Source organism: Haliotis asinina, chromosome 6, assembly GCF_037392515.1.
Source record: "Haliotis asinina isolate JCU_RB_2024 chromosome 6, JCU_Hal_asi_v2, whole genome shotgun sequence".
Classification (NCBI taxonomy): domain Eukaryota; kingdom Metazoa; phylum Mollusca; class Gastropoda; order Lepetellida; family Haliotidae; genus Haliotis; species Haliotis asinina.
The window spans coordinates 14,580,414-14,652,502 of NC_090285.1; positions in this window are offsets into that span (position 1 = coordinate 14,580,414).

The window sequence follows — 72,089 nt, forward strand, 5'->3', positions numbered from 1 at the left end:
TTCTCTCCCCGATGTTACTTTGAAATCAGCGACTTCATGACGCCATGGAGCTTCCAGTGCGGCTGGAGTAGAACTGCCGTTAGATCTTAGACTCCTTTAGAGTTTGTTTCAGTTTGTAATTACACTCGAGCTTATTTCTGCCTGATTACATAAATTGGACCCAGTGTTTGGAAAATGAGATCATTTGGTCCCTTTGCAAATCTAGCCTTTGGCAATGTTGCTCGAGTTTGTCAAAAATTGCTCAACTAACTTGGAAACTTTTGTATGCTTATATTTCAGGCAAAAACGAGTAAAGGTCATTAACGTATGCTTTGTTGACAGTCAAAGATCTGAATGGAAAAGAACTGATAACCATCAGTTCTATCACACTAAACCAGATTTGTTGTTGATCAGGTGCAGCAGGTGGATGCAGTTTGTGCATGTAACTTGTGTATGTAACAACTTTGGCAGCGCCCTTCTTTGCGACGTAATACCTGCCAGCGTAAGAAAACACTAGAACTGACAAATAATTAGTCATACCCTCAACTGAATATTACACGTTAGCAGGAACACACGATACATATTCGCCGCAGGACTTGTCTGATAACCATCAAAAATACACTGAAGGTGCCGAGAATAAAATATGACAAAACCGAAGACCGTACCTCCTACCAGCAGTAATTTGTCAAAAAGCAGTGGTCATGTCAGAGCTATATTGAGACACTCGCTGGGCGAAATAATTTCCGTCATTCATACAATTGAAATGCCGGCGTTGATAAGTCTAGATTAAACGGCATGATACCACCTCGACCTTTGGTAATTTGTCACTCAATGCATAGCAGTGCTTAAAAATACATGGCAGCATAAAAGTGATCTGTCCAATAGAACATCAGATCCAATAGACGTCATAGGTAGGAAGCCATAATGAAGCTTCCAGCTGTCCGTCTTTTCCGGGACACACCACTTACGCTTTTTAACAACGGTGTTTGGAATAATCACAATCATGGCGTCCTGTATTCTTGTGTGAATGACGTCATACTGGAAACGACGTCTTGCGTAAAGATCATTCACGTCATTTGTGTTTTTTCTCTCATGCTTCCCTGCCACATGTACGTAACAAAGAGTATGGGCCAAAAGCGAGGGTATTCTTGGACATATTGTCATTTAACACCAAATAACAGCGTTTCATTTGAAATGTGTAATGTATATGTCGAGTGATTGTGTACTCTTGACGTCAGTTAAACTGTCAACACGCGAAATATTCCAGTTCAATTACAGTGTATAAAGACCATATCTGTTGCCCATCTGCCATGGGTATAGCTTTCTTTATCTGAACGCCCAACTCTAACTGGAAATGTAGTATAATCCTTGCTAAATATGGTGATACACAAAACGCGCTCGTTCTCGCATCGACCATGAGAACAGAATTTCCTGTTCAGGCTTCTGATCACAATTTTAAAAAGATTCCATTTCTATCTTCCCCCAAAACTACGTGATATCCGATCGAGCTCCCCAAGTCCAGCAGCCAAACTTAATGAATCTTGAAACCTTGCGAAGCATCCGTGTCATTGTTTCCTGACGTTGACGTACCTGAAGGGATTGTCTTGGAGACTTCCTTGTACGCCCAATTGAGTTACTAATAAGATATGCAGCAAGTCGAGCGATGGCCAGTGAACTAGATTTAACACCATTTGGAATAGTGTTTCAGTTACATCCGGGAACGTTCATCTTATGGGTAGGCATTTCTCGCTGTTTTGATCTTTCAGGGCAGTGTTATTGTGCTAACCAACCGATCATCATTATCTACAAACTCTAGACCTCGAATACACATCCATATTGTCCCATCCATGCTCTCGGAGAAATGGACATAAACATTTACACTGTGTCGATATGAGATGTGTTCCCGGGATATGTGCGATGTGTTCCCGGGATATGTATCTGTGTACGTGTCTGGTTGCACTTGCTGTCATGTCTGTGAATCTGTGAGTCAATTTATTATGTCCACGTATTGGTTGTGTGAGTGTGTACGTGTCAGTGGTAATTAGTGTTTACTCCCTTTAGGAATTCAGAGCCACATTTCACAAGTTATGAACCAGAATTTGGGGCACTTCAACGATCACAAGGAAGAGAGTTTTATGGATGTCAGCGTCTTTATTAAGAGGAAGACAACGTTTACACTCTTCATTCTCAACATTACCACAGTATGGTCAGGCCGACCTAGTTCAGGTGGTCAAAAACACATGTATGCTGATTTGTGTGTATATCGATGGATTCTGCGTACCAAAATACCTCTTATAGAGTCCCAAAGCGCTGTATTTGAAGCAAACACTGTACTCAAGCTTCTACATAATCTCAGCAATGACACAGGATCACACGCCTTCTGTCCGGCTTGCTTCCAGAGCAAATCAAACCTCACTGTGTCAGGCTACGTAATAACTCCTCGTAGTATAAGGCTGCATGTTGAAATACCAGGGTCTGGGTCACCGTCCTTTAATGGTTCCTGGGTCATCACCTGATTGATTCTGCAATATGATATATCTGAAGCGACATTATATTTGGCAAACGGGCGGATTCTAGGAGGAAAAGAAAAGAATAAGGCGTAATGAACTCCCGGACTGAATATTGCTAAGTTGTTCTTATATCTCAAGTAACGATAGGTTTTACCAGCGACAAACGCGTCTTGATTGAGGGGTATTTTTGGACCATAATCTCCTCTCCAGAATACGTCTTATTCATGTAAATGTTATGTACATAGTCAAACTGCGGCCACGTTGCTTTGATTACAAAACTAAAACCATGTTCGAGCAGCAGGAGGGTAACATATTGATGGAAATAAATTCTACAGTGATCAAAACGTGATCATGCAACTTAAAATAACTTACAATTTCAACCTCTAATGCCTTGGGACAGTGGGCGTGATTTTACATCCATATTGCAACACATTAGGTCTGAATGCCTTGTCTAGTGCATGTATATAGCATGTATACATGAGCCAAAGTGACGATGCGAAGAAAGTCTTTGCCAGTAAATGTCAAATATTTTACATACTGGAGGCAGGCTTATTTAGTGTTAACATTCGTTCAAGCAGACTCTGGACTAATGATCCTCCAATCCAATTTCTCGGCAACATATCCGTCAGCTTTGTATTCTGTGTATTCTTATTGATCTACAACTATAGTCATTTCGTACTATGCGCGTTGTGTCTTGATTAAACATGGAAGCACCAATCTATTCTTTGAGTGACATTTATAAGTTGATAAAGGACAACGGGATATTGTGAAATTTGTATTTCACAACTGAACAAGGTATAGGTCTAGATTTTTCCAACTGCATAAAGCAAGCATTGCAAGCGTTGCTTATCATCATTTGATTTTTCCCACTTGACTATTTTTGTGACATGCGGGATATACCCAGGTTCAAACTCGTCATTAACTATTATGTCATGGTAAGGTTTGAACCTGAAGCTGGTGCCGCGTACACTAAGTGTTAGCATCTGAATTGCTGATCGTTACTTCTTTCATAGGGTTGACCATTGCATGGGTCCAGTGCAGATCTTGTATTTACACCATACATATATGCATGTTCAGAGCACTGTAAAGTGGAATGGTTCCATGGTTCCACGTTGGATAAGAAAACCAAAACAAACTAACGATATTGTATCTTAATTTCACAGAACGTTCCCACACATTACCCCCAAAAGGGAGATGCGGACAAGAAACAGACAGAGCTTAGTGTACTGATGCTTTGACATTTGAACACTACTGTTTAAGGGATGACTTGACCAACGAAGAGTTCAATGCATATACATTTTCCTGTCCTTATGTTCTCTTGGGGAGTTCTGAGCAGAATACTCTTCCTAACTGTCGAGGGATCAAACAAGGCAGGATCAGAGAGTTGACTGCAATAGTTCCTGAATATATATTGACAAATGAAGTGTCTTTGAAATCTGTGAATCTGAAAGTTCAAAACGTATCAGCATATCTCAGCCAAGGACATGTTGCTGCCATGGAGGGCGTACTATTACAAGAGCCTAATCGTGTCCTCCACCTACATTTGGAATAAGGAAGAGTATTCGTGTCAAAAAATCTAAATACAAAATATTGTCTACATAGAAAATACCTCATTTTTTTATGTAAGCATATATTACAATCTACTCTATGGAAGGTACTGATTATGTATATTTTACCAACGTTCATGTTGATATTGATTATTAATATTAATTCATGTACATTTAAGAAGTATGATTTGTTGCAAATATCCATCTTTTCAATACTTCTCGGAAATGTCCTTTGTCTAGCACGCTGCACGTTTGGGCGAAGTTTGAATCTTTTGGTCAGTTTACAGTCCTCTGCTCACGGATTTCGATATGATGGTCGTTTGGTGGTAAGATTTCATGAAAGTGATAAATCTCTGAGTCCTCACCCTTGAAGATCCAGGTTAGCATTGGTCTTCAGTAATCCATACTTGTCCTAAGAGGCCACTCACGGTATCGGGTGGTTATGCTCACTGAATGGGTTGGCACATATCATTGTATCGGAATTCCGTAAAGTACTTGAATGTCTGGTCCAGACTCGATTATTTACAGACCGCCGCCATACACCTGGAATATTGCTGAGTGTGGCGTAAAACTAAACTCACTCACTCTAAGGACTCGTCTGTTGTCGATATGTCCCACAGTATGCGATATGACTAATATGTATCTTCTCACGCCAACTAACCACATTTGCTTGATAGCTTTCGTCAGAATGTGTGCAAATGTTATGATATTTGCAAAACGTGATATAAAAACAGTTTAGAGTCTAGATTCGTTGCTGTTCTATCGTTACACATCATTGTCTTTACACATTAACATGGCTTGGGAAGTTTCCTCCAAAGGTATTATGACCTCCTTGTTTTTGTTCAATGATGCCTGCAAATTTACACTGCCATTATAATTCCATTGCATTGTTTTGTATCAATTTGCAAAGTCAGAATACAACCGTGAATTATAATCACACATCTTTGCTGTTTGTTGTTTTCACAGCAGTTTTAAGCAGACAGATTTCCGGTTAGCTACTGCATCAGTTCCTTATTGGGAATCAGCATGTAATCCCTGAAACACCGGTAATCGATAATTCAGCTCGTAAACTGAGACGTAATGATCTTACCGGCAATACACCGTGGTGGTGAAGGGTTTTATAATACCAGCCTCTCTTGTAAAGAGTCCCCCATGATAGCTATTAGGGACAGACATCAAACATCATTCAGGTAGGCCTCAGGGTAGCGCCATCATAATCCAGAAATAATTTGGATTGAATTAATGACCGTGAAACATGCACATGTTGGTAAAAGATTCCTGATTACATAGCCGAGCCACATGCAGTGTAGGTTCATCTAGGCTATGCTGCACGTCATTAATGTCAGACTGTAACCAATACAAGGTCAAATAGGGGCCTTCATTGGACTATAGGCCATTATCTAAGTCATGTTGGTCTGACAGGACATGGACACTGTTGTTAGGTACTTTTCCGCTAACATTTGGCATTATCATTGGGTTATGGACACGTGAACATGCTTGTTTTATCATTGCAGAAAATATGAACTTCCATTACCAACTAATTCAAATGGTTTTTCCAACGTTTTAAAGACATCCTAATTTCAAAATTCTTAGTAGTGCCAGTTACAAGATATTCTGACAGGCGGAAAGGTTTTTTGGTTTTTTGGTGGAATGTTCCTATGCTATTTTCATATCTTATCACAATTACATAAATGATATCATTGCAATATTACTTTCAATGGTTGGTAGCTATGTTAGCATCAGTTTCAAAACATACAGTCTGAAAGAATAATATTGGCATTACTTGATTACGTTAGGCATTACCCTTTGAGGAATTGATGACCTCTCTTACAACAGTCAAATATTGCTGGGACCATGGCATTAATATTTATGTGATTGATGTCCCCCTTGAGAAAGAAAAACACTCATTTATATCCGTATGTCTGAGTACCAGTTTCTTCCTCATTACATTTAGTATCGGACTCCTTGTTTCATGACACCAGGCAGGTATTGTTAATGTCTATGTGAAAGTAAACCGCTACTGTCCTTTTGTCCCAAACCATCGCTTTTCACCATCTGCTCATTCTTGTAGAACATTGTGAATGAAGCTTTGGACTCTCTGGGGGAGTAGAAAAACAGTCCATATATGCCATACAAATTACATGACTGAATTTAAGCTTGATTGTTTGGTGTTTTGCCATACGGGATACTCTGAAAGGTGCTCGGCCGACTGTGAAAATCCAGTTTAGAGCTGTGTCCCCAAGCTCAACTGGCGCAATTCCAGTCCAGTAGATATAAATTTCATTCTACAGCACAGACAATAGAAACTATGTCAAAACAATGCTAAAACAATGCGGTAATTAGCTAAAACAATAGCCCATGACCCACATCCCTCATCCCTCATCCCTCATTTCGTGCTCCAATTAGCAAAGACAATGAAACCAGTGACCGTAAATCCCTCATCCCTCATTTATCCCTCATCCCTCATCCCTCATCCCTCATTTGTCCCACATTTCATCCCAAAAATAGCTACACGTGACAGTCATTATCTAAACATATCAATTTCATTAAGCCTAGTGATACATAATATCACCATGGTGAAGAGAAGTTAATGACGTTTAAGGAGAAATTATCAATGGATGTTTCACGTCTATTCAAATAAGTTGTTTATACAGAACAGTCACGACAGGGTGGCATGACCGGTTGATACCCAGTGCACGGTGTACTCTGTAATATAGAACAACCATGAAAGGTGTCATGTGACTGGTTATCTTGGCGACGTCTCGACAGTGTCTTTATGATCTAGCGTTTTTTAATCAAGTCACATACAAACCCTAACCCATCGCGATCCCATTTCATGCGTTGTAATGAAACTTAATCAGCAGCAAGAGAAACGCTGTGTCATGCCCATGCACCACTTTTTCCGCCATTGCCCATTGTGTAAAAAAGTGCTGACAAGTAGGTTTGATTTGTAGGTCAAGATGGTTTGATCTGTAGGTCAAGATGGGTTTGCTTTAAATTACTGTTTATTTAACTGAGATGTGCAAGACCCTCCCTGCTATGTTTTCAAATTCAGTAGAATTAGTGATGAAAAGAAATTGTTAGCAGCAGACAGCTCGTTTTCCACATTTAAGAGTCTGCTAATTCGTTTACGTCTTAAAACGCACCACCGCTCGCAACAGCTTTAGTTGGAATATTTCACGTAATGCCTGTTCGCGTTTCATTTAATGCTCAAAGAACAGAGTACGAACTTAAAATTATAAAGAGTACTAACGCTTCTGATTCAATTACTTTGTAACACTTTACCGAATCAAAAATGTCTGTTATGTGATGTGTATCCTCAATGTTTCCACTCTTAATGAAATTCGTTATGATAATCATGCTGTAACAAGTGATAGATCGTTAGATAGAATCGTTAGAACGTACCTCGACTTTACACAAACGTGAGAGTGAATTCACTAGCAAAGTGGGAGAGATTTTGATGCAAACATTACATGTTAAACCATGTGATTAGTGTTCTGTTGAAAAGTTGCAGAACCTAACGCGCAGGTACTTTGTAACTTTGATCATCATCTATGTTACCACAATCACGTATTAACTATCATGTGATTACTTTATCTGATTGATAAGTGGTTTATAATTCTGTTCGTGCGATCGCCTTGATTAAAGACGGTATTCACAAAATGATACATGTTGATAGGTGTACTGATAATGACCTTGTATCCTATTGTAGGCGACTACGAATTTTATGAGAACCAGAAATTCACAAAAAGTGTTCTTACCTACATCATAGTGTTGGATAAATTATTACTAAGATGTGAGAAGTACAAGTTTTAAAATACGTTATTATCACTGCGCTGTTAGTATCATGATGGGTGGTAGATATTCTGCGAGGCAATCTAAATGGACACATGAATGGCGGTGCTTGCACAATGTTTCTCATCAACGGGAACACGTGCTTACCCGCTCACTGAGTTTGTTTAGTTAGTCTTGAATATATGCGTGAGGCGAGTTCATTCTAGTAAGCATATCGTCTTGAATGAAAAGCGGTGAAGGTAGACGACGGGTGATAGGTTAGGTTACACCTGTAGCTATGACCTGACTTTAATCATATTGTTCGCTCGACAACCGGGTTCATTCCGGTTAAAGCGGCGAGCTGGTGATAGTGATCTGAAACGTTCCTCTGGCTTCGTTAGTTATGAATGAATTTACTCATATGTTCACCAAAACCAGCTTCTCATAATGCGGTGTCTAATAAATTTATATAGATTACTGTCTTGAGTAAGTCACATTTTTTGTCTTAAACAGTTCATATAATTGTGTGTGTAAAGTCTAATTATAGCAAGAAGGGTTTTTTTTCAAATTATTTGCAAATCCGATTTAGAACACACTGATATACAGTGCGACGTCACTACCACTCGTCCAATCACGCCCCTTCTCATGTAATGATGTAGTACTCCTACCGTAAAGTTACTTAACATTAATTCTGTTAAAAACCGTTACACACATGAGTTCTTCTTACAAATTTTATTATTTCAGAAGTGGTACGAGTCTGCACAACCACGTTGTCGCTGATTGTGCTGAATGTATGATTGTGCTGAGTGTATTCGCAATCGATGTGGCTGTCTTGATCCGTACCATCTGAGATGATAATATCCCTTGTAGTCTGTCTCACAGCCCCCCGAACCATATTATTTCCCAAACACCATAGCCCTAGCTGCAGCGCTCAAGCCCTATAATCTCTGGTCTCCCTGATGCTCCTTTTGAATTTGAATGTGTTTGTGTGTTACTATCAAAATGATATGTATTCAGAAACTAAGCGTTAGTCTACATTTCCTGTTGCTGTCAGAAGGTATCAAGGGATCCTCTTGATGCAGTGACACAGTGTCAGGCACGGGTCCCCTACGCTTTCCCCACAACACCAGCAAACAACGTCCTTGTAATAAGACACGTACCACACTGAACGCGGGGTGAGGTTTGGTCGTCAGGAATGAAAAGGAATTATTAATTTAATAAAACGAATAATTACTTTGAAAAGTCTTGTTCTTATTCTTTGTTGGACTTTCACCCATAGTCTAGCAGTGTCGACTTCTCACTCTGTGTGCGCGCATGTGGTTCGATGGCTTGTGTGTGTGTGTGTGTGTCTGTGTGTGTGTGTGTGTGTGTGTGTGCGCGCGCGCGCGTGAGTGTCCATGTGAATCCGCGCATATACAAGAATATCAGTCAAGACAACATCATGAGTGATGGTGAGCAGTATATATGAGCGACACACCCCTCTATCATTTCCAAAACACGTTGTATCAACGTCCCTGCATGTACCGAGCAACCACGTTGTACTGTTGAAAAACAGAAGCGAAGTAATCGTGACACTTTTTCAAAACGTGGCGACCCCAGTCGCATCCCTCTTCCGATACAAGACATGAGAAATAGCAAGCAACATAGCGCACTTACACGGTATAAAAAGGATAAGGTTATGCACGACCGGAAACACACTTCAACAGTCCGTCAAAGACTAGAGACAGTCAAGACTCGACTTCTTCAAGCGAACGTACAAGCAACAGAGAAGTGAGTAACAATCAGAATACTTAGTCTTTGGCCTTTTTTGTGCATCATTTTTTAAAACATTGTTCGAAACGTTTTATCATAACTTTAATTATTTCAGATAAACAAAGAAGTTGGCGCAGAAAAAAACATGCAATAGTGAATCGTATTCAAATTTTATAGTAGGTGAATAACAACAAATAACAAAATGTCTGAGCAAACTACATGTCCTGTCTTCCAATGTGAAATTTGCAGACATTGTTTCAAACAGAAATGTCATTTGTTAAGACATCAGAGACATTGTGAACGAGTGGGCATATTGTTTACCTGCAACCATTGCCATCGATCGTTTAATCGGGAAGACAATTTAAAACGTCATGTCAAAAGTTGTTCCGAAAATGTTTATTGTCGTCAATGTCCACATTGCTTTGAAAGGTTTAACAGCAAATTCGGTTATCAACGACATTCATGTAACTGTAAAACATCTGCTCCTGATGAACATATTTGTCAAACGTATCATCAATCTTTCCCAACCTCTAAAGCATTAAGAATGCACACACATAAAACTGACCATGACATGTCGGGTGGTGGCAGAGGTAAACGTAGACAAAGGGCTAAAACGGCTACGCTATTTGTCCCTCCTCCTCCCCCACCTAACGCCCCTCCCGCCACCAATATCGCCTCACGTCCATGTTCAAGCCACTCCCTACAGGGAGATGTTAGAGACTATGACTTTGACGGACGGAATAGCACGGACCCACTGAATTTCATGATTAGTGAACAAAGTCAGGTTATTGATACAATTGAGGATGAAATTCGTGAGAAAAAAGCCGTAAAATGGGGGTTGTGTCTCCATATTAGAATGGCCAAACCTAGTCGGGAAGATGAGAGCACAAGTTACCATGAGGCTTATTTCAGAAGTGTCATGACTATAGCTACAGAGGGTAGTGACTTAAATGAACAGTATCTTGAAGCCGTACACAAGATGCTTCAGACGCTGGATGATTATGAGGGGGTTCATTCTGGTTTGAATATCTCCGCCGTCGTACTTTTGAAACTCACTGTGGTAAAGTTTGAACCTTTCAAAGGTGGTAGTTATATTCCACTACCACAAACTCTTGTCAAGAAATCCAAAAGTATTATCAACATAAAAAATGGCGATAATCTTTGTTTTGCTTACAGCATTTTAGCAAAACTGTTTCCGGCTTCTCATAACAAAGAACGCGAGGGAAATTATCGTCCTTATTTAAACCGTTTGAATTTAGAAGGATTCACCTTTCCCATGACTTTAAAACAAATTCCTCGATTTGAAGAAGCCAATGAGTTGAGTATCAACGTGTATGGGTTTGAAGATAATACTTTGTATCCCATGTACATCAGTAATAGGCTGGATGCAGATGAAAACAGGAAGATTGATTTGTTGTTGCTTTCACAAGAAAGTGAGTCGGATGATTTTGAAGGCATCCTAGGGTTAGAAGAACATGAACGCATGGACGTAGACGTTAAACCAAATACACATTACTGTCTCATTACCAGTTTAAGTGGGTTAGTCAGAAACAAGCAACGTAATAACCGCACTCAGTTCATCTGTCGCAAATGTCTTTGGTGTTATACATCACAACAATGTCTGGATAAGCATAAAGACTACTGTTATGACAAAGCACAAAGAGTCATTATGCCTAGTCCAGAGGATGCGGTGTATCAGTTTAGATTACGTTCTCAAAGCAAAACAGAACGAGCCACGTTTGTTATCGTGGCTGATTTTGAGTCCTTGCTCATTCCAGAAAGCAGCCCGGGTAGTTCACGACTGAATAAACATGTACCTTGTGCTTATGCTTACAAAGTGGTGTGCACGGAGGAACGGTATTCGAAACCTGTACAAACATATGTAGGAGAACAGGCAGCTGAGCATTTTATTGAAAGTATTTTAAGGGAATATGACAGCATCCAGACATTGTTGGATTCTATCAAACCCATGCAGCTCACTGTCCAAGATAAGATAACCATCGCCAATGCTACTCATTGTGGTTTGTGTAGTGAACTGTTAGGTACTGATCGAGTGTTAGACCACGATCACCTGACAGGACGTTTTCGACAAGTTTTGCATAATCGATGTAACCTGAATTTTCAGTTACGCAAGAAAGTGGTTGTCATGCTTCATAACTCTGAACGTTATGATTCTCACTTGATACTGGAAGTAGCACAACACTTTGGTGACAGAGACATTACAGTCATCCCTCACAACTCAGAACAGTTTCTATCGTTTACAGTGGATAACAATTTGGTCTTTTTGGATAGTTACAAATTTCTGCAAAGTTCCTTAGATGCACTGACACAAAACCAACTGAACAAAGGCGTGGATTCATTTGTCTATTTGAAAGAACACTTCCCCCATCATGGAAACATGTTAACAAGGAAACTTCCCTTTCCTTATGAATACATGGATGACTGGGGAAAACTGAATGAGACTTGTTTACCTTCTCAAGCATCCTTCTTCAGTTCTTTGTCTGATGAAAATATTAGTCAGGAAGACTATACATTTGTTCATGAATTATGGAAGGAGTTTGACTGTGAAACCATGAGCGACTTTGTCCGGTTGTATGTGAGTGTTGATGTGCTGCTATTAACCGACATCATACAGACCTTCAGAACAGGGTGTTTGACTGACTATGGTCTTGACATTTGTCATTATTACTCCATGCCAGGTTTTTGTCTGGATGCTGCTATGAAAATCACAGATGCCAAACTTGATCTGTTCACTGATGTCGACACTTACAATTTCATTGAAAATTCCATTCGTGGTGGGGTGTCTATGATTAGTAAGAAATATGCAGTTGCTAACAATTATCACCTATCGGGTTTTGATCCACTGAAAGACACCTCCTTTCTTCTCTACTTTGATGTTAACTCTCTGTATGCAACAGTCATGCTACAACCGCTCCCCATTGGAAACTATCGCTTCATCAGTTCTGAAGAGTATGACACCATTGACTGGACAACTGTCGATACAGAAGGAGATACAGGTTACATCCTTGAAGTCGATTTGTTGTATCCCAAACACTTACACAAAGCTCATGCTGCTTTTCCCATGGCTCCTACACATGATGACATTCCCTATGATGAGTTTTCACCTGCTCACCAGAAACTGTTAACTCATTTCAACCCACTCAAAAAATCGTTGCGTAAAGGTTCAAAGAAATCATCCGGTAAAAAACTGTTCACTACTCTAAAAGATCGTTCCCACTACGTGGTTCACTTCAAAACGTTACAGCTGTACCTGAGACATGGATTGATATGTACAAAAATACACAGAGTGTTAAAATTTAGACAAGGAGCATGGTTGAAACCTTACATCGATCTTAATTTGAGTAACCGCAAAAATGCCAAGGATGACTGTGATAAAGATCGTTATAAACTCATGAACAACTGTGTGTTTGGACGGTTCTGCATGAATAAACGAAAGCATAAAACAGTTCAGTTGGTAACACAGAGATCTAAACTTCGAAAATGTGCAGCGAAAAGTAACTTCAAACAGGTCAAAATTTTTTCAGAAGACGTGACTGCAGTAGAGTTGGAGAAATTATCTGTACATTTAGATCAACCCATTGCTGTTGGCTTCACCATCTTGGATTTAGCCAAATATGAAATTTACACTTTCTATTATGATGTCATGCAAATGCAGTATGGGCCAGAAAGACTTGACCTTTTGATGACGGACACGGACAGTTTGTTTATGCATGTACATGCACCTTCACATGAACCCCTTTTGAATCCTTATGTGTTCATGAAATACAATCAACATTTGTTTGACACTTCCAACTATGCACCTGATGATCCAAAAGGGTTATACTCGGATGAAAATCGCAAGGTAACTGGTAAAATGAAGGATGAAGCAGGCGGGAGCATCATATTAGAGTTTGTGGGACTAAAAAGCAAAATGTACTCTTTTCTGATGCAAAAATCTAAAAACGTCATCGAAAAAAAGACAGCTAAAGGCATTAAGAAATCTGTCATCAAGAAATTTCTCAGACATGATATGTATAAACAATCATTATTTGAACAGAAGAGGTTCAGTTGTTCCTTTCACTTGATTCGATCATACAATAACACTTTGTACACTGAGAGACAAAACAAAGTGGCATTGACACCAGTTGACGACAAGAGGTATCTGTTAGATGATGCTGTTCACAGCGTTCCATATGGATATTCACCAATCTAAAAAAAGTTGTATACATTCACTATGTATGTGAAGACATCTTTCCACAAGAAAACAGTGCTCAACAGGTATGTGCTTCCTTTACGCATTTGCCATGTATGGAGTCCTTTACTCATTCACCATATATTGCTTCCTTTACTCATTCATTATATATAATTTATCTAATTATATATATATTGCTCCTTTTATCTAACTATTTATCTAATCATTAATTTATTTTCAGCGTCAAAATGAATGTTCAGAGATATATGTACAGACTGATCGGTGCCAATGGTGAAACGCTGCGTGAAGGACAAACCTTAAGAAGAACACGAATGGCTGCTTATCAAGCAGCACAGAGGGTTCTGCAGCGGGTCATGGAACAGGGTGTGATCCCTGCTAACACTGTATATCCTGTGGAAGTGCGTGAAATTAACACCACAAGGCGGTCTCTTGAGCGTGCACGTGACTTGAGACACCATCGTCAAATGTTCGAGTCTATTCTCAAAACGCTCTACCTGAATGAACTCAAGACAAAAATCACCAAATTGTGTGAAGACGATTGCTATGGATGTGAAACTGGTCATCCGTTTCAAATCAATCACCAGTGTGTGATGCTGAATAGTGATGAAAAGGTGGAGCGCTATTTTGAAGAAGCTCTGAGTGGAATATCTCATCAAAACATGTTAGAAAGTGCACGTCATCAACGTACACAACTCAGACTAGACTTCCATGATAGATACACCGACTGGTATGACAACATTAACAGTTTGAACGCTGGTTTGCTTTCCAACACAGGAAAAGAGAAACTGCTGATGCTGACCAAACTCAACATGCATTTACGATAAACAACAAGACCAACTAGTCATTTAGTAATCCATTTTTTTATTTCCTTGTACATAATATGTATAGAAGAATGGATGTACATTAAAATGGTTCGATTGTTTTCCTTACGTTTGTCACACCAGGCACACCATGAGACGCTTTGCGTTTTATATATAAAGTATTTACAGTCTTCTTCTTTTTGTCTTTATTTTGCCTGCTTTTCATGAGATGTTTAGGAATGTGTAAATGTCTCAAAAGTTTATAAAACTCTCTATATCCCACTGGTCGGTGACTCTCAGCACCTGCTTTCATGATGAGAAAGCGGAGCAAGTCCACTATATTTGAACCATGTAATACCTCACCATTAGGTAACACAAGTCTTAGATCTCCTGTTAGTCCTATTTGACCATTCAGAATATTTTCTTTCACAAATATCCACAAGCTCATTAACTTCCCAATGGTCTTTGTAGACGAAACCCCTTGAATGATCTGCTCGGGGACACGAAGCATAAAGTCCATGTTATGTTCCATGACAGATGCAACCGTTTCATCACTAGAACCCTTATTATGATTCATCATCTTCAGATCTTGTCTCGTCAGAGGATTCTGATTCAGTATCTGATTCGCTGTCTGAGGAAGAATCTGTTCTTCTTGATTGTTCATCAACCTCTGGTAGGTCTCTCTTGTCAGAAGAACCATAGGCTTGCTCATTGTGAATCGATGAGAGGTATACTTGAAAGGATTTTATGCAAATGGGTAGAACCGAATGATGTGTCAGAATCAGCTCACGTTTCTCGCGACTACTAACTGTCTTGCTGGCTAAAGATCGAATGCACTTCTTGTAGCGTGAGAGACGCATTTTATCACTGTGTGGTAAGGGTATGATTCCTCTCAAAATGTTAAATATAAGAGTAATCACTGACATAAGCTGTTCACGTGAGGCATGTATTAACAAAGCCTTTCTTTGCCTGACACTAGCTTGTTCCAACATCATAAGAAAAGCTGAATGTTTTTGGAGCAGACCACTCATGTTGATGCTGTATGGTAGCTGTTCCACTCTCAAATGAAGACACACATCTTTGGTTAGTGTTATTTATCTAGAAACCCAAAATCGCATCTTCTTTGTTGTCATCTTCTTTGCACTGACTACAATCATGAGGAGGATCTCTTTGCCAACTTTCCAACAAATCTTCACCCTTAACAGACACAGTGGTGCTGTGTTTTGAGTCTTCGTAATCTTGTAAAGACATAGCCTTTCGAAAAATATTATTAGCAACCACTCGCTCGTTTTCACTACAGAAACATTCGTAGTCTACCCTTCCATCTATCCATATGTCTTCATCTAATATGTTGGGACACAGTCTGTTATTCCACAAGAAGTCTTTAATGACTTCAGTCCATGAGTCATAGTGATGTTCTGTTTGTAAAGCAGCGTAATCGCCTCCCCACACTGACACTGTAAACAACATTCGAGAAGCTGTTTCTTTCAATGTTGCATCATCCTTTCTGTGTTTTTCGATAATGTTGATCAGACAATTCCTTTCTTTCACTGCATACATTCTGAGGGAGGGCTGACTGTACTATGGCTGAAGTGACGTGAATTGGTTGTTATATGGAAGGTTGTCAGTTTGAAAAACTACGGTGATTAATATTTATTCAAAGTTGCTCACGTCTAACCTTTCTTGGTATCCATGGGTTCAGACACCATGTGTATATAGTTACAGTGTGGAGACAGTCTGAAGTGTTCAGTCATGGGATCATCATCGGGTATCCATTGATGTACACGAAGCCTACATTTGAAGCAGTAGACTTTATCAGACTGTCCTGTGTAAATAAATCCTGCTTCAGCCATGGCTTTTGGCGACTGTTTCATTTGAACAGGCCAGTTGTTGAACGACTTCAATCTGTCACTAAACTTATAGCCATACTCCTCAGTGTAACGCTCTGTTTCAACACAGTCTGCGAGCACATCATTGAACCGTCCGCACACATCCATGGTTCTGTTCAACTTCAGCGGTGAGTGTGAAATGATGAAAACACTTGTAGAGAGACGAATATATCATTTCAGTCCTACTTCTGGGACTGTTGTAAGTAGACTGTACATACTTCATCATCAGGAAATATGTTTGTGCGTAAACGTCCATAGCGTTCATCAGCATGGGGTGAAGCATCCAAAACAAGATACCCATATTGTTTTCTCCCAACTGCATCTTGGAAGGATTCCATAAAATATTTAATTTGACCTGGAAATATTTGCGATGCCAAAATTCTGTATTCATGTGCTGAACGCGGGTTAGACAACAGAACAAAGTAATGGGTGTTTAGAGACATGGTTCTGTTACATTCGCCTTTAGGAAAGGCTGACTGTTGAATGTTAATGACAGTAATTCCCAGATGATGAGATAGTGTGGTATAAAGATGTAAAAACAGAGGGTTCTTACAAATGTCTTGCATGAAGTCATCTACTACCAGTACACACCGTTTATCGGATTCCGAAGAATATGATTTTAACTCCTCTTCTGTAGGTAGTGCATCTTTAAATCGAATGTTGGGAATCGTCTTCTCAAGTTCGCTGTAGGCATCCTGCCACACGGCATAGCAATACACAATCAGGTTGGGTGGTGGATCGAACATGCAGCTAGCTTGTTTTAAGAGCTGTGCAACCCAAAAGGTTTTCCCACTTGAAGATCCTCCCACAACCGATATTGTAGTAGGAGTTTGAAATGGTAACACACATTCTCCCATGATGTATTCAGATCGCTCTTTAGCACAGAACTGCAATACTAGGCTTGATACCGTGGTATTTATACACAACACAAACCTAATCTCATCTACACTAATTTTATTGATATTTTTTTTTCATACATAGATATAACATCAGTTACAATCTAGACAAGAAGCAGAGCAGTATTTGAAATAATTACAAACATATTCAGATACAAAGGCGTCATTCCACATGAAGTTGTGTACATCAAACTGATGAAGTATATGGTTTAGACTCAGGCATGCTTTAAATTTACATAATACATAGTACAAACAATAGAACCCACACACATTTGAATTCACAGATTGTAACCGGTGATTACTGCGTAAGTAAGAACCAGCATAAGTCTTTAAATAGCGATCAAATGTAACATCAACAGGATCTGCTAAACTATCGAAGAATTCTGCTGTATTGTTTTTAAAGTACATAGCAACCCAGTGGCGACCACTGTTCTGACTGGACTCAGTATTCACAATAAATCCTACACCTTGTCTTTGCATGAAAGGTGCGATTATAGGAAGCGTATCTCTGGCATACACCCCCAAGACGTGAGTCTGTAAGGTTGAATCACACTGAAGGGCGCACATCAACTGTGAAGCTTTCATCTCTGTGTTTACTTGATGAAGACGTTTCGCGCTTGATCGATTTCGATGATGGAGTTTCTTTCACTGAGAATGATGCAGCTCAGCGTTTTGGTTAGTGCAGCTTTGAACTCGATTTCCAACCGCACATTTCCAGTCTTCACCAGATTGAGGTACTCGGATTCTCCACACAACTCTTCCAGTTCAAAGACAAACAGTGCATTTCCTAACAAAAATTCTCCCCTGGATATGAAATTTCCTCGATTTTCTCTCCAAAACCCCATGCCATCAAACATGTTTACGTAGCTGTTCACATCATCAGCTCGAGTTGGACGCCCAGGTACACTGACACCATTCACATAGAGACTGACAGTTTTGAGCATGCTGGATTGAAAGTTGAAAGGATTCTTGTCATATGACCCATTCAGACTCTTGCTTTCCACAAAGGCGATGATGTAACGATTAGCAATGGGGTTGGACACATTATCAATGGTATGCGTCAGTTGAGAAACAGGGATGCTGTTGACCTTGACCTCAGACTTGGTGAAAGGGTAGAGTGCATTGGAGTTATTTTCGAACAGGGTGTTGTGAGCTAGAATCAGCGCCGGGTTGACTTTGAGTTTGCATACTTGAAGATAAGCATCGAGTAGCTCAATGGTATACTCTTGGTTGGCTTTACCGCTCATCAAACAGAAAGTAGGTGATGATCTGTACAATTTCAAAGTCAAATCTACTCCATTGATTAAATGTCTTTTCATGCTAAACACATCTTCATACAAAGGTCCAGACATGGTCAGTTCATTGCTCTTCTTGATGTAGGTACCACGTGCAATCAAACCGTAATTGGTTCCAGTGACACAGTCAGTTGTTTCAATGGCATCATTATCTTCACCCTCATCTTTGTAAAACAGCTGCGATGTCATTTGAGAGCTTTTCGCATCAGCTCCATAGTTTAGCAAGGTCTTCATCATGCTCTTGTAAGCATAATGATTGTTGGTCGAAGACACCAACTGGTTCTGCATATACACTGAAATTTGAGAAAACAGTGCCTGCAAAAGCAAATTGACAGGTGCCACGTGTTCGTCTGCATCCAATACCGATCCATCCGCATGGGTGACTTTGAGTTTTACATGCAGTTTTGTTCGCTTCAAATCAATGTAATCACTACCCGAATTGGATATGTGAAATTCCAGTGGAGAAGAGTCATTAATTTGACTGAGTGGGCGTACATCTACAAAATAGTGTTGCTGGATACTGGTCTGATATGGAGGTAAGGTAAATAGGTTGAGCGAATCCGGTACCAACTCTTCAAAAGTTTTGCTATTCAATAAAGACATGATGCTCAACTGAAGATGTCGTTTTCTTTCACAGGAGTACACTTGAGCACTTTAGCTGTCTTGGAGGCGATGTTACGTGTCTGACGTATCTTCTTGGTTGTGGCAATCTGTTCACCTGCAGCTCTTTTTAAAGACCTATGACGCTTTTCTTTAGCATCCGCTCTCTCCACAACACTTTGTTGTTCTGAAGTCATCTGCAGTTCGATTTTAGGTTCTTCCGGTTGAGAAACAGATCGGTGAGATGGAATAACTTTAGGGGGAGCTTTTCCATTCACAACACGAGAAGTACTTGTCATGTGTTTCTTGAAGTAATTCTGCCATTTGCTATAATCTGGGATATACAGAGGGAGGGAATCCATGTTCAGTCAGCAAAGGGATAACGTCTCAAGTGAAGTGTTGCATAAGTCTGCTCTTTCAAGAATGACAGTGGTGTTCCACTGCTCGCTTTTATACAGATTTCAATGTCAGGTGACTCTTTGACCATCACATGGATATTGTATTCATTAGCAAAGGAAAAGTTGGGTCCATTCCTCAGATCAATGCGTCTTAACAGTGGTAACTGGGTATTACCCACCAGTGAACTATCGCACAGGTTACACAGTATATCTACATAAGGATCGTTCACATGAGTGAGGTCTATCTTTCCAAAGTTTAACTCGGATAAAGACACGACCCAAAATCCATCAAACAGCAGTCTTTGATTGAGCTTAATGCGAAAATGATAAGGGCTGTTATCCTTGAAATAAGAATTTTTTGTGTCAGAACTCTTGAGAAACACATATTTCTCCATCATAGGTTTTTCAGTTGACTTTCTACCACATATGAATCAAAAGAACTAGGCCAACCTAACCAACGAACCAAAACATACGTTTTTCCTCTCATGCGTTTCTTCTTTAAGATCTTTTCCACTTGCCACTCAATATCGTCTCCTTTGTTAACCTTTTGCAGTTCGGCAGTGTAAAAACTCCCTTTAATAAGTTCACCATGAAAATCTTTAATTCTGTACGGAGGTATGTCTTGTTTCTTGAAACGTTCTGTTACTTTGAAAAGTTCTTCCGTCCACTTCAGATCAAGTTCTTTGCTGAACGGTTTCCTCAGGTATGGGATGCGAACAAGATCACCAACTTTATATCTGTATTTCTTTATCACTTGACCTTTTTTTTCCTTTGACTTCAACAAGGGTTTGACATACAAGTGTTGCCAAACTTTCAATTCATTGCTTTTATTGACTTGAGCAGGTGATAGAAGGGGTAAAGACGAATGTGGGGTGTTATTGTAGTTGTACACCAAATCAGGTAGAACACTGAGATAATGCTTGGTGTTCTTACGTGTCATGTAACGTGTGATCAACGACTTCAGTGTTCTGTTGAAGCGTTCCACATAATTACTTTTAATGTTTTCGTTGCGTGCAATAGTAATGGTAATATTTTGTTTTTCCAAAAAAGATTTGAACACTCCCTTAAACTCACTACCACCATCTACGCGTACTTTTCTTGGTTTTCTTTCTTGAAGTATTTTTTTAAAGGCTTTCAACACGGACTCTGGCCTTTTATTTTCCAAAGGAAGGACAAAAGTAAACCTACTCAGTATGTCAATCACGACAAGCAAATACCGGATACCCTCATTTTCTTTGCTGTAGCGTGAAAGATCAGCAAGGTCCACATCCCACATTTCGTCCATGGAATTCACTCTGACTTTCATCCTTTTAAATCTATGCTTGACTGGTTTGTGTAAACTGTAAGGATCTTGGTTGTTGACAAACCATTTCACCTTCCTGAGCTTAACATCAGGTTGAGGTGTTGTCTTCAATACCCGTCGGAGTTTGGACGGACCATAGTAGGCTCCTGGATTGTGAGGGTCATAATAATACTTTTCTAATGCTTTTTCGTGCCTCTCTAACAATACCCTGTTCATCTTTTGTGAACTCACACACGTACTGAATGAAACCAGTTGTAACAGGCAATATATAACATGAAGGTACGAATAGGAAGGAACATATGCTTTAATTAATAGAATTCATTCATGTATACATTCACAATTATTGAAAGCGATTTTCTAACAACAGCATCTTAACCACACGTTGCTTCAGATCATGAAGCCACTCTGATGTTTTAAAATGAGTGTCCCGAAAGTCTTTGCAGCGGTATGAAACTATGTTCACGTAATTCAGAGATGTGTCATCACTAAATACTTCCAACCATTTATCAATCACGTGTTCATCATTTATTTCACTCATGGCCGTCATGAAAAGACCATCAACGTGATCCTGTTCTAGCATGTGCTTACACGTGTGCTCCAGTTCTCCCTCAGGTTCAAACATACATCCAAAACACAAATCACAGGATAACTGTCTAAGAATCTTAGCCAGTTCCAAAGTGTAACACAAAGTGAGAAGATTTTCCGCATGCTTTATGTGATTTCCACTATCAACTTCGTCGACACACAAGAACAGTTTTCTTGTCTTCTTGATGATGATTCTTTTCGTTGACCTAGAATCATCTTGAAACTTTCTCTTAGCATCCTTGACACATTCACTGCGATCTTGAAACCATTCGTTAGATTGCATGACAACTGTTTCGTGCAAGGTGTGTGATGATTGTAGAACTTGCTTCCAGGAATAGAAAGCTGCTTTACCATTCAGTTGACTGTAAACAAGAACTTAACACTTTTCACTCTCAACAACTTTGTCCATAAGCTCTTGTCTGACCTCCATCAAAGCTTTCCCCAACCAGTTTTGTCCCTTCCAGTTAGATGGATTTAATAGCTTGGGACCGTGAAGAGAGAGTCCAACACCCCATCGTCTATCATATGGACTGGCTTCAGCTAATATTTTTGTGGAGGTGTTCATTAATGCATGTCGAAGAGTGGAGGACTGAGTAAACTTAGCCAGGGTAACTTTCTTCACAACATGGTAACTCACAACATCCCATTTGTGTTGAATAAAGTTTTTCACACATCTTCCTAATCTCTTCTGCATAACAGCAGAAGAGGCTCTTAAAATGTGTTCAGCTGTAACCACATCGCCAAACGTCATTGCCTTCATGTACATATAATACTGCTCAGCACAGTTGAAGATTTTACCATCAACTTCAATCCTAACAGGATAGTACTGGCTAAATGGTGAAGATTTTGTATAAAAGAATACGAAGCGATCTGTAACTCTTGTTCCCATGATGTCTGTTCAGCAAAGACACACCTTGTCTGTTGCTTGGACTCAGTTGGAATAACATTGCTGTAAGCAGTGATGGATGCGAGCATGCGCACATCTATTGGTGAATTCAAACTATGTCATTGGACAACACACAATAATCACCATCGCTCATTGGTAGATTTATAGACGTAGTGGAACGTGTGTTTTTTAAAAAAAGAATGTGAAAGGGATGTCTAATCATGACATGGCACTATTCAAAGGTTTAAGTTTCATCATCCAGTCATGCTACCCCTGGCTTGTTGATTCTATATATAGAGTACACCGTGCACTGGGTATCAACCGGTCATGCCACCCTGTCGTGACTGTTCTGTATAAACAACTTATTTGAATAGACGTGAAACATCCATTGATAATTTCTCCTTAAACGTCATTAACTTCTTTTCACCATGGTGATATTATGTATCACTAGGCTTAATGAAATTGATATGTTTAGATAATGACTGTCACGTGTAGCTATTTTTGGGATGAAATGTGGGACAAATGAGGGATGAGGGATGAGGGATGAGGGATAAATGAGGGATGAGGGATTTACGGTCACTGGTTTCATTGTCTTTGCTAATTGGAGCACGAAATGAGGGATGAGGGATGAGGGATGTGGGTCATGGGCTATTGTTTTAGCTAATTACCGCATTGTTTTAGCATTGTTTTGACATAGTTTCTATTGTCTGTGCTGTAGAATGAAATTTATATCTACTCAGTCCTATTGGTTAAATGTACACGAGACGCGATGTGCCTGTTACCCATTAAGTTGAATGTATATTTTCTAATCCGTCGAGATCCTCCAAGTCGTTTAAATAAAGGCTGTTATAATTACTGTGCACGCGTTTTGCCTTCCACTTAAAGACTTCTTCAGTCTACTAACATTTACTCTCTACAACCATTCCCTGATCAGATGTCACACAACACACGTATTACTTGTCACCAGGCCTAATGTGATTGACGTTGTAATGTAAGAAAGAGACTGCAAAGCTGCCTGGAAATCTCACATGACACACCCAGAACAAATGGAATTAGGTACCGTATTAGATCAGAGATCACACCCGATTAGTGCCCCTTCGAGATGTGATCATTTCATAAAGCTTTGCTTACGAAGCTGCCTATTTTGGGACCAACTTCCCCAACTTCTCGTATTGATTTCAAGCAAATGAATTTTATCAAGACGAGACACTTGCGACAAGGAGATAGCAGTCATGACGTCGCTTTTTGTCTTGAGTCAATATCCAGGCTGTAGATGTATGTGGTCAGCTTCCTAACTGCTACACTGGTCACTCAGTGTAGTGTGTAGTGCTTTCAAGGGGAGCAGAGCAATCTTGGATGTAAACGTGTAGTGACTGATAATTGTCCACCATCTTAAATTGATCGGTGATACTCTTATGGGTCTACCATCGAAGTCTGCTTTTGATTTCTAGAGTAACTCAACTGATCGAGTGCAAAAGTGCGCAGTTCTTCGGTTGGAGATTCCGTTTGATAGAATTCAGTTAAAAAGCGTTTTCAACAAAACACAAACAAACAAACAAAAAAGAAAAACACTTCTCGCTTTAGATATATAATTTGTGTGATGGGAAACTACTAAAACACAGTCAGTGCAACGTCTGGCAATGAAAGATTTATTTTGCAGAAGTCCCAAAGAATTCCAGGTTCCAAGCACAGTGTTGTGACAGTACGTGACCTCTGGGAGCACAGCATTTGGTTTTGGACTCTGTTGTGATTTGACACGTTTTATATTTTTGGGTTGAGCACTGTAATGTATGGAACATTATTAATCATAAATAAAGTAACAATACCGTTTACGTGCCGTGGACATTTTTCAGATTGGCACATGACAGAATATTTTTACCAAAACTCATGTTTTTTTTGCAGTCTTACAGGTCTGCATGTTTTTCAGTCTGACATCAGCCCATTGTTGGCCCGATACCAACAAACAGTTGACGCCGATGGTCGACACTGTTCCGGACGCCCGACGGCCAGCCAACCTTGACAGAGTAATCAGAACGATGACATCAGGAAATCAGCTGCTTTCAGATGAGGGATCGGTTGTAACAGGCAAGGAAACTTGCCCAGACGGTGCACATTTGCGTGCCTGCCATCCACTTCTCACTCTCTAGCTATGGCAAGTCATCTGAAGCAGAGGCTTCAGGGGCTTGGGTAACGTCTTCACTGGGATTATTAATGTTGGTCTCATGGTGGTGAATCGAGGTTCATTCTCCACTTCCATGATCTGATTTGGAAACGGCCTAAAGAACGTATTATGGACACTAATAGCCTGATGGTTATGAGGGGTTGGTCCTTAATGGTATGATGTGGTACATGGTGATAACTGAACACATTATCATTTTAAGGCTGCATTGTTCAATATCTATAGATACTATTTTTCTTACTGGAAATATCCCTGTTAGAGGATGGCCTAAGATCACGCAGGCTAGACTTGTTCTGTAGCTGTAAATTATAATGTGGATGCACTTTGTAAAAGCGTCTCTGTTACATGTGTTCACAAATATACCACTGAACCCGACGACAGGCTTTAGGAGTCACTTTAGCTAATATCCCTCTGAAAGGTGAATATTCATAGGTTTTAGTTTCATTTGTGAGAGAAACGACTTGTCCGTGTATTTCCGCACGTCTTCATGCTATGCAGGTACAATTATTAGAACATCAACATTTATAAGTTTACAGTAGTGGGCACTTTACAAGGGAATTCGCATGCTGGCAATGGTAATGAACAAATAGAAGCCATGAATTAAACAAGGCGTAAATAGTCCTGTTTGGTGATCAAGCCCTACTAGGTGATAGCCAAATGCAGATAATGGCACTGATTTGTGATACTGAGAACATGAATCAAGCTCTGGTATGTTCTCTGGTCACAGTCGATTGTTGCTTGTAATCTCATTTCTTTGGCCTCTCCTAGCTTCCTTTGAATTGTTGCTGGAGGACAAGGCTTTAGTGGCTTTAGTGACGATGGCCTGATCTTGCCTCTTGCTGATAGAAGCGGCTTGCTCTTTGATAGTTGATGGGTCTTAGGGTTCCACTAGAAGGGGAACTGGTGTAACGATCCGAGGTTGTGGTTTGAACCGCCAGTGGTGCCACTGCCGGTGGTGTGCAGAAATGGTTTTGAGAGTCGTGGCGCTGCTGAATGGCAAAATCTGCACTGACTTTGTTCTTCAGAAGGCGGACAATTCGACGCCTGATAGGGTCGATGAAGAGAAAGGTACCATTTTCGAAATGGTACCATCCTTTATGTGTATCACTTATAAGATTCATTTTTATCACTAAGCTGTTAAAACGGAACAGACAGCTAATGTATCAGATGAAGATTCCAAGTTGTGTAAATTAACAGTTTGTTGTGCCTATAATAATGTGTGATGTCATGAAACACAAGAGTACCACCTAGCATGAAATCGCATGCACTCATGAATTAGGACGCGCCTGTTGAGGACATTTGCAGATTCCTACATGCGTGGAGGAAGTTCTATAAGAAAGAAAAATGGACCCGTGTTCTTTTACCGCCATGGTTGCAATATTGTGTCTCCGGCATTGATGTTTGCTTTAATATCACTAAAGGAGATATACAACAACACCGAATTAAAAAGCAATATGAATACCGCTGTATTTTACAGCTGCCGTTGGTTTGTATGTTGCCCAAGAAGCCGGGCTAATGATCCAGCGAGCTTCATGTGTTGCGATTGAACCCACCTGTGGCCGGGTGTGAAAACCTTGACGTCAACTTTCTTTGCAGACTCTCAGTGTTGTGAAACCCCTAATGTACAGTACACAACGCTTACCTTAAAGGAAAGACGAGTGTATTTATTTGTGCCACTGAACTGTCATCCTTTGGTTTCATTTCGTGGGATAACCTTTACGTACTGTACCTATTTCGAGAGTCGATTCTGTCGACGAGTTTTTATATACACGTAATGTTACGGTTACAATAGGACTAGTCTGTCGTACAGACCCTGAAGCAAATATGTCCATCAAAGCCCATGCAAGTGTAGAAAATGTGGCAAGTCTAGAAAATGAAAGAAGTCTCAGGGTTCCATTTCATTATATTATATTGTTTTACTATGAACCTTTTACAGTGAAAAAGGTTCATTTCAGAGACCTGTTGTTCATCTACATTATGATGTTCAAATGCATCTTTTGACCACGCAAGTAATGTCAATAAATACTGTTTGATAATGCACATAACGATACGCCACACATCTGTTGACATGGGCAATAATAATGACATATGATGCACGCATGCTATAATCCCTTGTTGAAAACAGTATAGCTGTACGCACATACATTTCTACTCAATTGAGTTGAGTACTGCAATGCGGCTATGCAGTCGTGAATCGTGGAGGCGTGTGGTATAAAGAGTTCAGAAATCAGTTGAAGTTAAGGATCGTTGAGCGAAAAGAATCCATGTGTGAGTTTCACTTCAGAGAGATAATAATAACTTGTAACTGTCAACGAAGGACAACATGATCATCACAGATATACATTTAAAACTCGTCACTAAATCTACAACATTCAAACTGCATATGACAATACAGGTTACAGGTTGAAAGCAAATGAAGTTAATTATCATTCTATTGACTATTGGGACTAACAGGATTTACGCCACCCCTTCAGATGCTAATCTATACTTTATTTTCTATTGTATTGTTATGTATAGTTCAAATATTTTAAATTCAGTTTTTAGTTGAATACCCATATCTGCGTTCGTCTAGTTGTTTTACTGTCCTTCGTTGACATATTCCGTATTATCTATCTATGGCTGTGAATATATTTATAATTTGATTTAATCACGACATTGTTGCAATATTGCCGATGTGGCTTAAAACGTAAACTCACCCACTCACTCTCTCAAATGCTAGCGATCGGAGACAAATCTAGATATAAGTACCCTCAAGAAAAAGAATTATATCCAGTCATCCAAAGTCGATTTTGATTTTCAGTATGATTTCGAGTTAAATGATGTTGATGATGTTGATGTTTTGCTATTGTACACTGAACCAAGGCGCTTTTGTTCAAGGTAAACAGATGGGTCTTTGTTTTGCGATGGCATTATGTTTGTGAAGATCCTTATCTTTCAAGATACCTTATCTTTCTAGACGAAGGGCGTACTTGAGTCTTAGATACGTTGCAGTAATGATCCTTAGATTGCAAGCACAATAGCAATACAATAACAATGATGTTGAGTCTCCCTGTACTGTCAAACACCTGTGCATAAAAATACCCTTCTGTAATATACTAAACGATAGTCAGCTTCGATGGGAATCAAGCTCAGATCTTCGTTGACCACTAAACCGCACCAACGCACCGATTAAAGACAAGTATATCATAACTGTCTCTGTGACCAGTCGTGTCTTTATGACATTAGTTAAAGGCGATATAACTCTTCGGAATACATGTATTATTAAACTACAATGTTTTTACTTTAAAACAGGGCCATCAATATTACAGGTATTTGCTGACGTCAGCATTATTGAGTTTCCAGTGTGACATCCATTCTGACGTTTTGAAAATCAATGTCGGTACGTGATCGTTGCCCTTTCGATCAACTCGTTCAATTCCAACCTATTGTTAACAAACTTAAATAACATAGACAGGGTGACACGTATACGACTTACTTAAATTATATTTAAGCACAAGCTGCAGACTCCGATATTTCTTCTTACTTGAGGCGTTCTGATGTGCCTTTTGACTGGCACATTGACAGTCATGCATTTAATAACCACTCATAGTCCTTAAGTTACAAGTTACGAAAGGTCGTGGTGGAATCATTACACTGAATCAAGTTTTATCAACCTCGGTATTTCAGTTATGTCAAGGTTGTAACGTATTTGCCAAGCGAGCGCCTCGTCATTACTGCTGTTGACAAACCATGGCTCCTGGGAAGATTAATACTGGTTGATGGTGTGGTCGTAATTTTGATCATATTAGGCTCTGGACACCTTCAGCTTATTTCCCATGGTTATGAAACACGTCAAGCGGGTCTATGTATTTCTACTTACGTGTTACATTTAGGTTGTGGTGTGACTAATTATGTGGCAGTTCTATTGTTTTCTTACGTTCCTAGTAATAAAGTCGCACAGAGTGATATTGTCAAAATGTGTACCAATGTATAGAGAACAGAAGTTGTCAATTTCATCACGCTTCCCAGTGTAATGATTAGGTTTGAAATTGGTCTGCAGTAACCCATGCATGGCGTACGAGGAATCGGGCGAGCTGGTCCATTGACGCTCCCAGCCTTACTTTAATCCGAGCTCATGTATCTCATTGCATTATCTACTCCACGCTCAATTAATAATCGTTTACATGTATCCGGAAAGGACCAAGACCTTTAGTGCCTTTGCTTCTTTTTCAAAATGTGAAGTTCATTGTGAATAATCCATTAACTTGACTGAAGATGACAATCATGAAATTTGGAACTATTATATTTTCAAACTATGAAATAATTGACACACTTTCTGAATTTCAGATCCTGCTTGGAATTTTTTGTATCTTCTATCTATCTATCTATCTATCTATCTATCTATCTATCTATCTATCTATCTATCTATCATCTATCTATCTATCTATCTATCTGTCTGTCTGTCTATCTATCTATCTATCTATTTTTTATCACCTAAATCGATCACTGAACAAAATTAAATTCACCCAAAATATTAGTTTTTCTGAAGCAAAACAGCTTGTCCAGAGATTTACAGAAACTAATACTTCAAAAGCTAAGAAGACATCATCTCAGGCGACGAATAAAGCAAACAGATCAACTTCAAGCTGTCAGACAGATGTGTACGTGGGTGAACACTGATTCCCCACACCTGCAATATCTACACAAACTGCTGAACCACGTCCTGGCACGTCTCAAAGTCAAACAGAGTCAGATCGTGATCATGATGCATCATCTCAGTCTAGCACACGGTCTCAGTTGTTTTGTAACGTACAACAAATTACTAAAGGCAAACGTAAACCTAAAACAAAGTGGCAGAGCCCCAAAAGGGTCTGAAAATAAGATTAAAATTTACAACAAATATGATTCACTTGAGGATATGGACGTGTTCGAAAATGTTCATTCTAGAGCACACAGCTTGTCGCCCACCAAAAACGTGCGGGGTAGATCCCCAATAAATCCCCCGAAAAGATAGTTTACTCCCACAACATCGCACAGTGGAATTGCAGAGGACTAAGGCATAATTACAATGAATTACAGTTACTGGTCCAGCAGTCTGTCTGCAGGAGACTTATTTAAAGCAGACAGATCTTTTTGAGCTACGTCCTTTCAATGCTTATAATTGTTTCTCACCTCTGGGTGACAGAGCCACTGGAGGATCTTCAAACCTAGTCAAACAGAATGTTATCCATAGCCCAATTACACTCACTACTAATCTTCAAGTAGTTGCCGTCCGCCTCACTTTATATGTTACGCTTACATTATGTTCTTTGTATGTCTCAACGTCTGCAGCTCTTCAGAAGACTGACCTTCAAACCCTATACGATCAACTCCCCAAAACGTGTATTATTATGGGAGATTTGAACGGCCATAAACCACTCTGGGGCGGTACAACTACGAATACTAAAGGTAAACTATTAGAAGAGTTCTGTTCAGATAACGATTTATTCTTATATAATGATGGTTCTAAAACATATTTACACCCTGGTACAGGGACCTATTCTGCTCCCGACTTGTCACTGACAAATTCTGAACGACTAAACGAATTTGAATGGTCAGTCCACGATGACCTCTGTGGAAGTGACCATTTTCCTACTATACTAAAATCTGTAACTCCGTCTGATGTTCCTCCATCATCAAGGCGGAATTTCAAAAAGGCTAACTAGGCTTTATATGAAACACTGTGTGCTGAAAAACTTAAACCTGAACGTTTTATTGACGTTCCTGATGCTATTCAATGCTTTTCTGATGAATTGAATTCCATAGCTGATGAGTGTATACCAAAGTATACCTCTGCGGTTCCACATATTCGAAAACCATGGTTCAATGATGACTGCAAACGAGCTAAGAAGGCAAGGAAAAAAGCGCAACATTATTTCCGTCGCCATCGTATGGTGCATAATTTAAATAAATTTAAAATTTTAAATGCTAAAGCACGGCGTACTTTTAAACAGAACAAACGCCAATCTTGGCAAAATTATGTATCCAAAATAAATTCTCGGACACCCATGTCCAAGGTATGGAACATGATCCAGAAAATTAAAGGTAAAGGTACTAAATCTAGTGTCCATCATCTTAAACATGGAGATCAATTACTTACCGAAAAATCAGATATTGCTAATAAACTAGGTGAAACCCTTGCTAAACATTCTTCCTCTTCAAATTATGTATCAAAATTCCAACAGTATCAAAAACAACAAGAAAAGAAAACTATCAATTTCAATTCAGATAATGGGGAAGATTATAATGAAACGTTTTCAATTCATGAACTTCATACTGCTCTTGATCAAACTCATGACACTGCTACTGGAGTTGATAACATACATTATCAACTCCTGAAGCACTTACCAGAATCCTGTTTAGAGACGCGCTTATATATTTTTGATGTGATGATATTTGGACTTCTTCATGGCGTGATGCTATAGTAGTACCAATACCTAAACCTGGACGTGATCATACGGATCCATCCAATTATCGTTCGATTTCATTAACTAGCTGTGTTTGCAAGAACATGGATCATGATAAATAATCGACTTGTTTGGTACTTGGAAACAAATAATCTCACTACCATAACAGACATACAGTGTGGTTTCCGTAAAAACAGAAGTACAGTCGACCACTCAGTGCGTTTGGAATCATTTGTTAAAAACGCACTAATTGATAAGCAACATGTTGTGTCTATCTTTTTTGATCTAGAAAAAGCATATGACACAATCTGGAAATATGGCATTTTAAGAGATATACATGACTCCGGTTTGCGGGGTCGTTTGCCTGAATTCATGGCCAGCTTTTTAAATAACAGACAATTTCAAGTCCGCGTGGACTCTACCCTGTCTGATCATTATAATGAGGATCAGGGTGTACCATAAGGCAGTATTTTGTCTGTCACACTTTTTAGTATAAGGATTAACAGTTTATCCAAAGCAAAAAACGATTCAATTGATGGATCGTTATTTGTGGTTGATGTTAATATTTCTTGTCGTGGTAAAAATATGCATGCCATTGAGCGACAACTGCAGTTGTGTTTACACAAGATTAATAAATGGTGTCTTTAAAACGGCTTTAAATTTTCAAAATCAAAAACTGACTGCATACATTTTTGTCGTAAATACAAACCACATAAAGACCCTGAACTATCTCTAGATGGGACGCCCATTAAAGTTGTGAAGGAAGCTAAGTTCTTGGGTCTCATTTTTGATTCACACTTAACGTTTTCACCGCATATTAAGTCACCTAAAACTAAATGCCTGAAAGCTCTTGACTTGTTGAAAGGTTTCAAATTCTAAATAGGGAGGGGATCAAGCTACCCTTCTCCATCTATATCGACCTCTCGTGTGTTCTAAACTTGATTATGTCGTCTATGGTGCAAAAGTAACTTAAAACTATTAGATTCAGGCTATCATCAAGGTCTAAGACTATGTCTTGGCTCCTTTCGAACTTCACCTGTTGACAGCCTGTATGTCGAGGCTGATGAATCATCTCTTGAGCAGCGACGTATAAAATACATTTACAGTATGTAACAAAATTATATTCAAATGAGTCATACCCTGCATGTAAATGTGTTTCCAATCCTTTGTATGAGGATTTATGCAATAAGAAATCTTCTCTTGTTCCGCCTCTTGGTTTAAGAATAAAACCACTTATTTCTGCTGCCAGCATTGAGCTGGATAATGTAGCCCCTTCCCGTCTTCTTTCTTCCCCTCCTTGGCAGGTGTGGTTGCACCACAAGTGGACCTAACATTAACTGCATTTTAAAAAGCTGAAACCAATGAACTACAATACAAACAAGGGTATAATCAATTAAAACATAAATATAGCAATTATAAATCCTTATTTACAGATGGGTCCAGGGACGGTGGCGCAGTGGCTTGTGTATTGGATCCAGAACAATATCGTCTAGATTACCAGATAATAGTTCTATTTTTACAGCAGAAGCTAACGCCATATTAACAGCTCTTAAATATATTCAAAGACACCCTCAACACAAACAGTACATAATCTATTCTGACTCTCTTTCTTGCCTTCAGGCTATTAAAAATATTTCTTGTAAACATCCACGTTTAATTGAAATTATTGAATTGCATAATAATCTTGCCACTGGCCAATACGACATCGTCTTCTGTTGGTTACCCAGCCACGTAGGCATTTCCGGTAACGCAATGGCTGAACTTGCTGGTAGGGCAGCACTCAACAAATCTGTGACACCACTTCTTATTCCATACTCTGATTACAAATTAAAGCTAGCATTAGAACTTACATCCGTGATCTGATGCAGAAGAAGTGGGACACCCAAGTGGGTACAAATAAATTACATGAAATAAAATCGTATATTGGTTACACCTACTTGGGCTGTCAGTCCAGATTTCAAGAGGTTATTTTAAGACGATGTCGTATTGGCCATACTAGATATACTCATTCATACCTTTTAAAAGGTGAGGATCCTCCATTTTGTATCCCTTGTGATGAGAGAGTCACGGTCAAGCATATCCTGCTTGACTGTGTTGAATTCTCCACCACAAGGGATAAATATTTCAATGTCAAAACTGTAAAGGATCTTTTTACAAACATGAATTTTCATTTAATTATTTTTTTTAAAAGGAATTGATGTTATGGTTGAATTTTGAATAACATGTTCTGTAAACAGATGTATTTTATTTATTGGTAGTTTAGATTTGAAACTAGAATTGTTAGTGGCTGTACCCTGAAAGGGGGTTGAAGTATGGTAAAATTATTGTCCTCCTGAGAGGGTACGTAAGTCCACAAACATACAAAGTAAATTCTAAATTTCCAGGTTTTTAATCGTAGAATAAATGTCTTTTTATTGTATGGCTAGATTTGACAAATTGCTGACGGCTAGGGGATGGTGTAAATCCAGCTAGGGTCCATGCAGGTATTAAAAGTACTGTAAGTCCCCATGGTCCCTAGTATGATGATCTACCTTCAGTTGTTAGCAATCTATAGCCCATTTTTATATTGTATTGTCCTGTATAGATAAATAGTTTTAGTTATAGTTACTAGTTTTATATTCCACCCTGTGACATCCTTGTTGTTTTACTGTCCTTCGATGACAGATTTTATGATAGACAGATATTTCATTTCAGTATTAAATGTTCTCGTCACGTAATGGCTGAGATATTGCCGATGTGACGTTAAATATTAACTCACTCACTCACTCACAAGTTGACCAAATATTAACTACAGTTTTAAAATCAGAAACAAATGACTTACAATATAAACAAGAACATCATCAACTAAAACATAAATATACCAATTACAAATCCTTATTTACAGACGGGCCCAAGTACCGTGGCACAGTATTTTGTGCCACGGCCATTGGATTCAGAACAATATCTTCTCGATTACTGGATAGCAGCTCTATTTTCACAGCGGAAGCTTACGCCATATGTCGTCTGGTTGCATTCACATCCAAATTATGCGGGGAAATTCGAAATTTACGAAATACCTTAAAAGCAACCTTTACTAAGGTAACTTTAACTCCCAAACTTTAACATTGCACTAAGGTTTATCATTGAGATTGACAATGTTGCTAGACGACAGTGACATCATCATGGGATATTTGAATGAAACAATAATTCTCATCAGCAGTGAGTAATCTTTTTTTCCATAGTCGGAATGTCCTCGATATAGTCTCAGAAGTAAAGCTTAAACTATACGCCCACAAACACCCAGTTCAGTAAAACGTCTGGATTTCAGTCTCGAGCTGATGATTCTAACTTCGCAAAACTTTCGAGAGTTCATCATACGTATTTCTTTTGACGTGAATGTCCATTTTTGTAATTTTAACAATTGCCATACACAGGTATGCACAGGTATATATACATGTGCATCTTTCATTGTTCTGCTCCACATATTAATCAGGAAGATGACTTCATTTCGAGATGAATGAAATGTATCATATGGAAACGGATATGGCGATACCAAACTTGATTTGATGAAAAGGACACAACTCAAATGTCAAGGTGTGATCAGCGATCTTATGAATGCTGTCGACATTTGAAATGACGGGGGCTGTCTGATTAGTTACACCATACATTTACAAAGGTTAGTCGGTATTCTTGCTGTCTCGAGTACATGAGACTGAGATATACACAAGATACTGGAGGCAGAGGGAGGTACATAACTAATACGAAATCGAAGTTTCCAGACGCAGGTGAGAGAATCATTGGAATTTTGTTGGAATTACGTTCATGAAATCATAGACAACCTCATCCTTCATCTTTGCCTGCATTCATTTGTCATCAGAAAACTTATATGGTCCTTACGTTTTTCACAACCATTTACTAAGGATAGCCCAATATGTCAACTGAGCGTATGTGTAGGAGCATCACTCAGTTTGTTGAAACACAGATGCAATTTCTGCCAAAATCGAGCGACTTTGCCACAGGCCATTCTTGAGTAACAAGCAAATGATCTTATCTTCCAAACGCTGTGTCCAATTTATGTAAGGTGGCAGAAATAAGCTTCACTGTAATTACAGTCTAAAATAAACTCAGAGATGTTAATCCAGCAACATTGGATGTTTGGAGGCATCCTCGAACGTGATGAGTTGAAGTTGAATATGCAAAGACATGGTTCCATTGAAGTCGAAACCAGTGAACGTAAACGCTAATATTATCTTATAAAAACAAACTGGAGCCTACTCATGATCTTTCTTTTTTATTATTTTTTCACAACAGTGACAAAATGCATACTCAGAAACAGAAAACAATGTCAGTATGGGTTTCCTTAACTCAACCAAGAATCGTCCAAACTGACCCTGATTTTGACGTTACTCGCTCAATCCGGGAGGTGTCGTTGGTGTCGTTCCGTCTCATACTATACATGCTTCGTCAACGGGAGATCAGCAAACACTGCCTGCCTAAGCGGTGAGTGGGCGAGTATGGCTTTAAGCAGCTCCTAGCTGTATTCCAGCAATATCACGGCGGTGGACATTATAGATAAGGCTTCACACATAGTATCCATGTGGGGGATCATACCCACGTCTTCGATATGACGAGCGGACGCTTGACCATTTGGCCAACCCGCCGTCCAAACCATTAAGACGATGTTTAGAGGAATATACACACCTGTGGTCATGTTGCAACATCACGTTCCATCAATTTTAAATATAAATATCAATATACGTAACTTTAGTAGGCAGCTTCAAACGCGTGGAAATGTCGATTGTATTTAAGCAAATGGTAGATGAAGTTCATGTATGCTTTTGCAGTGTTTGAATGGAATAATGGCACATTTATGTCGAGATCGGTTACCTGTAGTATACGTTCCCAGACATGATACCATGTTTAGACTTTTTAGTCAAAATGTGGCTTTATAGCTCACGATACGGACACATAAGTAGCGGCACACCAAGGCGGAGGCGAACTGTACAGTTCTATGTAGTGTATATAAATAAAGTCGTGGTAAAGTGATACTGATATCACTTGAAGATGCATTTAATCGCATGAAAAGTATCCGTATCCGTATTCAATACATGACATAGCCATCCGTGTCCGTATTCAACACATGACATAGCCATCCGTATCCGTACTCAATACGTGACATAGCAGTCCGTATCCATATTCAACACATCACATAGTAATCCGTATCCGTATTCAATACATGACATAGCAACCCGTATCCGTATTCAGCACATGACATAGCAATCCGTATCCGTATTCAATCCATGACATAGCCATCCGTATCCATATTCAACACATGACATAGCCATCCGTATCCGTATTCAATACATGACATAGCAGTCCGTATGTGTATTCAGCACATCACATAGAAATCCGTATTCGTATTCAATACATGACATAGTAGTCCGTATCCGTATTCAATACATAACCTAAAAGCCTTGAAAAAGTGATATGTTTGATACAAGTGATATGTGTTTGGTGTCTTTCATATCCTGACTGTCATGCTTTATGGGCAATGGTATTGCCAGTTGTATAGAAATACCAACCAAAGGTGTCCTTAGAACTGAAAGCAAACAATGTTCACGGATACACTATACATGGTGACTGATTAGATATATTTAACGTAATTCCTTTTGCTCCTTTCTCCCACGCTCTTCCTCATCTTTGAGTGTGGAAACGACAAGTGTGTATATGTGTTGTTCGGGCGTGCTTTGAGTGTGAGTGTGAGTGTGAGTGTGTGCGTGCGTGCTATGGAAGGTTGTCTCTGCGTGTGCTTGTGAGTGTGTGTGAGTGTGTGTGAGTGTGTGTGTGTGTGTGTGTGTGTGTGCGTGCGTGAGTGAGTGTGTGTGTTTTGAAGGTGTTGAATGATTTCATGACTATCATGGGTTCGGCATTCAAATCTGAGTCTTTGTTGACTTTTGGAACACGTGGCTATAAACTGCAAGGCATATTTATCCTAATTCTACCTAATTCTAGGTTATTCATCCAGGCTGTTGGAAACCAGCGGTATCTAGAAGTCACGAAGCGTCCAGTACGGCTACAGTAAAACTGCCGTCAGATCGTACACTCCTTAAGAGTTGCAATGATTACACTCAAGCTTATTTCTGCCAACAGTGGACCCAGTGCTTGGAAAATGAGATCATTTGGTCCATTTGCAAGACAAGCCTGTGGAAATGTCACTCGAGCTTGGCAGAAATGGAACAGCTAAATTGGAAACCTTTGTATTTAATGTTTGTCTTTCACGCAAGATGAGCAAAGGTCATAAACATACGCTGTGTTGACTGTAAAAATGTTGAATTGTTCAATGACAATGAACCATAATTTTTCATGAATCGTAGCAGGTGGATGCAGTTTGTGCATTGCGTACATACACATAGATATTAAGAATGATGTGTAGCGAGTATTTCCTGCCATCGGCAGGGATGGTGTAAATCCAATTGGGGTCCATGCAGACAGCAAGTCCCTATGACCCGGTTTAATACTCTGTTGTTTCGTCTATCTATCTCGACCACCTGTAGCCACATGCACTCTCTTTATAACGTCAAAGGTATGCTCAATGCTCACGAGGTACATATGGTGTATGGTGCTTCTTTATCAACTTGTAAAAGCCACCGCACTGCAGGACCTCGTACTTGGACAGAAGGTAGTCATGAATACTCTTTTTACTTGTTGATTCACCAGCCTGCCGAACCTCTTCTACCAAAGTGAAGTACTTTTCTCTGATCCTAATACCTGAGAAGCCAGCTGAAGGACAGCAGACAATAATGCTGTGATAGTTATGTTGCTTCAGAGTACACTCACGGTGAACTCATTGTAAAATTAAGCTAATTAGGATGTTTTCATAACAATAAAAATACTCATGAACCAACGCGAGATCCAGTATCAACAACGAGCCATTTCAGTCAGACAGTGTAACTCGATATGGCAAATTTCAGTCATTTTACGAACTGACAAGAGATTTCGGTCATTTCACCAACTGACAGAAACGTTCAGTCATTTCACGAAATGACTGATTACACAGTTTGACTTTAACAAAAAACATTATCGGAAGACATATTTGACACCATTTAAACGGAATACAGAAAACATTTCTATTCATGCGGTACTTCATTTAACGTCAGCATTTGAATATGATCGCGTAATTTTAAACTAGTGATTTTAATGTATATTAACTTGTATAAAAATATATACCACACTCAACTTTTCAAACTAAGCGGTATAATCAATCTGTAACGTATATAGTCAAATATATTTTAACCGTCATTCCCACTGAGCGGAATGGGCATAGTGAGTGGTAGGAAAATATCCACGGTGTTCGCGATATCCACGGTGTTAGACTGCATAGGGAAGACAAATACCAAAGAAGGATCCGAGATGTGAAGTTCTCTGTAAGTTACAAAATATAATTATTTCGAAATATCACAATTGCTATTTTAGCCCAGTGGATTGATTGCAACTGTAACTTCAAAGTTTCTTAAATCTAAAATAGAGGAATTCATTCTGTACTGTTTCAGATAAATGTGTTCTATAATTAATCGAGTCTGGGCAGACAATGAAAGGACTGACATGAGCACTAATCGTATTCGTAGCTGGATGTGCCAGCGAACCTGCTTGACCGGTTCCATTTATCACCCCTGAAGACAGGCATGGGCTATTGCAGAATCATATTAACCTGAAATTTCACTGGGAAACGCGGAAACACGTCACAATTTAATTCTGGACTCACAAAAGTCCAGAAACTCTCAGCACTATGGCCACTCTCTTACAAGGGATTTGGCAAAATTAAACAGGCAGCTGTTATGTATATGTGCTAAGGATGAAAAAATGAAAAAAAATTTTTTCGAAAACTCAAAATTTAAACTCGTTCGCCCATGGGCAGGCCCATGGGCGAACAGTGGCCAAAGGGTAGGCCCATGGGCAGGCCCATGGGCGAAAGTGTTTAATTTCATCCAGAATAAATGTTTTGGAGGTTGTAAATGAATGAAAAAATGTTAATAAGTATCATGACACAAATTTCAGCTTGTTGTCACTTGACTCTGCTAACTGACAGCGAATTTAAAAAAATCTCGCCCATGGGTGAAAAACATATTGGCCCATGGACGAGGATAATTAATTTCATTGAAACTACATGTTTTTTCCAGGCTTTACAGTTTTTCAATAAATGAACGTGTATTTATTATTGTCTTGACACGAAATTAAGTTTATTTTGACTTAATTCGGCTAATTTAGAGTGATTTTTCAAAACGCCTCGCCCATGGGCGAAAACCATTTGGCCCATGGGTGACAATATTTACTTTTACTCCAAATACACCTTTTCCCCATGTTTTGGAGGTTGTGAATGGATGAAAGTATGTTCATAAGTATCATGTCACAAAATTCAACTCATTTTGAATTAATTCCGTTAATTTAGACCTATTTAACAAAATCTCACCCATGGGCGAAAAACATTTTTGCCCATGGGCGAGAATATTTCCTTTTACCCCAAACACATCTTTTCCAATATTTGGAGGATGTAAATGAATGAAAGTACATTTATGAGTATCATGACAGAAATCATTTGACTTAATTCCTCTAAATGAGAGCAATTTTGAAAACTTTCGCCTATGGGAGAAAGACATTTTGGCCCATGGGCGACAATATTGCCTTCACTCAAGATACATCTTTTCCTGTGTTTTGGAGGTTGTAAATGAATGAGGATATATTTATGAGTATCATGGCACAAAATCCAACTCATTATGACTTAAATATTGCTAATTGATAGGGTTTTTTATTGTCTTGGAGGTTGTAAATTTATGAATGAAAGTGTGTTTATAAGTATCACGACAAAAAAAATGAAATCATTCCGGTCTTAATTCGACTAATCTCGCTCGTGGACGAAAATATTTTCGTTTGCTTGTTTTCTTTATTTTGCAAACATATGGTTTAAAAAAAAAGATGAAATTCTAATGACAATTCAGCTTAATTTCATGAGTTTAGTTTTATGTCGAACTCAGCAATATCCCAGCAATATGGCGGCGGTTTGTAGATAATCGAGTTTTGATCAGACAATCCAGTGATCAACAGCATGAGCATCGACCTGCACAACTGGGAACTGATGACATGTGTCAGCCACGTCAGCGAGCCCGTTAGTCGCCTCTTACGACAAACATAGTCGCCTTTTATGGCAAGCATGGGTTGTTGAAGCCCTCTTCTACTCCAGATCTTCACGGGTCCCGAACACGGAGCTTTACTTCCAGCAACATATACAGTAACTTAGAATACTAAGCCTTGAGATTCTTTTGAATTTAGGTATTCTATAAATATAACAAAATTCAACCTATATCTATGAAGTTAAAGTTATTTGTGAAAGCCCTGATCAAGAGTGACCAAACTCCAGTGATTATGCTGGGACACATTAATAAACGGTGTTGTGAGATCTTTAAACTGTATTGAAATATGTCTTGTCAATTCCACTGACATTCGCCAAATGTACCTACCTAGTAGTTTTAAGTGTACCTACCCAGTTTAGCATGTTTCGTTTTAATAGTGTGGTCTCCTTTTTTAGTAATTCCCGTTTGCCCGTCCCGGCTTTTCTTCGTCCGAGGTTTTATGGGGTATTCTCCTGTTTGTCAGACCAGAAATAACCTACAACAGGGGTAGGTCACTCGCTTGTTTTCTTTACCATTTGTACTAATTAGTATGCGCCTCGTCATGCTCCAATGCACACAGTCACCTGATTCGTTTCCATCGCAACTTAGGCTGCGTTTAACAGTACTTCAGCCAGTTTAGTGTATCAGTCGAAATCTTACAATGAATGAATGAATGAATGAAGAGCAAGAAGTATATGTGAATGAATGACAGAAATAATAAAAGAAAGAAGTGCATATGTGAATGAATGAGAAAGGAATAATAAAAGAAAGAAGTACGTATGTGAATGAATGAAAGAATAAATGATACACCACGGCCATCCCTTCCAAAACATGCTAAAGAACGCAAAACTATCGTTAGATCAGAACAAAACAGAACAGAACAGTTTATTCTCGAAAAAGACCCACCTACGGTGTTACATGAGAAAACATTGTGGATGGAGATGTATCTTCAATCAAGATGGCGGATAAAACATCTCATAAATTGAAGTGCAATAACTACAATTTGAGCATGCTAGAAAGAGTATTCAAAAACTTAGAGAGGTTTTTATTGTGTTTTGTTTTCTGTACTGAGAATAGTTTTTTTAGTTTGAATGCATTTGGCCATTTATAGAAGTATTCTGGGATGTACATCACCCGCTGTTGGAGAACAGCTTCGCATTTAAAAAGATAATGGAATTCGTCCCCAACAGACGGAGAATCACAAAGTTTACAAAGTCTATTTTCTTTTGGAGTATTGGACCAGCGTCCTGTTTCGATGGGTAGATTATGGTTAGACAGCTTGAATTTAAGAATCGGTATATATATTTCTTTAGGAAGGAACAGATAGTTATCAAATAATATAGTGTCTTTAACAGTTTGATAGAATTTACCTTTGGAACTGGAGGACAGTTCAAAATGCCAATATTGTAGGTACCGGTCTTTTAATGTTAATTCTATTTTAGATACCAAGTATTCAGTTGAGCAAAGAAAAGGGTTTTTGTATATTTCTGAAAGTCCACAATTATCTAAAATATCTTTAACACGTTTAAACCATTGTAATTGGTTTACAACGTTTGGTAAAGATGATGTTACAAAGCTATACATAACATAGTTGACAGTTTCATATTGAGTGGGTTTATAGCTATTTTATGCCAGAGTGAGATAATTCTTTTATATATTTTAATGTATAGAGGATATCTTCCAAATTCTCCATATACCATATAGTTGGGAGTTGAGTTTCTAAGACCACTGGCGTATTTTAGAAATTTCAAATGTGTTTTTTCAATTAACAATAAGCTTTCATAACCCCATATTTCTGAACCATACATTAATATGGGAGCTATCATTGTGTCGAAAGCTGACATCAAACAGTCTAAAGGTAGATTCAAAATACGTGCTCTTTTTAGAAGAGAGAACATTGCTTTAGTTGCATTTTCTACAAGACTTTTGATTGCATTTACAAATCGTCCATTACGGTGAAGCTTGATACCAAGGTAAGTATAGCTATCAACAATTTCGATTGGTTCGCCCCCGTAAGTAAAATGTAGTTTCTTTTCGAGTTTTGGGGAAGGGCCACTACCGAATACAACGATTTTGGTTTTAGAGAGATTTACTTTTAACCTCCACTGACTACAGTAGTCGTAAAATGAATTCAGAGACAACTGCAAATCATTGGGATTGTCATTTACCAAGACAGCATCATCGGCATATAGTAAAATTATAAATTTTATCCAAACAGTGATGTTCTCTTCAGCAGATTGTTCAAAATTAATACCTGTACATCCTTGACTATAAAGGTGTGATTCGATGTCATTTATGAATAGTGAGAATAATAAAGGGGAAAGATTTTCACCCTGTCGCACCCCTGTGTTGTATGGGAAGTACGAGGTTATATGGTTATCAAACATAACAGCCGATTTTATGTTATGGTACATATTTTTAACAAGGGTTAGTATTTTACCATTTATGCCATATTTTAGTAACTTATGCCATAGTCCAGCTCACCACACCGTGTCAAAGGCTTTCGTGTAATCAATGAAAACACAATACAATTTTTTTTTGACAACTTAAGGATTTCAAATATCGTGTGTATTGCAAATAAATTGTCACAAGCCGAGAAACCTTGTCGAAACCCAGACTGTGATGGAGAGAGGATGCTATTTATCTCAACAAAATATGTAAGTCTCGTGTTTAAGATACTTGTGAAGAGTTTTCCAAAGCAACTTAGTATAGTTATAGTCACATGTGTTAACATCAGCTTGTTATTGTCTCCCTGGTCAGACGTAACAATTGTCAGACAGGTTAAAACAACAAACTATCTGGTTGACTGCATAGCTGCCTGTTGACGTAGTATACCCACATCACCTACTTTTCCTGCGTAACCTTCATCTACATCACCACCCTTAATATATTGAGCAGAGAGCACAGAAGGCGCTATAGCTGTAACCACTGAACCGTGGCGTCTCTCTGCTCCCAAGTTCCCAAGTGGGGGTGTCCTTTTCTACCTATTCCATTAATCTTTAAAACATCTAACAAGTTCAACGCATGCAACTTTTTACTCAAATGTGATGTTATACATATCATAAGAGTATGTTGTATGTATTATTCAGCTGATAAATTATTATTTCATGATACATATATGTACAATATTTTGCTTTGATTCTGTAACTACCCACATTATGACATTGAGACCATTCTGATTTATCGAGTAAAATACTATTGTATAGTTTTGAGTTTGAATCTTGGCATATTTTACCGGTTTGCCACTTTTGCACTCTACCTTTTTAAAGGGGGCGTGCATATTTTGGTGGTTTTTAGTATTCCATCTATTCATTTGGATTTATTAATTTATTTGTTTGTATTTTTTGTTTGTTTTGTTTTTAACTGCTAGTGGGCCTGTTAGTCTGCTTTGATAACTGTAAATTTATTCTGACGTTTGACGAGCGGAACATGAAGTGTTGTTATCATGTATGTTATGTAATTATATTATTGGTATGGAGCGGGATTGATATGTATGTTTATGCTTGCCAATCCAGTCCCGATCACTTGAGGAGATTAGTTTAAACTATAGATTAACGTATCTATACTATTAATGCATAATCATTATATCGGGCTATGAGGAATACGTAATATAATCAAGATTGACTTTGCGTTTACTTTTCTATTTTTTAAATAATTTTCCACTATTTTTGCTACACTCGGAAAGATTTACTTTGGCTTTCGTGATTGTGGTCTCTAAGTATTTTAGAAATTATGTTGTTAAGACAACTGGAACTGTTGATCTGCAGTCTTTCAAACTTCATTTTCACGAGATATATTCTCCCTTTTTACCATTTCTCAAAATGAACATATAACCGTTTACACAAAGGTATCTTCCCGTAAAATAAGTAGGAAGAAACGTGAAGCATAGCAGTGCATTTGCTATAACTGAAGTTGTTAAAATGATCCTGAAAACTGTCATTTCCAACATTCACCTTGCAAGCAATTTTATCAAGAAACTAAATAGCTCATTACTAATGGAAGGAGTGAAATGAAAGCCCATTTTATTAACTGAAGTCACTGATTGAACTCGCTAACATCGATTCACTTACATTCTGGTACACGTGTCGTTTCCTGAGGACACACATTTTACTTTTTTATGGAAAATCCGTGTCTAATCCCATAAAACAACACCGTTGTCACTACACCCAACGATTTTGACCTCGACCCAAAACAAAGGTTTAACTTACAGGACTACCACGTAGATATCCCTTTCTTGATAACGAGTTTAACAGCTACGCCGAAATGCTGCTTACCTTATAAGAACTTGTATATCCATAGAACTTTCGGGGTTTTTTTTCCAAATGATCATGACCTGAACAGATATTACTTTGTCAGAGACTTCATAAGTGATTATCAAGTTCACACACTGATTTCCACTTTTTCATCATTTTGACTTTTATCTCAGTTTGTTGAGTATCTCAGCATAACTCGCTAAGAGAATGGAAACTGAGCGGAACGATGACGCTTTCTGTTTCTTCCCAGTTCACTTACGTAATTTCCGCAAAGCGCCTACGACAATTTGCGCCGAAAAAGTCATGCCTCGTCCCCTGGTCTTGTTTATTGGAGTAAAACAGCTGCCGCTTTCAAGTGTATTTTACTTGTCATATACAAACGTCATCCATGGATCACATTAGGTCATTAGGGGACACCAGCTTTGAAATGAACAGGTGTTCGTGAGTATATATGGATGAAAAAGACTCATTGCGCAAGACGCGCAGCCTAATATCTCACATTCAAAGGAAATCTCGAATTGATTGTTTTATAAGGCGTCGAGCTGACCAGTTGGTTTTGGTGTTGTGTATAAACCTCCTTTGCAAGAACTTTGTCAAGCATACCTGCTTTGTCCTTTTGCAAGACCTGCACATATTAGTCTTTGAAAGACATTGATATTTATGTGCATGTGCTCGGGAAAACCTTGTCCGGCACGACATTCCTTCCCATTTAGTTATTGTGTGCATGCTGCATTTCAATTTTGGAAATGTGCTTAAAACATATTTTGATTCTCAAAGAATGCGGTTCGTATAGCAAGCAAAATATTGCTTTGATTAACACTTCACCAGTACTATACAATATTACAGAATACACAAAACCGGATACACAAAAACGACAAATTATAGCATTGCGATTAGGGGTATATGGGGTTATAGGAGTCCCTTTCTATCCCCCGAGACAAGTCCTACACGCCTTGGTGGAGTGTGGATTCGGAGATGACCAAGACTGTCATGGTCTTCCTTACTCCTTTTCTCATTGTGGTCTATGATGACTTCGGTCAACGGAAAAGTACTTATTCACTGTGAAAAAAAAGAAAATAGTTGAATCTGTCCACGATTTTATCATAAAACACAAAACTTGATTTTTAATTTTTAACAGGAAACTAATTAACTTGTCAAAAACTTCTCACAAATGTTCAGTGTTTCTACAAGGAGCTATTCAGACACAACAATCCATAACTCTATTTTTCATGTTTACTTATATGACAGTTGTATTTGATGTAATGATATGTATGCATATGTTATTATATGATAGTTCATATGGATGACGACACATGCTTCATTTATATTTTGTATTATATGCTGTATGGGTGAGGTACTGTAAAGCTTGTTCACCAGTCCCAATCAGAGTTACAAAACACACAAATATACAGCAACATGGAGATGTGTGGAGAAAATAAAGGCCTATGAAGAACATAAATGTCATAACTGAACAGAACTGAACTGAACTGAAGGCCGCGTGAGATTAGTTAAACAAAGAAATCTAGTCGACCATGCCTCCTAATCCTCTTACTCCTTAAACAAACAACTTGCCTGGGCTGTCTAAAATTGAATTGAAAATTTTGTAAATTCGATGTTTCGGGGTATTACGTAAGGAGGTAATCAGGTGTCAACACTATGGCGTTCGACGCTCCGGACATGAAGGAAAACCAAATACGTTATAAAGTACAGTAATGTGGTCACTATGAGCGAGACAGACAGTCTGATGAGCACAGCTCATTACGGAAATCTATTGTCTTTGGAGCTGCTCGTTGAGACGCTGAAGCCTTCTGTCAAGTTCTTGTTTATTCTTTATTGTGGCCACTGTGTCACAATATGCAATTTACATTGCTCACAGACCCTCGATTCAAGATGACGCCAACTTTCTCGACTACTGTTCGTGCGACGACTATCATTCAGGAATTGATTCCACAGCTCATTCTTTCACCGATGTCTTTGTGTATGTGTTTTAGCTAGTTAATTAGCGTAGAGACGAGTCTTCTGCTATTCTCGGGCACAAGTTCTCCAAGGCAGTCGACGCTCCGGGTGTCATTAGAACAGTGTTGAGCACTGTCACACTCTACTGCTTTTCGACAGTGCTGTTGTGTATTTGATAAAACATTCGACAATCCGGGTGTGAACCAAAAGAGGATACCACCATTCTCATCGGTGGATGAAATCGGATGAAGAAAACCCGCATACTCTTCATCACATTGCTACAACGTATTTAGCATAACGAATGTTTAAATATCACTTTATGTAAACAGAGCATCAAAACAAGCTGAAATCATGTATTATATTAACATGGTACTATAGTCGATTCGAACCACTGCTTTACAGTTCACTGACTGCCGTGGATGCAGGCTTTTCCCACGTGGCGGAGTAAAACTTAATGATCTATTCTCCGTCGCAAGGCCACGTAAACCAATCAGAAATGGACATGCTTAAATGGGGTAGGAGAAATGTGCCCTGTACGTTCTTATGAACCTTGATCTTTCAGGTACATTTCATCAGTTGTGTACAAATACTGGTCTAGAATAATGTTTCAAACACTTTAATACGTATTGACGCAGGGGCTCCATATATGTTCTTGTTTACGTCTCGCTCGTCAAATGTCAGAATAAATTTACAGGTATCAAAGCAGACTCACTCGCTAGGCCACTAGCAATTAAAAAAAACCAAACAAAGCAAAAACAGATAAATCAATTAATTTAAACAAATAGATGGGATACTAAAAAACACCTAAATATTAGTATGCACGCCCCATTTAAAAAGATAGAGTGCTAAAGTGGCAAGATTCAAACTCAAAACTATTCAATCGTATTTTACTCGATAAATCCAAATGGTCTCAATGTCATAATGTGGGTAGTTACAGCATCAAAGCAAAATATTTTACATGTTTATGTACGATTTATTTAGCAAAGCCAGAAAAATCCCCGACAAACACGACCGCTTCTCCTCAATATGTGGGTTTGTGAGAGTGAGGGTACTCCCTACAAGGCTCACTCCCATTAGATAACAAGGCGTCCTCCCGTTTTATGTATTTTTTACTCGATAGGTACGGAAAATTGATTAGGCGATGTGGGTATGTCATGCCTGGTTGATTTCTCAGGATTGGGTGAATTGGGTATGGGAGAGTCAATATACTATGATCATAAGGGATTTAGCAACCATGTTGGAGTGAAGGAATGACAAAACTCTGTGATAGATTAATGAGTGTCTTTTTTAAGCATTATGAAAATGGGAATGGTAAATTAACACAAAATGCCCTAGACCTGTCCAGCGTGTCATACATATATGTATCATAAAATAATAATTTATCAACTGAATAATACATAAAATACTCTTATGATTATGTATAACATCACATTTTAATAAAAAGATGCATGCGTTGAGCTTGTCAGATGTTTTAAAGATTAATGGAAGAGGTAGAGAAGGACACCACCACTTGGGAACTTGGGAGTAGAGAGACGCCACGGTTCAGTGGTTACAGCTATAGCGCCTTCTGTGCTCTCTGCTCAATATATTAAGGGTGGTGATGTAGATGAAGGTTACGCAGGAAAAGTAGGTGATGTGGGTATACTACGTCAACAGGCAGCTTTGCAGTCAACCAGATAGTTTGTTGTTTCAACATGTCTGACAATTGTTACGTCTGACCAGGGAGACAATAACAAGCTGATGTTAACACATGTGATCTAACGATAGTTTTGTGTTCTTTAGCATGTTTTGGAAGGGATGGCCGTGGTGTATCATTTATTCTTTCATTCATTCACATACATACTTCTTTCTTTTATTATATCTTTCTCATTCATTCACATATGCACCTCTTTCATTTATTATTTCTTTCATTCATTCACATATACTTCTTGCTCTTCATTCATTCATTCATTCATTCATTGTAAGATTTTGACTGATACAGTAAACTGGCTGAAGTACTGTTAAACGCAGCCTAAGTTGCGATGGAAACGAATCAGGTGACTGTGTGCATTGGAGCATGACGAGGCGCATACTAATTAGTACAAATGGTAAAGAAAACAAGCGAGTGACCTACCCCTGTTGTAGATTATTTCTGGTCTGACAAATAGGAGAATACCCCGTAAAACCTCGGACGAAGAAAAGCCGGGACGGGCAAACGGGAATTACTAAAAAAGGAGACCACACTATTAAAACGAAACATGCTAAACTGGGTAGGTACACTTAAAACTACTAGGTAGGTACATTTGGTGAATGTCAGTGGAACTGACAAGACATATTTCAATACAGTTTAAAGATCTCACAACACCGTTTATTAATGTGTCCCAGCATAGTCACTGGAGTTTGGTCACTCTTGGTCAGGGCTTTCACAAATACATGTAACTTCAACTTCATAGATATAGGTTGAATTTTGTTATACTTATAGAATACCTAAATTCAAAAGAATCTCAAGGCTTAGTATTCTAAGTGTACTGTATATGTTGCTGGAAGTAAAGGGCTTCAACAACCAATACTTGCCATAAAAGGCGACTGTGCGTGTCGTAAGAGGCGACTAACGGGATCGGGTGGTCGGGCTCGCTGACTTGGTTGACACATGTCATCAGTTCCCAATTGTGCAGGTCGATGCTCATGCTGTTGATCACTGGATTGTCTGATCCAAACTCGATTATCTACAAACAGCCGCCATATTGCTGGGATATTACTGAGTGCGACATAAAACTAAACTCACGAAATTAAACTGAATTGTCATTAGAATTTCATCTATTTTTAAACCATATGTTTGCAAAATAAAGAAAACAAGCAAACGAAAATATTTACGTCCACGAGCGAGATTAGTCGAATTAAGACCGGAATGATTTCATTTTTTTGTCATGATACTTATAAACACAAATTCATTCATATATTTACAACCTCCAAGACAATTAAAAAAAACTATGAAAATTTAAGTGGATGTCCAGATTCTTGTACTTGTTACAAATTAGCGGAATTAAGTCAAAATGAGTTGAATTTTTTGCCATGATACATATAAATATATCCTCATTCATTTACAACCTCCAAAACACAGGAAAAGATGTATTTTGAGTAAAAGTAGTTATTCTGGCATATTTTTAATAAATCTTCCCGAATTCGCAAAATTAAGTCAAAATCAGTTGAATTCGGTGTCATGATACTCATATTGGCACTTTCATTCATTTACATCCTCCAAACCATTAGAAAAGATGTATTTGGAGTGAAAAGGAAATATTCTCGCTCATGGGCCCAATGTTTTTCGCCCATGGGCGAGATGTTTTTGAAAATCGGTCTCAGTTAGCAGAATTAAGTCAAAATGAGTTGGATTTTGTGCCATGATACTTACAAATATATCCTCATTCATTTACAACCTCCAAAACACAGGAAAAGATGTATCTTGAGTGAAGGCAAATATTCTTGCCCATGGGCCAAAATGTCTTTCTCCCATGGGCGAGAGTTTTCAAAATTGCTCTCATTTAGAGGAATTAAGTCAAAATGAGTTGAAATTTCTGTCATGATACTCATAAATGTACTTTCATTCATTTACATCCTCCAAATATTGGAAAAGATGTGTTTGGGGTAAAAGGAAATATTCTCGCCCATGGGCCAAAATGTTTTTCGCCCATGGGTGAGATTTTGTTAAATAGCTCTAAATTAACGGAATTAATTCAAAATGAGTTGAATTTTGTGACATGATACTTATGAACATACTTTCATCCATTCACAACCTCCAAAACATGGGGAAAAGGTGTATTTGGAGTAAAAGTAAATATTGTCACCCATGGGCCAAATGGTTTTCGCCCATGGGCGAGGCGATTTGAAAAATCACTCTAAATTAGCCGAATTAAGTCAAAATTAACTTAATTTCGTGTCAAGACAATAATAAATACACGTTCATTTATTGAAAAACTGTAAAGCCTGGAAAAAACATGTAGTTTCAATGAAATTAATTATCCTCGTCCATGGGCCAATATGTTTTTCACCCATGGGCGAGATTTTTTAAAATCGCTGTCAGTTAGCAGAGTCAAGTCACAACAAGCTGAAATTTGTGTCATGATACTTATTAACATTTTTTCATTCATTTACAACCTCCAAAACATTTATTCTGGATGAAATTTAACACTTTCGCCCATGGGCCTACCCTTTGGCCACTGTTCGCCCATGGGCGTGCCCATGGGCGAACGAGTTTAAATTTTGAGTTTTCGAAAAAAAGTTTTTTTTCATTTTTTCATAACAGCTGCTTGTTTAATTTTGCCATATCCCTTGTAAGAGAGTGACCATAGTGCTGAGAGTTTCTGGACTTTTGTGAGTCCAGAATTAAATTGTGACGTGTTGCGGAATATATGGAATCTAAGTAACTGAATGCAGTTGCATGTCCCTTCTTTCCATGTGTATGTAGGACATTTGACATAATTACTGGGTGAGTGAGTGAGTTAGAATTTATGGTCACATCAGCAATATTGCAGCTATGTCGTGACGAGAACAATTTAATTTATATCAGTATTAAAATCAATAAATGAAAAACGTAACAAACTGTTATCAAATGCACTAAAACACTTGGCTATCACAGACATGGAAATGAAACCAGCATTGAAAGCTAAAACATTGGACAATACGATATAAAACACGAGCTATAGATCGCCAAGAACTGAAAGTTAATCACTATACCAGGGTCCATGGGACTTAATTACTGGGAAAGTAAGAAAACACTAGAACTGACAAATTATTAGTCAAGCCATCAACTCAATATAACACGTTAGCAGGAACACACAATACTGATGTCTGATAACCATCGAAAATAAACTCGAGGTGTCGAGAACAATGTATGACTAAAGTGAAGATGGCACATCCACCCAGCATTAGTCTGCCCGGATCCAGTGGTCTTGTCACAGTTATGCTGAGGCGCTTACTTTGCTCAATACTTTCCCACCTCCACACAATTGAAATACCAGAGTTGATAAGACTAGATTAAATGGCATGATTCCACCGGGACCCTTTGTAATTTGTCACCCAAGGCATAGCAGCGGTTAGACATACTTGGCAGCGTAAATATAGCCTGTCAAATAGAACATCAGAACTAACAGACGCCGTCGGTAGGAAACCATAATGAAGCTCCCAGCTGTCCGTCTTTTCCGGGGCATACCATTTACGCTTTTTACCAACAGCGTTTGAAATAATCTAGCTCGCGAAGAGGGCAATGATTACAGTTATTGCGTCTGTTTTTGTTACATTGTGTCTGAAGAGAATGACGTCAAACAGGAAATGAGTGAGTGAGTGAGCTTAGTTTTACGCCGCACTCAGCAATATTACAGCTATATGGTGGCGGTCTGTAAATAATCGAGTCTGGACCAGACAATCCAGTGATCAGCAATATGAGCATCGATCTGCGCAATTGGGAACCGATGACATGTGTCAACCAAGTCAGCGAGCCTGACCACCCGATCGCCTCTTACGACAAGCTGAGTCGCCTTTTATGGCAAGCATGGGTTGCTGAAGGCCTATTCTACCCCGGGACCTTCACGGGTCCAAACAGGAAATGACGCCTAAGCGGAAGATCGTTGACGTCATCAGTTTCACTGTCACATGTTACGTAACAAAGACAAAGAGACAAATGTGAATGTAATAAACGGTCCCTTCTGTTCTGGGAATAGATTGGCACGTATTTTTTTAAACACTAAATAACTGCGTTTGACTTTGTAACTGTAATGTGTGTCGACTGATTTTGTACTCTTCAGGTCAACGTAAACTGTCGTCACGCCAAATATCCCTCTTCAAGTACAATTTATGAAGCCCATTTTTGTTGTCCCGCTACCATCGGCTTTGCTTTCCATAGCCGAAGGCCAAAATCTAACTCAAATTAGGATGCAGCCTAATCATTGCTCAATATGGTGTTATTCAAAACACGTTCGTTCTCACGTCGACAGCACGAATTTCCTGTTCAGGCTTCTGATCACGATATAAAAAAGATTCAATTTCTATCTTCCCCAAAAAGTACTTGATATCCGATCGCGTTCCGCACCACCAGCAGCCAAACGTAATGGATCTTGAAACCTCGCGAAGCTTCAGCGTTATTGTTTCCTGACCTTGACTTACCCGAAGGGATTGTCTTGGAGACTTCCTTGTACGCCAAGCAGAATCACTAATAAGATATGCAGCAAGTCGAGGACGGATAGTGGACTGGCTTTAACACTATTTGGAATAATGTTTCAGTTACACCAGGGGACTTTCATCTTAGGGGCAGACATTTCTCGTTGTTTTGATATTTCAGAGCAGTGTTATTGTACTATCCCACCGGGCATCATTGTCTAAATAGACTTCGAATACACATTTGGCCTGGCAAGGATAAGGTATGTAAACATGCATAGCAAATACGGGACCATCACTACTCTCGGAGAAATGTAACTGTATGCCCTCGGTCAGTATATACAGTGAGTGAGTGAGTGAGTTTAGTTTTATGCCGCACTCAGCAATATTACAGCTATATGGCGGCGGTCTGTAAATAATCGGGTCTGGACCAGACAATCCAGTGATCAACAACATTAGCATCGATCTGCGCAATTGGGAACCGATGATATGTGTCAACCAAGTCAGCGAGCCTGACCACCCGATCCCGTTAGTCGCCTCTTACGACAAGCTGAGTCGCCTTTTATGGCAAGCATGGGTTGCTGAAGGCCTATTCTACCCCGGGACCTACACGGGTCCAGTATATACAGTGTAACCAAATAGATCAATAATGGTATTACATTGAAGAAGAAGACTGTCGAATAACTTGACACTGTTCGATTGTCGTTTGTCAGAGATTTGCACTACTGCGTTTACCTCGTTGTTAATCTGTTAGTTAGTCTGTCTGTCTTGTGTTTTACTCTGTGTCGATGCTCGTCTTATGTGTCCCAGGCAGATGTATCTCGGCATATGTGTGTTTCCACATGGTGTCTATGTCTGCAAATTCATGATTCAATTTGTAATGTTTATGTATGTGTATAAGTATTTCCGGTTTTGGAGCTTTAACTATCTTAAAGAAGAGAGATGTTATGAAAGGCAGATTCTTTATTATGAGGAACACACCGTTTCTGTCTGCTCTTCTTGCCAGTCTTTTCATGTTTTCTAAAGTAGAGTCCTGAGCCAGATGTGGTTTCAGTGCCTTTGAAATATATCACTATGAAGTTTCGTCCGTCCATATAAAATGGTTATACATCGTTTTACCGAATCTTCATATGTCTTAGTTATTCTTATGCATGCATAATATTTCACACCATTTATCGAGTCTTCTCATCACAATGCAGTCATGTCAGTGCATGTAATATTTTTATGCATTCTTCCTAGCCTGCATATCCCACTGTAGATTTTCGGTGCTTGCCGAATGTTTTTACAGAGCTTTATCTGACATCCAGTTTTGTTTATAATATATCTAACACGGATACACAGAATTACGCCACCTCATGTTCACCTCAACTTCTACCTTCATTTGATGGTGATATATATCCCGTATTTTTATATTGTATTGTCCAGATAGTGATATTAGTTTGAACTTTCCATGACAGTTGTAAATTGTAAGTGTGACATTCTAGTTGTTTTACAGTCCTTTGACGACAGGTGTGTAGTGTATGCACATTTCATTTCAATATCAAACATGTTTTCGTCACGATGTGACTGAAATATTGCCGATGTGACGTTAACTATTAACTCACTCAACTTTATTCCCCCCAAATAAGACGTTAAAAGTTCTAACATTTATTCATGTCCATGGCGGTCAATAAACCTTTGGTCATTAAGACACATGTTGGTAGTTGTTTTAGACGCGTGGGGATAAATTTATCCCCGATCAGTGTAACGATTGCGAGTAATTCTCACTCGACGCACGTTTACATCCGAGATTAGTGTTCTCTGCTTGAATTCCCCGCACATGTGACAAAGTGACCAGTGCCGCCATTAGGGAGCTGACCACATATATAGACTGGCTGGATACTGACTCAACACAAAATGCCTCGTTGTGACCGCTCTCTCCTTGTTGCAAGTTTCTAATGTCGATGAATTCGTTCACTTAAATTCAATAAATGAAGTCTGGAACGTAGGTCCTAACATAGGCTATAAGCAAACCTCAGTGAATGGATGGCATCTCGAATGAATACATTTCGGATGTGATCTCTCTTCCAATACGCGAAGTTGATCGCGTTTGTACTGGCTTTGTGGGGTGAGATTTCCAGGCGGGTTACAGTTTCAACGTCTTACATCACAGCGTCAATCACATTAGACTTGGCGGCAGAAATACGTGTGCGGTGTATTGTGTGACATCTGATCAGTTGATGGCTGGAGGGATTTAGTGTCAGTAGAGTGGAATCAGAGCGAAATGCCTGTATATCCCTTATTGCAGACTTCCTTCATGCAGCTTGAAGACTTTAGACGTATAGAAAGACACATTCAACTCTATCCGTTACCTTCGGCAGGGGACATCGTGTCCCATGCAGATGTATGTCAAAGAACTTAATTGATGCCAAAAGATGCCAATTAAGATTAGCGACTGGAAACAAAACGGATGTATCAGTGTTACATCAAATACAAAACAGTTTTGAAAAAGGCGTGGAGCCTACTGGAAGATGTTTGGATGAAACGAGTGAGTGAGTGAGTTTAGTTTTACGTCGCACTTAGCAATATTCCAGCTATATGGCGACGGTCTGTAAATAATCGAGTCTGGACCAGACAATCCAGTGATCAACAACATTAGCATCGATCTGCGCAATTGGGAACCGATGACATGTGTCAACCAAGTCAGCTAGTCTGACCACCCGATCCCGTTAGTCGCCTCTTACGACAAGCATAGTCACCTTTTATGGCAAGCATGGGTTGCTGAAGGCCTATTCTACCCCGGGACCTTCACGGGTCTTGGATGAAACGAGCATGTGGAGAAATATGTCTATGTTTACAGAAAATATTTGTATTTGGAGCCCCAGATCTTGAAAGATCTTGGGTCATCACACGGTTTTCATGCTTACACAAGAATTTGAATAATGCATTGCTTTCTGGTGTTTAGTTGAGGGATGTTGGTAATAACCAGGGTTTCGTCTTTGGGGGGCACTTTAGAGATGAAGAAAAAACAAATTCTATGGACACTCAACTTCTTTATTGCAATAAATGCGACGTTATCAAGCAAATGGTACATCAGTTTGAAACGTGGGGAATCTACACATTGTTGCTTACTGGGTGGCACCCTTTCTGATAAGTGTCCCGTATTCCCCGGTATACCTGATTAGAAGACTCCTTCAGTAGCAAGCAGGCATAGACCTTCTTTTCCAATAAGGCAAGCCCATCCACAATCTCCTCCAAGCCACGGGAATCCACTACAAACAACAAACGACAAACAGCAAAACTCATCGGGAGTAGTCTACCAGGTACGACTCCCATATGGGTAAAACATCCACTCCCACTACGAATCAAAGACCACCAAACCTCAGTCCAGAAAAAAATGACAAAATGTAAAACCTGCCACAGCCGACGACACCCAAGCCGACCCTGACCATGACATCTTTTGGAACAGCATCGATGTCCTTGAAATCAGCCCATCAGACTACAAGATTAGTAAACCCTTGAAGCCATAAATGTCCAACGATTCAACCCCACCATGAATCGTGATAAGGGCTATGTTATCTCTCGTCTAATGTACGCCTCTTTGTGGCAGTGGTACTTGGGTTGGAAAGAGAGGGAAAATACTGCTACAAATAGGCGTGCATCAGTCCGCATTACCAGGGGGAGAAGCATAAAAGTTTGTATATTACCGACATGGGACATGGACATCATATTATTGTATTTTGTTTTGAAGATCGCAAACCCCTATATGGCATATAAACAAAACGGGGTCAGCCTCTAGACTGGATTTTTCAAATCAGGGAAACATATTCTGACTAGCATAAAGTGTTTCATTGTGTTTACGTTGAGTGTGCAAATAATTCAATGCATAAAATAGTTTGAATACAGCAGTGAAAATCGGTAAGATAATTGTGTACACAGTGAACTCAAACCCTCGTATATACATGTGTGTTGCAAGTGAATGTGCGGCTGCATGATTCTACATGTACTTTGTGAACCCTAATTGGACACAGGTTTACAGTTACCCCATGTCTCCTTTAACAGGTGAGGATATTGGTCAAAGGATCAGGTCCAATGATCTAGTTGATAATGCATCAACGCATGCTAATGTCAACGCTAATTACTTGCATATATTTGACAAATCTACCTATGCTTAATTACTTGGCATCGTTAAACAGCAGGAATCCGTGGAGTGCGACGTCATGTGGCAGGATTCATGTTGAATGCAGCAGAGTCAAGCAAAGAAAAATGTTCCTTCAAGTAACACCGTTTTCTGTCCGACCGATTCCACCTGTTGTTTGTTGTTATATGACTATTACATTATTGTTTGTAATCAGAGCACAGACAACATTAAACATAGCATGCAACACGCAGCATCCATCCCATCCAGACACGTTTTAATGATTTATTCATAACCAATGTAGACAGCCGATTAAACCGCGATGGATTATTAAGTGTCAGACAGCCTGTAACCTTATGTAACACCCTTTTCAAAAACTTAATTTTCCTTCCAGGGCTAATAGCTCGTGGAATCATTATCGTTTTACGATTGTTGGAAACGCTGACGCTTGCAGTGTTTCACATCCTTGATGGGAAACTTAAAATTGTGCCTGGATCTAACAATCTAGTAAGTGGTATTACGTATAACAACATGCAATCAACAAAGTCACCGAGAAAATCACATGATCCATTATATTGTTTCTTACTATCAACAACAATCTGAGAGGTCACCTCTCACTGATCACTTGGTGGTGGCGAGTGGTCCTTGGATGGGTGGCCCTGTTTGGCAGTTTAACTCCTGGGAGTGTCTAGGACCTCGGTCCTGCCCCACAACGAAGCAGATGGCAAACATGTGGTCTCACCTTAGGCAAGTGAGTTTGTTCAAATTTGCCTCTGTTCACCCAGCAGAAAATCCCGGTGAGATAGAGTCTTGTGACTATAACCTTCTAGCGCTTAAGAGGGCAGCTTGAGTTATCCGGGGTAATGATAATCAGATTCTGATTAGCGCGTCCAGTGAGCAACTGTCAGATGGATACTAGGCGCTATATAAGTGAATTATTATCACTATTATCATTATCACCAGCAACGATTTGGTTGCACCTGTAATCGGAAACTCTCTCTAGTTTAATATTCTATACCAATCACCTCTGGTTTATCGTTGGTTTTATACTGATTCCTGGGATTTCCCACTATTGGGAAGAGATGTTGACGTAAACTCTGACGTGCAGGGTAATTTGTTGCCCCAGATTCTGTAATTACGAAAATACTTCTGATTTAGTGAAATCACTGTCGGATTCAGAAAAAAAAAATTACTGAATGATAAACAAATTCCCAGTTTGGGAATCACATGTTTTGTGCAAGGAATGAACGACTTTTTTCTTTGAAACAAAGATATCATAAGTTTAATCCAAGACAATGTTATTCATTAACCTCTGGATAGAATTCGTCTGAAAAGTTAATCGTCTGAAAGTTAATCTAAAACACAGTTTCGACCCATGATGGTCCGGGTCATAATACTGACCGTCAGTTACCGTCAGTATGGGGCGACTAACAGGATCGGATGGTCAGGCTCGATGACCTGGTTGACCAGACTATCATCACCATCGATGTATTCTGTTTAGACACGAGTCTATCCACCCTATCCTTTTGGTCGCCTATCAAGACAACTAGCAGTTTATGCAGAAGGACACTTGTACTGATTGCTTTGTCCGTGTATGTTTTCTGTATTGTCATGTGTTTCTGTTTGCAAGAAAAGTTAAAAAATGACGTCATAAAAACATGAAGCGTAAAGATCACAAAATAGGTCACGCATGAGATCATTCAGATCAACGTTAGAACCATTACGCATGCGTTGTCCATGCCATGAGTCGTGCCCAAATAGCTAGAAGGTTCCAGCCGCTTACGAGTGGTCAGAAAAAACACTCTTGCACTTTCTGCCCTGTTCAGAAATAATTAGTGAAAACATATGAATTCTTTAGTAATGATTTTTTCATTTAAATGACGGATACATTTATTTGTAAATGCAAACTTCACGGTCTGTAAATTATCCAATCAGGTTTCATTGGGCCAACAAGCCAAAACAGTATTTCCCTTGCCATGCTGTGGCGAGCTGTAAGAAGTTAGGGAATAGTTTGTGTAAACCAGTCATCATATTCTTGGTCCAACATGTCACTTACAGTGGGAAGACAATATAAAAAGGCATTGATGCCCGAAAGCCAAAACATGAATCCAGACGTACAATGTATGAGGGACGTAATGCCTATTACGAATCTGATTTTCTTAACAATGCGCAAATACAAATATTAAATTGATATTGATGCCAGCGTCCACAACATGTCAATATATCAGTGAGAAACAGGATCATAATGACAGATGTAGTCGATCGTTTTCCGTGTTTTGTGTCCAGATTATGCCCTTGGGAAGTCTGTTTCTTCCCATTCTGATGGTTTACACATGTTTCACAGCAGGAGTTGTTCCAGAGCCCATTTTCAAAACGTCAGATGTCAGTGTCACTGCATTAAGTTATTGATTGTTGACCACAAAAGTAAAATTGACCGGTAGCAATATCCTAATTATCTTCAGAATAACAGTGTAATACTTTTCAGAATCGAATCTCAATTATAACATATGACTGTAATGCATTTTTCCTGTAGACAATGTCAACATCGTTAATATTTAGCTTTAATGGAAACGTGCATGACACCTTTCGGGGGGGAGGGATACTTTACGTGTCACTGTTTGTGTAATTGTATATAATATTTGTACTCAAGATCCCGGTTGTCGTCAGCAAGCAATTTATATCCGGATTATTGTAACTGGAAGGCCTGGCTAATGCACAATAGCTGAGATCGATGCTGATGAAGTCCCCCTCTATATTTTTTGAATGGAATATGCACTGATGTGAGATTTTGACAATCGCTTTTTTCGGTCCATGAGAACAAACTGATGCCAACTGGTATTCACAGATGTGATTTCCATAGAAAGTGGTTTACTTCGCCAGTTAAATTGAAAATAGTCAAGCAAGAAGTAACTCAACTTTTTTGAAAAAGGCGTGGAGCCTACTGGAAGATGTTTGGATGAAACGAGTGAGTGAGTGAGTTTAGTTTTACGTCGCACTTAGCAATATTCCAGCTATATGGCGACGGTCTGTAAATAATCGAGTCTGGACCAGACAATCCAGTGATCAACAACATTAACATCGATCTGCGCAATTGGGAACCGATGACATGTGTCAACCAAGTCAGCTAGTCTGACCACCCGATCCCGTTAGTCGCCTCTTACGACAAGCATAGTCACCTTTTATGGCAAGCATGGGTTGCTGAAGGCCTATTCTACCCCGGGACCTTCACGGGTCTTGGATGAAACGAGCATGTGGAGAAATATGTCTATGTTTACAGAAAATATTTGTATTTGGAGCCCCAGATCTTGAAAGATCTTGGGTCATCACACGGTTTTCATGCTTACACAAGAATTTGAATAATGCATTGCTTTCTGGTGTTTAGTTGAGGGATGTTGGTAATAACCAGGGTTTCGTCTTTGGGGGGCACTTTAGAGATGAAGAAAAAACAAATTCTATGGACACTCAACTTCTTTATTGCAATAAATGCGACGTTATCAAGCAAATGGTACATCAGTTTGAAACGTGGGGAATCTACACATTGTTGCTTACTGGGTGGCACCCTTTCTGATAAGTGTCCCGTATTCCCCGGTATACCTGATTAGAAGACTCCTTCAGCAGCAAGCAGGCATAGACCTTCTTTTCCAATAAGGCAAGCCCATCCACAATCTCCTCCAAGCCACGGGAATCCACTACAAACAACAAACGACAAACAGCAAAACTCATCGGGAGTAGTCTACCAGGTACGACTCCCATATGGGTAAAACATCCACTCCCACTACGAATCAAAGACCACCAAACCTCAGTCCAGAAAAAAATGACAAAATGTAAAACCTGCCACAGCCGACGACACCCAAGCCGACCCTGACCATGACATCCTTTGGAACAGCATCGATGTCCTTGAAATCAGCCCATCAGACTACAAGATTAGTAAACCCTTGAAGCCATAAATGTCCAACGATTCAACCCCACCATGAATCGTGATAAGGGCTATGTTATCTCTCGTCTGATGTACGCCTCTTTGTGGCAGTGGTACTTGGGTTGGAAAGAGAGGGAAAATACTGCTACAAATAGGCGTGCATCAGTCCGCATTACCAGGGGGAGAAGCATAAAAGTTTGTATATTACCGACATGGGACATGGACATCATATTATTGTATTTTGTTTTGAAGATCGCAAACCCCTATATGGCATATAAACAAAACGGGGTCAGCCTCTAGACTGGATTTTTCAAATCAGGGAAACATATTCTGACTAGCATAAAGTGTTTCATTGTGTTTACGTTGAGTGTGCAAATAATTCAATGCATAAAATAGTTTGAATACAGCAGTGAAAATCGGTAAGATAATTGTGTACACAGTGAACTCAAACCCTCGTATATACATGTGTGTTGCAAGTGAATGTGCGGCTGCATGATTCTACATGTACTTTGTGAACCCTAATTGGACACAGGTTTACAGTTACCCCATGTCTCCTTTAACAGGTGAGGATATTGGTCAAAGGATCAGGTCCAATGATCTAGTTGATAATGCATCAACGCATGCTAATGTCAACGCTAATTACTTGCATATATTTGACAAATCTACCTATGCTTAATTACTTGGCATCGTTAAACAGCAGGAATCCGTGGAGTGCGACGTCATGTGGCAGGATTCATGTTGAATGCAGCAGAGTCAAGCAAAGAAAAATGTTCCTTCAAGTAACACCGTTTTCTGTCCGACCGATTCCACCTGTTGTTTGTTGTTATATGACTATTACATTATTGTTTGTAATCAGAGCACAGACAACATTAAACATAGCATGCAACACGCAGCATCCATCCCATCCAGACACGTTTTAATGATTTATTCATAACCAATGTAGACAGCCGATTAAACCGCGATGGATTATTAAGTGTCAGACAGCCTGTAACCTTATGTAACACCCTTTTCAAAAACTTAATTTTCCTTCCAGGGCTAATAGCTCGTGGAATCATTATCGTTTTACGATTGTTGGAAACGCTGACGCTTGCAGTGTTTCACATCCTTGATGGGAAACTTAAAATTGTGCCTGGATCTAACAATCTAGTAAGTGGTATTACGTATAACAACATGCAATCAACAAAGTCACCGAGAAAATCACATGATCCATTATATTGTTTCTTACTATCAACAACAATCTGAGAGGTCACCTCTCACTGATCACTTGGTGGTGGCGAGTGGTCCTTGGATGGGTGGCCCTGTTTGGCAGTTTAACTCCTGGGAGTGTCTAGGACCTCGGTCCTGCCCCACAACGAAGCAGATGGCAAACATGTGGTCTCACCTTAGGCAAGTGAGTTTGTTCAAATTTGCCTCTGTTCACCCAGCAGAAAATCCCGGTGAGATAGAGTCTTGTGACTATAACCTTCTAGCGCTTAAGAGGGCAGCTTGAGTTATCCGGGGTAATGATAATCAGATTCTGATTAGCGCGTCCAGTGAGCAACTGTCAGATGGATACTAGGCGCTATATAAGTGAATTATTATCACTATTATCATTATCACCAGCAACGATTTGGTTGCACCTGTAATCGGAAACTCTCTCTAGTTTAATATTCTATACCAATCACCTCTGGTTTATCGTTGGTTTTATACTGATTCCTGGGATTTCCCACTATTGGGAAGAGATGTTGACGTAAACTCTGACGTGCAGGGTAATTTGTTGCCCCAGATTCTGTAATTACGAAAATACTTCTGATTTAGTGAAATCACTGTCGGATTCAGAAAAAAAAAATTACTGAATGATAAACAAATTCCCAGTTTGGGAATCACATGTTTTGTGCAAGGAATGAACGACTTTTTTCTTTGAAACAAAGATATCATAAGTTTAATCCAAGACAATGTTATTCATTAACCTCTGGATAGAATTCGTCTGAAAAGTTAATCGTCTGAAAGTTAATCTAAAACACAGTTTCGACCCATGATGGTCCGGGTCATAATACTGACCGTCAGTTACCGTCAGTATGGGGCGACTAACAGGATCGGATGGTCAGGCTCGATGACCTGGTTGACCAGACTATCATCACCATCGATGTATTCTGTTTAGACACGAGTCTATCCACCCTATCCTTTTGGTCGCCTATCAAGACAACTAGCAGTTTATGCAGAAGGACACTTGTACTGATTGCTTTGTCCGTGTATGTTTTCTGTATTGTCATGTGTTTCTGTTTGCAAGAAAAGTTAAAAAATGACGTCATAAAAACATGAAGCGTAAAGATCACAAAATAGGTCACGCATGAGATCATTCAGATCAACGTTAGAACCATTACGCATGCGTTGTCCATGCCATGAGTCGTGCCCAAATAGCTAGAAGGTTCCAGCCGCTTACGAGTGGTCAGAAAAAACACTCTTGCACTTTCTGCCCTGTTCAGAAATAATTAGTGAAAACATATGAATTCTTTAGTAATGATTTTTTCATTTAAATGACGGATACATTTATTTGTAAATGCAAACTTCACGGTCTGTAAATTATCCAATCAGGTTTCATTGGGCCAACAAGCCAAAACAGTATTTCCCTTGCCATGCTGTGGCGAGCTGTAAGAAGTTAGGGAATAGTTTGTGTAAACCAGTCATCATATTCTTGGTCCAACATGTCACTTACAGTGGGAAGACAATATAAAAAGGCATTGATGCCCGAAAGCCAAAACATGAATCCAGACGTACAATGTATGAGGGACGTAATGCCTATTACGAATCTGATTTTCTTAACAATGCGCAAATACAAATATTAAATTGATATTGATGCCAGCGTCCACAACATGTCAATATATCAGTGAGAAACAGGATCATAATGACAGATGTAGTCGATCGTTTTCCGTGTTTTGTGTCCAGATTATGCCCTTGGGAAGTCTGTTTCTTCCCACTCTGATGGTTTACACATGTTTCACAGCAGGAGTTGTTCCAGAGCCCATTTTCAAAACGTCAGATGTCAGTGTCACTGCATTAAGTTATTGATTGTTGACCACAAAAGTAAAATTGACCGGTAGCAATATCCTAATTATCTTCAGAATAACAGTGTAATACTTTTCAGAATCGAATCTCAATTATAACATATGACTGTAATGCATTTTTCCTGTAGACAATGTCAACATCGTTAATATTTAGCTTTAATGGAAACGTGCATGACACCTTTCGGGGGGGAGGGATACTTTACGTGTCACTGTTTGTGTAATTGTATATAATATTTGTACTCAAGATCCCGGTTGTCGTCAGCAAGCAATTTATATCCGGATTATTGTAACTGGAAGGCCTGGCTAATGCACAATAGCTGAGATCGATGCTGATGAAGTCCCCCTCTATATTTTTTGAATGGAATATGCACTGATGTGAGATTTTGACAATCGCTTTTTTCGGTCCATGAGAACAAACTGATGCCAACTGGTATTCACAGATGTGATTTCCATAGAAAGTGGTTTACTTCGCCAGTTAAATTGAAAATAGTCAAGCAAGAAGTAACTCAACTTCATACAGAGTTTGATGAAAAAAATATATCCTGAAAGGATACAATTCAGCTTTCAATACATATTCTTCAAAATGTCCCCTCGATTTCATTCACGATTTTCACGAACAGATGCTCGTGTATTTGTTTTGAGCATGATCAGGGGTTGTGAAAAACTCTTTGCAGAAAGTCAGCGTCTACGTGTCTTTTATATGCTGCATCTGAAACGTTGACGGATAAGGTCACAAACTGTGATGCTCATACACATATTTTCCTGAAAAAAATACATATAGCTATCTGCCATAATGTTATTTTCAGTACTGAAAACTCAGAAGCAAATTATGTGTCGTTGATATCATCGTATCATGCCGACGTCACGATGTAAAAAAAGCAACAACAACAACAACTATTGCATACATTAATGTATCAGTAACGTTCATACAATTTACCATGTGTCTTCAATTTGTTGTTTCAATATGACCCTGGATAAGAAAAACGTGTTGGCGCGGTTGTCCATATAGACACAGCAGCATGAAAATTATCAAGCTAGACAAAAACTGAAAACTTGCTCTCGTCCATCACACGCTTTAAACATAGGAAAACAGATCATAGGAAAACATGATAATATTTTTGTCTCAGAGAAAGACGGTGATCCAAGATGATTAGACGGGACATAGTATTTCCTTGCATGAGCACTTGACAGGTGCTGTTCGTTTGGCAAACACCAGGTGTCATCATCATGTATGGGGTTGTCACTTTACTGCTTTTGATCCTAATATTCGATGTCTGGCCGCTATTATTTAAAACCAACTTGGGAAAGGTATTCAACGTGACGGTATATAATACATAGGTCACAAATGATGGTGATCATTGATTTGTCGTTCAAAAATAAAAGGGAGCACAACTGATCTTAGGAGGCGATTAAACTGGTATTGTGGACAAGCGATTGACGATAGGATTGTTGTTTGTTGCCCTACCGACATGTTGTGTGACACTTCCATACTACTAAATGTTGATCTCTACAACGGCAAACAATGACCAATTAATTAAACAATCCACAATATTATTAATACAGAAACATTGGTGACTTTACTGTTGATCAGCTGAGCCCTCTCCCTCTGTTTATCTTCACTGGGTGTAAATGCTTCCGAAGTAGTATCAATACCAAACGATACCTTGGACAGAAACTCCGTCAGCAGCCATATCCCAACTCGATCACCCAATTAGTTCACCCATTCACCCTGCCAGTAATTGTACTGCAGTACCCCATTACCTTAATATGACTTTTTTATTCTTGGACACGTTTGAAGCTAATATTCATTTAATCACTCAGTGTGATCGATATTAATAGTCATCGCACCATTCGTCTGAATCAAGCATCGCTGATTTTAATACACCGATGAAGTCCTGGCTACACGCCCTGAGTGTTAGCTTTCCTCTTTGATCATGCCGATGTTACAATCACATAAGGGATAATGGGGTCACAGACCGCGCATCCTGATGTTTTGGCATGGCGTAGTCTTGTACCAGACATTTGTCAATGTAACAAGGGAAAATGCTCAGGTCCTTTCAGGAGTGAGTTATGCTAGCTGTGAAATGGAATATAGTCTGTCAATGTCTTTCCACACTAGTTTCACTTGTGATTGTGATGTTCTAGTTGTTTTATTGTCCTTTGACGGTTAAATATTAACTCACTCAAAAGTGCGGAGCATATTCTTATCGAAAGTATTTTTGAAGGGTCTGAAATTGTTACAATCTGTGCAAGGAAGTGTTCTTGTCAAAATGCAAGGAGACGTACAGTTCCATAAAGATCACTTTGTGAGGCAGCAATATACATCACACATTGTTCATTAAGAGCTGTGCCTGTGAGGAATGAAGGGGTAAATCCAAAACATTAAAAGCTGGGTAGTGTACATGGGGTTCTGGAGATGTCAGCAACGTTCTTACGACAATGCGTCCTTCCTTTTGTCATTGAAAATAGATAATTCGTAGAGAGCGTGCCGATTACTGTTGCTCTTCCGTTCTTGTGATAAGACTGCTTTTGTTCTACTTTAAATTTCCTGAAATTGTATTATTAAAATAAGGATGCAATTCGATTAGAATAGTTTAGAAAGACTCTGATGAAATTTCACTGTTTGAACTTTCAAGGGACTGTTGATAAACTTCAATTACAAAGTATTTTTTGGCTCAAATTCACAAAATCCAAATTCCTACGAGAGCTGTTCGCTAGTTACTGCAGTGCCTACGTATTGGAGAGTGAACTTCCCCTCTGAACATCACTCTACTCACTCAACGAAATAATATCGTCGTTAATAAACTAGGTTCATGCACGCTTCAAAAAGTATTTGAATACACAAAGCAAGACTGAGTTAAGTATGATGTTCTGGAACGAGTCTGTAGAAGGCAATAATAGAATGGGAACTGGGGTTCACATACACTTGAAGTTTAAATATTGTCAGTGTGTTCTTTCTTATCCGTGATTAATTATAATTCGACGGAAAGCTACAGTTCTGTGCGAGGGCATGGACAATTAGTTTAATGATTAGGGTTAAGTTTAGTTACGTGTGCGGGATATGGTAACACCTTAAATAACACATTGTGTCAAATGAAATTGTTCTTATACGCTTTGTTTGAACATTATGCATTGTGTTCTTTCTTCAGTGGTGAAACAGAAAATATATTATCGTGACGATAATGCCATGAGAAGTCTGACTTCCGCATGCACTAGGTTTTTGTGTTTGGTCAAATAAGGTGCTAGTGAGTTTCGACACTCTTGTTTTTCGTTTTTTTTGACAACGTTTCATTTCGCTCCAACTCGATATCAGTCACTTAACTGCATGTCCCAACATGTCGATGTCTAGTAAGCACACAAAAAGTTGTATTTAACATAGAGAATAAATGCCCTCCCCTTTACTACACAGAGCAGTATAACTGTATTTTCTTTGGTATATTGCCACGTACTATTTAAAAAGTGGAACATGTTTGTTTTGTTGGGTTTTTTTCTAATCGAATGCATAGTGATCTTGTCGCTAAACAATGTACAGGCAAGCCTTTGACTGTTGTAACTGTGAATGGTTTTGGGAAACCTTTTCTGGTATTGCTGAATGATGACGAGTCAAGGTTGGTGTCTGTGTCGGTTGGAAAGAAAGAATTACTATCATGCCTCTGTAGGTCACAATCGTCAAAAATGAGTTAATGAATTGGCGAATTAATGAGTAAAAACTATTCATAATAACATCAATAGGTTGACTGAATGTCATGGAATGCCAGGCAGACTATCCGCATCCGAAAATTATATGATGGCATCGGCACTATCAACACCACATTATTCAGGAATCCGTGCAATAACTCATCACATGTTTGACAGGGCACTATTCATATTAATATTTGCGAGTTATCATCATTTTCGACAACCTCAGTCCTGCAGTGTAGGGATGAAATACTGTTCACTGTATCCCAACCCTGAGGGCTTTTTGACAATTTTGATAAATTTGATTCATTTTTACCTAATTATACCTGGAGCTCGGAATAGCACTTAACATTACGTTTCAGGTGTTTTATTTTTTATGATTTCCACATCAGTGACAGTCTAGATCACGCAATTGTGCTGCGATTCATTTTCAGTCGATCCCGTACTGAAGGGACACTTTCAAAGTTTACTTGTTACTCCCTTAAAGATGTAAAGTGATGTTTTAACCCACCACCAAAATACACGATCTCTGTGGAAAAGCGCCCATTCCGCCCTCTGCTTCAAGACAAGACACGCCATCAAACATTTTAAGATGCTGCAGCTCAATGACCTTAATAACGATCAATGTAAATCTGGCCAGGTTGCTCCTTATCAATAGGCACTGATTGCCAAGTACTTTCCTGTGGTCAAATTCACACAATTCACATAGTACTTGTGTTATCATTCTCAGCTCCATGGAGAGGACGTTCTGGCCTTCAAGGAGAATCTCCAAGAGTGTTTGTCAAATCGATGACGGCCCTTACTTAATTTGTTTTCTGGATTTAGAGGATGTCTTACTTCACATATGAACTGATAAGGGCATCGCTGCCGGCACATCAAGCGGGCATATTGGTTTTCCATAAGCCAGTCTCATTAATTCTACAGACCTGACATAATTGACGTAAACCTGTGGCCATAGTCATTTCTAATATGAGGCTTCTGTAGAAAGGTAATTTAATCATCTCTGCAGTAATATGCTACAGGAAAATGGTACCGACAATAACTGTTGAAAGTGTAAGGACAAATAAAGACGTTTTGATGATGATCCTTTTTGTGTCTGGAACGTGACCGCTAATGACATCTATCTGCTTTTCTGAAATAGGTCATCATGTGTCGAGTACACGCAGGGTAAACGTAATTCGTTTTATGAAGTTGCGCAAAATAACATCGATATAACTGTCCTAGAATTTGCATGTGTGATCAACAGCGACGGTCACAGTTAGGAGATAAACATCATGTGTTGGCCAATGTCCGGGTGTTATTGAGTATTTGAAGCACGGGAATGCATTTGGAACTGACGTAAAGTAAACCAAAGGGGTTTTACTGTCTGCACTCGTTTACATCGAGTAGGGGTACAGCAGTGAAGTGTCATCAGCTGACCGTTTCAGCTAGGTTCCCATGGTAGCATCTGGAGTTGGTCATTTGTGACGTCATTCGAACTTTACGTCACAATATGATTTGAATGACGTCACCACTGTTGATGACACAACGAAACAATTGTTTACGTGTCAATACGCAGTGAATAGTCTTGCACGTTCCGGGAATCTAATATCATTTGATCATGTTTTTCAACCAATCAGATTACAGAACACAGTGACTTTTGGTTTACATTAAAATATAACAACGTGTTGTCAGAAAGTTCAAATACATCTGGACTATAACAAAACAATATTAACAAGAACACGTATATATCTTGTGGCAAGATGTATTGACTGTGGATTCAAATTCTTTCAACTCTTATCGTTTCTTTCAATTGCGATTGACCCAAAACTCTGGTTATGTGTTGTGCAGATTTTATGCCCCTTTGAAGTGTAGCCTAAAACCAGCTTAAAACCCTTACTCAGTCACAAATGTTGCTCAGGTATGTTCGTGGGATTGAAACAACACGACATTTTCATTTACGTGAACTTTCTTGTGTCTTGGTTGCATACGTTATATATATATTTAGGTGTAACGCAATATTCGGGAACAGTCCAGTTCCAAGAGCAGAAAACAAACACATAAAAATATTAATCATGTCAGTAACAGATAAATAAACCCCCTACATTGTGTACAACTTGATATATATCCTTCTTAAACAGTCACGCCATGCGCGATTTTTCAGCAGTAAAACATTTAGCAGTGTGTGAACATATTTAATATTGTCGGGAGTTTTCCAATTTGTTCATATGCGATACAAATGTGTAGGGATTGTCATTTTCTAAGGACGGTTTGAAGAATAATGGAAGTTAGGGCAGAAAACCTGTTTGTAGGACTACTGACTACTATTCACGTTCATATTCCAAAATGTAAGAATCACGACACTTTGCGTAGAAAAGATAACTTTCATTATGATTCCATGTTACATTTGATGGATATTTGTCATGTCAGCAGCAAACACAACTAAGCAAGCAATTTTGCTTTCCTCCTAAACACTGAACACGTCATATGACATACCATTGCCTATTTTTAAATTATCTGTGTATATCCTTGTATCACGACTAGAAGGTCACGATAGACTTGATTAGATGAACCATAGTTTTCCAGTTACATTGTCAATGAGTTGTCTGTCTCAAATTTCAGTTACCTCTGTTAGTTTGCTCTTTCAAATTGTTAATAGAAGTCCTGATCATGATAAAACGTCATTACAAGGACAAGTACCTGTGCTGAACATCACTCCATCAATCCTAGTATGGTGATCTATCTTCAGTTGTTGGCGATCTATGGCAGGTATTACTTTGTATTGTCCAAATGGTGCTATTGGTTTTAACTTCTCAAGTTTTAAATTCTGACCCGAGAAGGTCCCGGGGTAGGCCTTCAGCAACCCATGCTTGCCATAAAAGGCGTCTATGCTTGTCGTGTGATCAGGCGCGCTGACTTGGTTGACACATGTCATCGGTTCCCAACTGCGCAGATCGATGTTCATGCTGTTGATCACTGGATTGTCTGGTCCAGACTCGATTATTTACAGACCGCCGCCATATAGCTGTAATATTGCTGAGTGCGGCGTAAAACTAAACTCACTCACTTTAAATTCTAATTGTGATATTCGAGTTTTTTTACTGTCCTTTATCCTTTTTTCATAATAAACATATATTCCTTTTCAATGTCACGTATGTTCTCGTCACGATGTGGCTGGAATATTGCCGATGTGACGTTAAATATTAACTCACTCACTCACTCACTCTAAACATCTGATACATCTTTTATACTTGAGTCAAACAAGAATCAGCATCTGCTTTCCAAAGAGCAGAAATTTGACGTGAGATACATTGAAAATGACCTCTGTCTGTGTCCTCTGGAGATCTGGAACTGAAAACAGACAAAGAATAAGTCACTTAAGTGGCACGTAATCAAGTGAATTGAAACTGTTTAAAACCCAGTGTAATGCAAATACATGCATACACAACACTAAAAACAGGAGCCAAGGATACGTCCCTGTGTAAAGTGCAAAATATCGTACAGTCAATAATAGTCCAGATTATTAGCGATAAAATAGACGAGTATAGGCCGTATGCAATAAAGCGATCTTGGGTAAAATGCAATTCTTTAACAAATACTACTAATCAATATGTAGAGCTGGGCCAAATAACTGACAATTATTGGCAACAAACGATGCTTTGGCGACTAAGATCTTTGTTTGTTTGCTTGAACATAGACATTTCCATTTGTACAATGTCGAATCTCGACCATACAGTCCAGTGATTGACCACACACCGCGCTGAAAACAAAAACAACGCACGTGTAAAATCAGACTTCAAATCTGATTTCACCTCACCTACAAGCATAACATGCCAAGGCATATTCTTTTCAAAACATGCCACCGGTATCGGTCTCTTTCCTTGCGACCATGATACTTGTATAGTCCTTCAAGCCTATCCTCGGTGTAAAGGGCGTGTCATATTTATTATATTTCAATGAATGTTGAAATCAGTACCTTTCTCGAATGATTTTAGCATGCCATTGTCGATGAGCCACTCATTGAAAGCTATCAGAATTTTTAGTAAAATGTTTACTGTACATGCTCAAACAGTCCTGATTTCTTGGAACATCTTCCTTCCGTCTTCTATATATCAAAGGCATAGTGACAAATTTGTATATAACGTGTTTACATGGAATGAGGGTTACACAGATAATTTTGACATTTTGAAGGACTGGCCAACAAACAAAGGTCTAAAATCATTTGATTGTCGAATTGATTTGAAGTTGCCAATTGCAGGACCTGAAAGAATGACATTAGCGTATATTGAACCACTGCAGAACGTGGGGTCACTGCATTTCAGTAGACGTATGATTATATTTATATTTGTACAAATTGCAATCACTATCCTGGCAGTTTCTGATTCGCGGAGAAATCTTCCAAAAATTCTCACAGAAAACTGAGTGTTGAAAGGATTATTATCACTATTGTGTGGACATAGTAAGCAGGACACCGTACAGTTCATGCAAAGGTAAAGGATTCTGATGTTCACCTTTCACAAAACAAATCACCACATCGTCCTTGACACATGACTCATTTCTAGACCGTGCTTAAAAGTGCAAAATTATCGTGGTACAAAAACATAATGAGGGATTACTTTCATGAAGGACGTGAATACGGGCACAGACGTATATCCGGTGATAATGACTGTCGTGACGGTGATTGGAGTATGATTACCTTTACCTGGTTAGAAGAACCTACAGTTTTTTTTATTTTTTTTTATTTTTGTCACGTGTGTAGCGTCGTTGCTGTGTGGCCTCAAGGACCGTGTTCCTCCATCGGGATCATTCCGTACACGAAACGTTATTCAAGATATCACTGATT